Source organism: Schistocerca serialis, chromosome 1 (genome assembly GCF_023864345.2).
Source record: "Schistocerca serialis cubense isolate TAMUIC-IGC-003099 chromosome 1, iqSchSeri2.2, whole genome shotgun sequence".
Classification (NCBI taxonomy): domain Eukaryota; kingdom Metazoa; phylum Arthropoda; class Insecta; order Orthoptera; family Acrididae; genus Schistocerca; species Schistocerca serialis.
The window spans coordinates 114188598-114260686 of record NC_064638.1 but is presented as its reverse complement, the minus strand read 5'-3'; the positions used below and the strand labels follow the sequence as shown (position 1 = coordinate 114260686).

Genomic DNA, 72089 nt, shown 5'->3' with positions numbered 1-72089 from the left:
TAGTGAGATGGGAAGTATCAATTTTCAACATTAATTTTGTTTTATAAACAATTTTGAAGACAGAATGAGTCTTTAAAGTTAAACTGGTCTTTAAACTATTTATTTTTTTTATAATTGTCACTTGAGAGTGGTATAATAGACTGTAATCGCGAATGTAAAAATACAGGGTGGTCAGAAACAGACTGAAAAGCTTGTAAGCGTGTTGTAAGGAAGATTGTGCCGAGAAATAATTGTTAGGGAAAAAATCGATAAGTTGCGCTGTTTCCGAGTTAATCAGCATTGAAGTTAGCCAATTAGGCCTCTGCGCGCGCAAATTGAAGTGGCGTGCCAGACGCAAATAGTACAAGTTGTTCTCATAAAACAGAGGGCAGATGAGTAAGTAAATTAATTTTTGTCCCTTTGTACCCGCATAAAACACAGACTGAATTTGGCACAATGACACCTGCATGTCACAAGCCCGCAAGTAGGGGATCCTCTTACTATACACGAAACCGTTTGTCAAGGAAATGTGTCGAACTCGCAGGTGCACTGGAAGGATTCCATCGCTACTGCGTGGCCGAAGGAAGGCACGCATAGTTGACCTCGCGTTCCACAGATGTTGTTCATCATTTTGAGTCACTCTCCATCTCACTGACACATACACTACTGACGTGCTACAGACGCGAAATTTAACCGACAGGAAGAAGATGCTGTGATATGCAAATGATTAGCTTTTCAGAGCGTTCGCACAAGGTTGGCGCCGGTGGCGATACGTACAACGTGTTGACATGAGGAAAGTTTCCAACCGATTTCTCATACACAAACAGCAGTTGACCGGCGTTGCCTGGTGAAACGTTGTTGTGACGCCTCGTGTAAGGAGAAGAAATGCGTACCATCACGTTTCCGACTTTGATAAAGGTCTGATTGTAGGCTATCGCGATTGAGGTTTATCGTATCGCGACATTGCTGCTCGGGTTGGTCGAGATCCCATGACTGTTAGCACAATATGGAATTGGTGGGTTCAGGAGGGTAATACGGAACGCCATGCTGGATGCCAACGGCCTCGTATCATTAGCAGTCGAGATGACAGGCATCCGCATGGCTGTAACGGTTCGTGCAGCCACGTCTCTATCCCTGAATCAACAGATGGGGGCGTTTGCAAGACAACAAACATCTACACGAACAGTTCGACGACGTTTGCAGCAGCATGGACTATTATTAGCCCGGAGACCATGGCTCCGGTTACCCTGAACGCTGCATCACAAACAGGAGCGCCTGCGATGGTGTACTCAACGACTAACCTGGGTGCACGAATGGCAAAACGTCATTTTTTCGGATGAATCCAGCATCATGATGGTCGCATCCGTGTTTGGCGACATCGCGGTGAACGCACATTGGAAGCGTGTATTCGTCATCGCCATACTGGCGTATCATCCGGCGTGATGGTATGGGGTGCCATTGGTTACGCGTCTCGGTCACCTCTTATTCGCATTGACGGCACTTTGAACAGTGGACGTTACCTTTAAGATGTGTTACGACCCGTGGCTGCACCTTTCATTCGATCCCTGCGAAACCCTACATTTCAGCAGGATAAAGCACGACCGCATGTTGCAGGTCCTGTATGGGCCTTTCTGGATACAGGAAATGTTCGACTGCTGCTCTGGCCAGCACGTTGTCCAGATGTCTCACCAGTTGAAAACGTCTGATCAATGGTGGCCGAGCAACTGGCTCATCACAATACGTCAGTCAGTACTCTTGATGAACTGTGGTATCGTGTTGAAGCTGCATGGGCAGCTGTATCTATACACGCCATCCAAGCTCTGTTTGACTCAATGCCCAGGCGTATCAAGGCCGTTATTACGGCCAGAGGTGGTTGTTGTGGGTACTGATTTATCAGGATCTATGCACCCAAACTGCGTGAAAATGTAATCACATGTCATTTCTAGTATAATATATTTTCCCAATGAATACCAATTTACCATCTTCATTTCTTCTTGGTGTAGCAAGTATGTATGCTGTTTAACAGCGTTGTGAAGTATGTAAGGGACAATCTTTTGGGATAAAGTGTCTGTCGAGCAGCTTTCCTGGCTGCCATTTTCGAAATTGTTCCCTTAGTTTTATGTCCGCTAATATCCACAAAACTACATCTCCTGTCCACGCCTGTGTAGGCGAAGAATGGACTTATGGTTGGACTAGACATGTTTATGAGCTCAGTGGGAGCAAGCATGAGTACACCCCAAGAAAAAAAAAGAATAACGTCGCACCACGAAGGAATTACAGGAATGGGGCGAAAGTCGGTAGATGTGATGCACATTTACAGACAAACAAACAATTTCAATTTCAGAAGAAATGGGTGATTTATTCAAGAGAAAGAGCTTCACAAATTCAGCAAGTCTATAACGCGTTGGTCCACCTCTGGCTCTTACGCAAGCAGTTGTTCGGCTTCGCATTGATTGGTAGAGTTGAAGGAGGTCCTCCTAAGGGATTCCGTGGCAAATTTTGTCGAATTGGTGCGTTAGATCGTCAAAATCCCGAGCTGCTTGGAGGGCCCTGGCCATTATCCTCCAAACGTTCTCAACTGGGGTGAGATCTAGCGACGTTGCTGGCCGAGGTAGGATTTGTCAAGCACAAAGACAAGCACTAGAAACTCTCGCCGTCTGCGGGCGGGCATTATCTTGCTGAAATGTAACCCCAGGATGGCATGCCGTGAAGGATAACAAAACGGGGCGTAAAATATCGTCTACGTATCGCTGTGCTGAAAGAGGGCCACGGATGACAACCACCACCCCTGTTTGTCAGGCGGTAGAGCGAGCGACAGTCGGGTTGGTATCCCATTCCTGCTCAGGGCTTTTCCAGACACGTCTTCTCTGGGCATCTGGGCTCAACTACTCAGGTCAATGAGATTCCAGGCCGAATGTGCTCGACACCACTGCAGACGGACTTGTCGGTGCACAGAGGTCAGTGGTAGTGGCGCAAGGGACGCCATGAGCTCAGCGCACTCTCATAATAATGTTAAATCCAAACACCTTCAGCAATCTAAATTTCCAGTCTTGTTTCATTTTTTCCACCAGTTTCAGGGTTACACTACGCAATCTTCAGGCCTCCTGACCGACCTGAAGGAAGGATCCCACCACATGTACTATCGGAATAGTGGTCAGCAGACAGTCACTGCAAGTGATGATCGAGATGTGTGAAGATATCAACTTTAATCGAAAATATGCTAAGTAATAGACTAATTCAAGTTTACTCAGAAAACAGCAGAAGCCGATTCCGCAAATTGAGTAATGGCCTACCGCAAGGTTCGAAACTCTCTCCAGCACTTTTCAGTTTATACGTTCATGATCTGCCTAACACACTCTCCCGCAAATTCGTATATGCGGCTGATATCAACCTCACTATTCAACGTACTAATTTTGCAGAAGCAAAGAATACCCTCAACCAAGACCTTGTACTCCTGGATGAATAATTTAAGAAATGGCGTTTGAAATCGAACCCTCACAAAAGTGAGGTATTTATTTTTCACCTGGACAATAGGCTCTCAAATTACCAACCAAGAGTCAATTTTAGAGGGGAATTATTACGGTTCAATGGCACGCCTACATATCTGGGTATGACTTTGGAAAAGACCCTAACATATAAACTCCAATTACGTAAATCTGCTGCAAAACTGAAGAGACGTAATAACCTGCTTCAGCGTCTAGTAGGTACATCATGGGAAGCTGACACCAACACATTGAGAATATCTGCCCTAGCACTCGTCTATTCCTCAGCAGAGTACTGCTCTGCAGTATGGCTTAATAGCTGCCATACTCACCTTGTGGACATTCAACTTCATCACACTATGCCTATCATATCTGGAACATTACTTGCTACTCTAGTCCAATGGCTGCCGGTGTTGTGTAACGTACCACCTCCTCACATCAGAAGACAAAAACATCTTGGCCAGCTGTGGTCAAGAATACTGAATAACTTGTCACTCTCAATTCGCGAAGATGTGAGACAGCTAGAATCAACCAGGTTGAAGTCCCGTAAACCGGCATGTAAAACGGCCACGGAATTGTTAAGCAACCATTTCGACCCCAAAGACAGCTGGCGGAAAGAATGGACATCTTCTACTCCACAGGGCATCTTGAAAGTTGAAGATCCAACAGTAACGCTCAATGGTTTCAGCTTGCCAAGATACACTGCAGAGCAGGCTTCATAAATGGGGTTGGGTGCTAACGTTCCACAAACAATGAAGCATATAGCAGGGGACTGGCCCCTACATGCCTTCACTGGAAATCTAGTGGATTCGAACCTGGTTACTTCCGAAGTGGTGGATTGGATCACTGGCTTAGATATAAAGATCTACACTGTATTTTAATGTGTCTGTGGTACTGCATTTTATGTGTTATCGTGATTTTTATGTGTCATACGCTAAATAAAATAAATGATCGAAGGCATCGCTTTGTTAAAAAGGAGTCTACTCACACCAGTGATAGTGTGCTGGCCCTGGGATTCTTCCTACCCGTCGGTCAGGGGGCCTGATGACCGTGTAGTGTAACGATGAAATTGGTAGCACAAATAAAATAAAACTGGAAATTTGGAAATCTTGTGATTTGACATTTTGTATGGAACAGCCGAGGTCCCGCAACCATCCTGTATAATGGTGGACATACAGAGACAGACCGGTTTCCATGAGCCGCCTATTGGTGGTCCTGGTGGTCACTGAAGCACCATCTGCACATTGGAGCGATGTCAATGATGATTTCGGGGCTCTGAGTGCCTCTCTGACGATTGCTCGGTACACACGTTCCGTCTCTCTAGGTCGACCTCTTCTTTCTTGACACTGTGTTTGGCCACGGTTCACCCGTTCCTGCCGACATCGCCGAATAATGGCTTCGCTCCTATTGAAATGGCGAGCTGCTTTAAGCCAACTACGCGTTCCCTCTCAAGTGCTGTCATCTGCGCGTATTGTTCACGTGCCTGTCTGCGAGCCGTAATTAATGTCCAGTTGAATGCACGGAACGAAATTCGCGAAGATTTTGTGTCCCCTGTTTACTATCCCCGCCAGCTGCACGGTGAAACTGCGCTGCAGCGACATAAAGGCATCCATAGGCCGCCAAAGTTTGCATTTTTGCGTTTTCCGCCGATACCAATATGAATAGCAATTTACCACCGATTTGCATAACTCATTGGTGATGCGTCTTTTTTTTTTTTTTTTTTCTTCTTAGAGTGTATGTCTCCACTGCTTCAGAGATTTCAAGATAACCTGTAGCTTTCCATCAAACACTGTACATTCTTTTGATATTATTTTAAATCTTCGGCACCGACGTGTTCCAGTGAGTTCGAAAAGAATTCATTGGCGCCAGACGGGAGTTCCGGCGCGGTCTGGACGAATATAAGCTCTTTTATTGACTATGTATTGACATTACGGTAAGGAATTTTGGCTACTGCTTGGCTGTGGCAGGGGTGTTGGCAGTGTTCCACCACTATCTGGGTGAATCTGCAGGTGATGTTCACAAGCAACCTTTCTCCAGTACAGTGTTACCGGTCGCCCACAGTGTCTTTTTTTTCCCGTAAGTCCACTTAACGGACAACCATACTCGTGTTAAACTAGTGAAATACATCGATTGTATACAGTTACACTCACCACGAGCTTCTCTTTGTCCCTGTAATTGTCAATTGTGCCTTGGTCCTTACATCTTTAAGGCCACGAACTTCTGTGGAGCTAGTTTGAACACATCTGACATTGTTTCCAAAGTGACACCTGTCACTGCACCAAGCAACAGGTTGCCTTTTTTCAGATGACCTGGAGACTTCGGAATCAGAGAATTAATTGTACCTGTGATTCATTCCGTTCTAGATGATAATCTCGAGTTGCGAAAAAAACTACCACATAGCGCCCAAGTTGCCTACTATCACGGCAGCTTCCTTTCAGGGACTGCTCTGCATGGCAGACAGATGCAGAAAGCTAAGCGGCTAGCTGGATGTGAGAAATGCAGAGAAGATTGAGAAGTCTATGGAATCTACGAGGGAGGATCGGAAAGTAACGCACAATAATTGTTTTCTCCCCTGGTATTGGAGCTGGAATGTTGAAATTTCACGACGATATACACACATCAAAAAATTTTTGTACTATCTTCGTTCCGAAAGTTCCTGAACCTGTACAGAGTGTTGGAATAGAGATCAACATAAACATTCTACCCTTTTTATTGCTGATGAAAACCACACATTGCATGTTTTACCACCATACAGCGAGCCCTTCACAGGTGGTGGTCCAGATGCTGTACACACCGGTACTTCTAATACCCAGTAGCACGTCCTCTTGCATTGAAGCATGCCTGTATTCGTCGTGGCATACTATCCACAAATTCATCAAGGCACTGTTGGTCCACAATGTCCCACTCCTCAACGGCGACTCGGGCGTAGATCCCTCAGAGTGGTTGGTGGGTCACGTCGTCCATAAAGAGTCATTTTCAATCTATCCCAGGCATGTTCGATAAGGTTCATGAATGGAGAACACGTTGGCCACTCTAGTCGAGCGATGTCGTTATCTTGAAGGAAGTCATTCACAAGATGTGCACTATGAGAGTGCGAATTGTCGTCCATGAAGACGAATGCCTCGTCAATATGCTGCCGATATGGTTGCACTATCTGTCGAAGGATGGCATTCACGTATCGTACAGCCGTTACAGCGCCTTCCATGACCACCAGCGGCGTGCGTCAGCCCCACATAATGTCACCTCAAAACAGCAGGGAACCTTCACCTAGCTGCACTCGCTGGACATTGTGTCTAAGGCGTTCAGCCTGACCGGGTTGCCTCCAAACACGTCTCCGACAATTGTCTGGTTGAAGGCATATGCGGCACTCATCGGCGAAGAGAATGTGATGCCAATCCTGAGCGGTCCATTCGGCATATTGTTGGGCCCATCTGTACCGCGCTGCATGGTGTCATGATTGCAAAGATGGACCTCGCTATGGACATCGGGAGTGAAGTTGCGCATCATGCAGCCTACTGCACACAGTTTGAGTCGTAACACAACGTCCTGTGGCCGCACGAAAAGCATTATTCAACATGTTGGCTTTGCTGTCAGTGTTCTTCCGAGCCATAATCCATGGGTCGCGGTCATCCACTGCAGTAGTAGCCCTTGAGCGGCCTAAGCGAGGCGTGTCATCGACAGTTGCTGTCTCTCTGCATCTCCTCCATGTCCGAACGACATCACTTTGGTTGACTCCGTGACATCTGGACACTCCCTTGTTGAGGGCCGTTCCTGGCACAAAGTAACAATGCGGACGCTATCGAACCGCGGTACTGACGGTCTTGGTTGATCTACGGACAACACGTGCCGTGTACCTCCTTCCTGATGGAATGACTGGAACTGATCGGCTGTAGCCCCCCCCCCCCCCCTGTCTAATAGGCACTGCTCATGCATGGTTGTTTACATCTTTGGGGGGGTTGGTCACATCTCTGAACAGTCAAAGGAACTGTGTCTGTGATACAATATCCACAGTTAACGTCTGTCTTCAGGAGTTCTGGGAACTGGGCTGATTCAAAACTTTTTTTGATGTGTATAGTTTGAAGTTTGCGCTACAGAGAGTATTTTGTATTCATGTGCAGCTCTAGCTAGAGAAGTCTGAAGTACTAAATAAAAATGGTACGCAAATTACTGTCGTTAACTTGTGAAGGGCAGCGAAATGTAGTTCGATACTTGTGGGCCAAATGGCAAAAACCTAGTGGAATTCACAGGATCAGGCGTGGCGTGTTTGGGGACGACTGTATGGACAGTAGCAGTATCTCCAGATGGTGTGCATTCTTCCAAGAGGGCTGTGTGCTTCTTAGTGATTCGCCACGCTCCGGTCGGCTATAGCAGCTGCAACCCCGCAGAATGTCGCAGTCATTGAGGCTGCAACCGGCGTGTGCAACTGCGAACTTACCACAGCGTTCCATCACTTGCTATGTTGCGGTGTACGATACTGTTCATGACACGTTGAAATTTCGTAAAGTTAGTGCTCGCTGGGTGCCCAAGAAACAGACACGCAACCCAAGAGCCAACAAATGATGACAAGCTTAGATCACTTATGGTGCAGAAGGGCGTGACTTTCTGAAAGGTATCGTCACTGGCGATGAGTCGTGGGCGCACCACTACACGCCAGAAACTAAGCTGGCCCCAATGGAGTAGAAACATGCTGGTTCCCCAGAACGAAAGAATTTCAAAGTGACTTAGTTTGCTAGAGAAGTGCTTGTGACAGTGTTTTGAGATATGCATGTTGTATCACTGGTGGACTTCGCTGAACACGGGACCATTTAAATGCTGCAGCCTACATTAAAACTTCGGTTAAGTAGTGTTGTGTCCACCGTGACAAAAGCCCCAACATTATGGCTGGCGGTGTCAAGTTTCTTCACGACGACGCTCGCCCCCATGTTGCTGCTCCTGTTCGTGAGAAACTCGCCAAGTTTGGGTAGGAGGTGCTCCCGTAAGATATTCCTGATCGACCAACGCTTTGCGACAGATGTGGAAGTGAAATCAGCAGTCCGCAGATGGTTGTACTCCAGCCAAATAGACTTCTGCGGATAGGGCATATTAAAACTGGTACCACGAGGGGAGAAATGTGTTGAAAACGATGGTGACTGTAGAGAAGTAGATAAAAGATGTAAGTTCATTTGTAAAGTTTTTTTTTGTTTTGTTAGCCATTAAACATTTTGACAATAAAATTATGGAGTGCTACTTTCCGGTCTTCCCTCGTTTATATTGTTTACTTTTTACTTATTGTTCTGTACATTGATATTAAATTGTGGCGTTAAACTTCACAAGGGATATCAAGTAACAATTTCAGTGAAGATGTTTCCTTTCTGGACTTGAACTGTTTTCTTGATTTTCAGTCTAAACTCACTTTTGTACGTGATAAAGTATTTGTGCAAGAGGCATATCACAGGTGTCTGGTATTACTATTCTGTAATACAATTTAAATTAAGTTGGATCGAAATGTATTTGTAACATGCCACGGAAGGTGGAAACGACTTGGGGCGTAATCTACCTATCATCACAGCCCACGGCCCTGATGCAACAAGTTTTCGGTTTGTACAAGAAACCCGAACATTACTTCTCAGATCTGTGGTGGTTTATAACTTCTAATAACAAGTGAATGACTGTATATGTACGGCAGGAGGGATAATAAAATGATATGAAATAACTTATTTCCTGGAACAAAACCTGCCATGTTTTCCATTTCTAGCGGTGGACGTGACTTGTTAGTTCCAGAGGGACTGCGTTCAGACCCCTGTTTTAAGCTTCCATGGTTTTCTTCATGGGCTTCCACAGATTGTTTTCCAGAAAGGAGCAAAGTTCAAAACTTCCCTATTTTTATGCTACTGATTCGATGAATCTGAAAACGTATCGTGTCCCAAGACTTAAATTCGACATAAGTGCGTAACATTTTTAGTATGTAGAAGGACTGATAGTTATATATCTAGTATACGCAAAGTACAACTTTTTATGTTGTTGACATGAATATGATGCCGCTTGTTTGATTCGACGATCTGAAATTACATTCTTGTATAGTGAATGAGGATATTCAACGAGTTACGGAATAAAGCTAGAGAATATTCACAAAAAATGTTTATTGGCACTCCCATAATGTTAGGCTGAAACTGAGAAATAAAAAGCTGAAATAGAAAAAATTTCAGAATTATTGAAAAACTCCTGCTTGACATCAACAAAAATGCCATATTAATACTGCTCGAAGTGAAGAAAAAGGACATAAACTTTGATAAAGACTTATTCACATCTCTTCACATGAATGGATATGAATGGATGTTTTGCATTACTTTCAAGATCAATGTATTTTTAGTGTCGGCCGGCATAACTAAAGTAGAACAAAATGTGTTTTGAAAGCTACTTGGCCGGCCGCAGTGGCCGAGCGGTTCTAGGCGCTTCAGTCTGGAACCGCCCGACCGCTACGGTCTCAGGTTCGAATCCTGCCTCGGGCATGGATGTGTGTGATGTCCTTAGGTTAGTTAGGTTTAAGTAGTTCAAAGTTCTAGGCGACTGATGACCTCAGATGTTAAGTCAGAGCCATTTGAAACTTTCTTTTTTGAAAGCTACATGCTTTTAGTTTAATTAGGTCAAGTGTAGCCTGGGGCCAATATATGACCACTCTAGAACATGAAGAACCTCCAAAAACCATTCTCAAATAGGACGATAAAATAAACTGTTAGCAGCATACAGCTGCACCAAGGTAATACTCCAGTTTTTCACATTATGGAGAAGAATAGCAACTGGAATGCAACTCTGTGACTGTCCAAGGTGGAATACAAAATTTTCGGGACTGGTGCTGCCATCTGGAAAGTAGGAGTAGTAGATCTTTGCATCACTAGATGGCGAGAACTGCATATCTGACGAGTCAGTGTGCGGAGTGGCATTCACCTGGGAGGACGTGTTGCGTATCCACAGTGATTTCCGTAATAGTTTGTGTTTGGTGTGTGGCGATTTTACTATGGATCCGCGATCAGAACAGCGCGTGTGTATCAAATTCTGTGCGAATCTCGGGAAAAGTGCAAGGAGACCATTGCAATGATTCACCCCTTGCAATGATTCAAAAAGTGTTTGGGGGACAAAGCATGAGCCGTAGGCGTGTGTCTGAGTGGCATGCTCGGTTCAGGACCGGCCGTACAGACGTCGAAGATGATGCTCACACTGGAAGGCCCGTTAGCCGGACAACGCCAGACATTGTTGCCAAACTTCAACAATTGGTCCATGCGGATCGACGTGGAACCATTCAAGACCTTTCGGATGAAGTGGGTATTGGTTAAGGAGCATGTCAACGAATGTTAACTGATGAATTGGGAATGCATTGTATTGTCGCAAAATTTGTGCCATGGATCTTGACTGCCGATCAGAAGGCACAGCGTGTTGAAGTGTGCATGGACCTTCGTTAGACTGCATCTGATGATCCAGCCTTCTTGTCACGGGTTATCACCGGCGACGAGAGCTAGATTTACAGTTATGACCCAAAGACTAAGCAACAATCGTCCCAGTGGAAGAGCCCGGACTCTCCAAGACCCAAAAAAGCGAGACAGGTGAAGAGCAAAATGAAAAGCATGATCATCGTTTTCTTTGATGCTAAGGGAATTATGCACAAAGAATTCTTCCCACCATACCAAACAGTGAATTCTGTGTACTACTGTGACGTTTTGTGATGGCTCCGTGAAAACGTGTGGCGACGATGGCCCGAACTTTGGCGTCAAGGGAACTGGCTGCTGCATCACGACAACGCGCCCTGTCCCACGTTCTTGCTCACCAGGACCTTTTTGGCAAAAAACAACATGGCGGTAGTACCCCACCCACTGTACTTGCCAGATTTGGCCCCTTGCGACTTCACGCTATTCCCAAAACTGAAACTCAAGTCGAAAGGCCGCAGGTTCGACACTCTACGCAGGATTCAAGAAGCTTCACTCAAAGAACATGACTTCCAGAAAACGTCTGACCAGTGGCAGAAGTGCTGGAACCGGTGGGTGCATGTGGATGGGAACTACTTCGAGGGTGATGGTGACCATTAGTCCAAAGGTAAGGTTTTCAACAGATGACAGCACCAGTCCCGAAAATTTTTGATAGCACCTCGTATATGGTGCTTTGCTACACCCACAGACTTTAAGAAGGTCGCAGTACTGAAGAGGACATTTTTTTACCTTCAAATTTCACACTGTTTTCCCTCTCCTCTAGTGGATACAGACGCATTTTCTTTTTTCAATAGATGTGTTTCGAATTAAGTTTACACATACAATATGTACAATTTGTAAAATACGACGGTGGTTTTATAAGTCTGATAAATCTCCATGAAAGAATGAAATATTTTTTGTTGAGCATCACGGTCGGTAAGTTTGTAATTCCAAGGACAGTAGGCCGGCCGCGGTAGTCTCGCGGTTCTCGGCGCTCAGTCCGGAACCGCGCGACCGCTACGGTCGCAGGTTCAAATCCTACCTCGGGCATGGATGTGTGTGATGTCCTTAGGTTGGTTAGGTTTAAGTAGTTCTAAGTTCTAGGGGACTGATGACCACAGATGTTAAGTCCCATAGTGCTCAGAGCCATTTTGCACCAAGGACAGTATAAAGAGTTTCAACTATGTACAGTGTTCAGTTCATTGTTGACAGCCGTCTGAATTGGTCAGTGTGTCGGCTGCGATTGAAAATGGAGAAAACCGAGTTTCATGCTGCTACTAAACATTTTCATTTGAAGGGTCGGACTGCGGGACAAATCAAAACAGAGTTGGATGAAGTTCTTGCGGACTCTGCACCATCACTGAAGACTTTTTCGTTTTGGATCAATGAATTTAAACGCGGTCGGACAAGTACCGATAACAAAGCGCACTCCGGCCGTCCAATTGAATCCACCAGTTAGGAAACAAATGACGAAATCCGTGATAAGGTCACGCAAGACCGCCGAATAAAAGTTCGTGAGACTGCTGACACTACAGGCATCTCAACTGAGCGAGCACGTAATATCCTGCACGAAGAGCTGCCTATCAGGAAGCTGTGTGTGAGGTGTATTCCGCTATACCTCACAGTCGTCGCAAAAGTGTATCCGGCAGAAATTTCAGCACAATGTCTAGCGATGTTTAATCTCAATCCGCAAGACTTTTCGCACCAGTTTGTCACTGTTGATGAAACCTGGATCCGTCCTCATACACCAGAGTCAAAACGACAGTCAAAACAGAACCTGGTGTAAGTGCACCGAAAAAGGCAAAGACCATTTTGTCAGCTGGTAAGAAGATGGCCACTGTTTTTTTTTTTTTCAAGGAATAATCCTCATAGATTACTTGAAAAATGCGGAAACATAATGGACCCTATTATGCTTCACTGTTCGATCGTTTGAAACTTACTTTGGGTGAAAAAAGACTTAGGTTGGCATGCAAAAAAGTGCTGTTTCACAAGGATAACGCATCATCCCACACATCAGAGATAACAATGGCGAAAGTGCATGAATTGGGCTTTGAATCGCTCGCCCTGTTGACGAGACTTAACTCCAAGTGACTTATCCCTGCTCCATAACTTTAAAGTTTGGCTTCCTGGGAAGAAATTTTCATCAAATAAGAAAGTGATGGTTTCAGTCAACGAATATTTTGCAGAGTTTGACTGAAACTATTTTTCCGATGTAATGAAAAACCTGGTGATCGCTGCTTGCGGAACAAACATTTTTTCTTGCTTTTTAACTAGCCTTATCAAGTCACCCTAATATAGTATGGGTGTGTTCTTCCGAGTGTACTACAATAGCTCTGTCATGTAAAACAGAATGCAGAATCAACAAACAATCGTGGATTTTCTGTTTCCGCAGAGAAATGGTAGACTACTGTTTTGATTCCGTTGTGCATGAAGGGGGAAAGGGAGTCATTATGGAAACTGGGGACGGATAATACGCACGAATAGTGGTACCAATTAGTACGTACTCAACGAAGAAGCGACAGTACAAAGACTGAAGACATTATTTCGGCACGGTTATGTAAAGGTTCGTATCTATCCTGACTATAGACAGCGCCGAAACCGCAGCCTCACGAATAGACTGGTATAATTTCCCGTGAACAGTGACAACTAAGAAAACGCTAGATATATAGTCACTGACAAAGCTGCAGTATTTCTCTTCGTGGTCGGGAACGCTAAATCTCCAGTTTAGTGGAGTCGCAGAAAACTTACAGAAATTTGAGAGAATTCCGTAATGAATAAAAAAAAGTCTGTGTACAGAGTTCAGGAAGGGGCAAGCTCCCCTCCGCCTCTCTTTCCCCATTCCGACCTTGCGGATACCTATGTTTTCCTTAAACTGATCGAGGTATCTCTAAGACAACTCCTTTGAGAAGGATACGGTTGATTCTCGCCCCTTTCGTTGCTCTATCTGAGATTCCCTAACGACCTTGTCTGGACGTTAAAACCGCAATCCTGTAATCCATACTCCACTGACGTGTGTGGTATTGCAGTCCTTGACGTAGAGGGTCCCGTTTCCTTTTAAACTAGAGGTGTCTACCATACTGACTATAGTCCGATTAAAATTGCTGGAGAGTTGACACGCGATCGCTGTTGCCGAACTGCAACAACAATTAGTTCACTTCCAATTCTTTGTCCGGCTTTCTTTCTTGATATGTTTGGATTCCGATTCCTGGGTCTGGCTCTTTTATCACGTATTTCATCACATATGATAACCACACCTCAACCAACACACACACAACGATGCTGACGAAATACACACGTTTCATACACAGCATCAACACACTACTGAATGCTTCCTCACGAGACGCGATTCAGCGTCCTTTGTACAATTATTATTATCACAGATTTGGGCTCATTATAGAAGCTTCACAAGACATTCCGTGAAGCCGAATTTATTAAGGATGTCAATTAATTGTTCAAATAGTTCAAATGGCTCTGAGCACTATGGGACTTAACAGCTGTGGTCATCAGTCCCCTAGAACTTAGAACTACTTAAACCTAACTAACCTAAGGACATCACACACATCCATGCCCGAGGCAGGATTCGAACCTGCGACCGTAGCAGTCGCACAATTAATTGTTGCGACTGGTACACGAGAGTTATAAATTCAACTTCCTAGCGTATGCCATGTAAAAGGTCAAAGGTTTGAATCTTCTCAAATGCAGTGAGGTTTTGTAGTTTTCCAAATCTAATCGAAAGACTTTATCATTTTTATTCATTTAATTGGTTTAAATGTAATTCTTTTATTTCTAATACTTTGCCACGTCATTTTCATCATCGTGTTGGCTTTTTTATTGGTTTTTATTTTTCTTCCTATTATTCTGTTTTTTCGTTTGGAGCCTGCTTGTGTTGCCGGTAATCTGCAATCAAATGCCATCTAGGACTGCTCTTCGGTTGTTGACGCAGCATCCCGTGTAGCCAGCGTTAGAAAGGTATCAGGTAACCAACGACAGCGAGAAATTACATTTTGCCTTTACCGATAAAACTGAAATTTTGCTGCGGAAGATGGCTGTGCAAACAAACATATTATGAAAGTTTCCTATCTTTAGAGGTTAGCCTTAAAAACCGTGAACAAAGCGATCATGATTTTATTTCTGCCTAAGTTTGCTGTTCGTCGTTTTTTCGGTTACATTGCATACTACGAGGTTGTGGTTAGGTTAGAACATGAGTTTAAATTCAGGGCTACAAAACCCGTCGTCTGCTGCAGTTCAGTCACTGGTCATTTAAAATCAGCTGGCTACAATTGGCAAGTGACAGATGTCAATTATCAAGTAATTTTAATCGGGCTATATTTGGGTGTTTGTGCTATGTCATTCACTACACTTACATGCGACACATCTCCAAAAGACGAAAACCGAATTTCGGAAACCGGTTTTTGCTGTCGCCATTCCTAACAAAAACAGTGGGTGGACTCACCTGAAGAGGATCCCATATGTTGGAGTACCGGTCACACTGCTGCACATGTGGGTTAGCCTTTTGCATTTTAGTGCTCCGCGTGTCTTTAGCTTTTGATCTATACTTTAATGTAATCCTCGCGGTTCCAGAGATGCAGTGGCGGCCCCATAATTGAAATAAACATTAAGGATGAGAGATGGCAAAGAAAAACCGAATTCAGCAGTGTTGTCGTAACGACGTTCATTGCGCTGAAGCGTTTTTCACAGCCCGATGCTCTCACAGAGAGTGTATCAAAACAAACAAAAACTGGTTTCAGGTTTTCAGGAATGTTCTGTCCACTGTCGTCTATATAATCTCTGAAAAATTCTCTTACATTTGGAAAAGAAAGAAGAAAACGGGCCAGCCGCTATGGCAGAGCGGTTCTAGGCGCTTCAGTCGGGAACCACGCGGCTGCTACGGTCGCAGGTTCGAATCCTGACTCTGGCATGGATATGAGTGATGTTATTAGGTTAGTTAGGCTTACGTAGTTCTAAGTCTAGGAGACTGATGACCTCAGATGTTAAGTCCTATAGTGCTTAGATCCATTTGAACTTTTTTTTTTTTTTTTTTTTTTTTTTAAGAAAACGCTCATTCGTTCTTCTTAGATTTTCTTCCCCATCTAGCCATGGGCTACTGTGTTTGTGACAAACAGTGTGGCAATGATGAATGAAAAACAGTTAAGAAACTCAATTGTAGATAGTGCAGTGTAGGAAATAACGCAAAATGCCAAAAACTGCCAAGTGCAAATACGAAGTGAAGCCAGTCGACAGCAACCATTGCTAGCAAGAAGGGAAGGAGCAGATTATGTAAAGAAACACCAAAACCACAGAAGATGCTTTGTAAATAAAAGTGAAACGCGTATAGTGTAATTCTTTTGAACTAGGTTGCAGTCAGCTCAAGACAAATTGTCAAATGGCTCTGAGCACTAAGGGACTTAACATGTGAGGTCATCAGTCCCCTAGAACGTAGAACTACTTAAACCTAACTAACCTAAGGACTTCACACACATCCATGCCCGAGACGGGATTCGAATCTGCGACCGTACGGTCGCGCGGTTCCAGACTGAAGCGCGTAGAACCGCCCAGCAACTGCGGCCGGCCCAGCTCATGAAACATATCCAACACTACTGGCCATTAAAATTGCTACATGACGAAGATGACGTGCTACAGACGCGAAATTTAACCGACAAGAAGAAGATGCTGTGATATGCAAATGATCAGCTTTTCAGAGCATTCACACAAGGTTGGCGCCGGTGGCGACACCTACAACGTGCTGACATGAGGAAAGTTGCCAACCGATTTCTCATACACAAACAGCAGTTGACCGGCGTTGCGTGGTGAAACGTTGATGTGATGCCTCGTGTAAGGAGAAATGCGTACCATCGCGTTTCCGACTTTGATAAAGGTCGGATTGTAGCCTATCGCGATTGCGGTTTATCGTATCGCGACATTGCTGCTCGCGTTGGTCGAGATCCAATTAGCAAAATATGGAATCGGTGGGTTCAGGAGGATAATACGGAACGCCGTGCTGGATCCCAACGGCCTCGTATCACTAGCAGTCGAGATGACAGGCATCTTATCCGCATGGCTGTAACGGATCGTGCAGCCATGTCTCGATCCCTGAGTCAACAGATGGGGACGTTTGCAAGACAACAACCATGTGCACGAACAGTTGGACGTCGTTTGCAGCAGCATGGACTATCAGCTCGGAGACCATGGCTGCGGTTACCCATGACGCTGCATCACAGATAGGAGCGCCTGCGATGGTGTACTCAACGACGAACCTGGGTGCACGAAAATGGCAAAACATCATTTTTTCAGATGAATCCAGGTTCTGTTTACAGCATCATGATGGTCGCATCCGTGTTTGCCGACAACGCGCTGAACGCACGTTGGAAGCGTGTATTCGTCATCGCCATACTGGCGTATCACCCGGGGTGATGGTTGGGGGAGCCATTGGTTACACGTCTCGGTCACCTCTTGTTCGCATTGACGGCACTTTGTACAGTGGACGTTATATTTCATGTTTACGACTCGTGGTTCTACCCTTCATTCGATCCCTGCGAAACCCTACATTTCAACAGGATAATGCACGACCGCATGTTGCAGGTTCTGTACGGACCTTTCTGGATATAGTAAATGTTCGACTGCTGCCCTGGGCAGCACATTCTCCAGATCTCTCACCAAATGAAAACGTCTGGTCAATGGTGGCCAAGCAACTGGGTCTTCACCATACGCCAGTCACAATCTTGATGGACTGTGGTATCGCGTTGAAGCTGCGTGGGCAGCTGTACCTGTACACGCCATCCAAGCTCTGTTTGACTCAATGCCCAGGCGTATCAAGGCCGTTATTACGGCCAGAGGTGGTTGTTCTGGGTACTGATTTCTCAAGATCTATGCACCCAAATTGCGTGAAAATGTAATCACATGTCAGTTCTAGTATAATATATTTGTCCAATGAATACCCGTTTATCATCTGCATTTCTTCTTGGTGTAGCAATTTTAATGGCCGGTAGTGTATAATAATAGATGTTAACAGCTGCTGCGGAAGATGGCCGCACAGACGAACAAAGAAAAGTGTCCATAACTGCTTCCTACAGTTAAATTGTGTACAGCATAATCAGGTTTGCCAACATTAATTTTTAAGTTCATATGCAACTTTAGTTGTCACTGGGCGTTAAAGGGTTAAAGAATACAGAGTGCCGAAGAAGGGAAGTAAGTGTTTTCAGACAATATTATCATGTCACGCGATGTGAGCGTCTAAAGGTGAGTCGACATCGGATATGCAACTCCGCGCATCATCGCTCAGGCCGGAGCAGAGCAGCCCAGAACTGCCAAGAAAGGAGCAGAGTCTTTGTAGGTGTCCAGGAGTGCTCCAGTGGTACTCGCATGTGTCAATAATGAAGGTAAACGAGAAATGCCGTTTAAACAGAGCCCGCATTTCCTCTGATGTTCCGATACTGTACCGAACTTATTCATTGTTATGCAGAGAGGCGCTCTTATGACGTACCCACCGGCCGCGCCGAACCTTCTTCCTGGCTTTGCGCGGATGCCCGGCACCACACGCCTGTTGTTCGTTGTTCTTTTTTACTGCGCTGTTTGTCTGGGCCATTTATCGATGCTCAGTTCATTCCACAGCTAACATGTTCTAAGAGTTCTACATCTACATCTACATTTATACTCCGCAAGCCACCCAACGTTGTGTGGCGGAGGGCACTTTACGTGCCACAGTCATAACTCAAAATCGACGATAATTAATTTAGAGAGACGATGAAAGAGAATTACTGTAAAAAGAAAATATTCTCCACCTGAACTTGTCAGGGAAACGTGTACACCCCGGAAAAAAAGTGGAAGGGGGGGGGGGGGGGGGACGGAGTGGACCTGTGTTCCCCCAACAATACGGCGCTGGCTGTCGTATTTACATAAAAAGATCTGCAGCGGATTTGCTAGCCCAGTTAAATACGTCTGGAAAACAACTAACCAAGTTCCTGATGTAGTCAACACAATCGTTATTTCTCTTCACTTAAATATTACAGCTAGACAGCTCATGCTCTATCTAATATTTCTGCTTCTCCACTGCACATAGTTCACGTTAGCCGAATACTCTGAAAACAAGACGTAACTTGACAATCCAAGCACGTTTCAAAACTGGTTGCGTTTACATGGGAGCGAAAATGGATTGCGGAATTGGAAAACCGCAACTAGACGCGAATTTCCAAAATCAGTTTGGACCGCCCATAAGCGGCATTGGAAATTCGGTTTACTAAATCCGGATTTGGAAGCCCCATGTAAACGCGGTGACTGTATGACACACAACGCGTAACAATCACATCAATTGAGAGCTCACTGATGAATACTCAGAGCTTGCAATAATATGAGGACTGGCGAGGCTGGAGGGCTCGTAGCCTGATAACCCCGGGTTCACCAAACACAAATTCTTCATTGCTTTCTGAACTTCGAAAGGTGGCCGACATTTGTGTAAGTTCTGAGATGCGAAAACTGTTTTCCAGATTAAAAATTAATTCCGTCGGAGCAAAACTCACACGTTTCGTCTGCAGGAATACGCTATGACTAATCTCACTTTTGGTTGGAGTGGGATCCAAAAATACATTTATTTACATTTTTCGTACTTTCCTTAGATCACAATGCTACAAACAGTCCGTTGCCCATCTTTGTGCGATTGGAGTTTGTACTCCGTTCCTATGACCTCCATTTCGGTGAGATCTTAAATCTAATCTCCGTTTCGCTCATTTTAAACTCATTACTTACAAATGAGCATATCAATATGCTCGAAGGGAAACTGCGAATTTGCACAGAACATGTCATCGATTTGTCTTTTTTCAAAAATTAGTACGTTAAGTTCTGATCGCTCCGCTTCCTTGTTATATATATATATTTTTAATAATGCAACTGAGCGAGAATAATGTGGCGTATGGTAAGTTACGTATTTGATAAAGTCGACTAAATTAAGAGTCCTTTGACGCTGAACATGGTCAAAGCGAGGCGGAAGGACAAAGTTTATGTTAAACGCCGGCCTTTATCGGAGAGAAGCATACAGATTGAAGTGGACAGAGAAAGGACACTTTTGTTGCAACGAATTGTCGCAGCATTCACTTGTCGCCCCGACTGCGAAAAAGATTTAAATTTCTATGGCCACATCAGGATTTGTTTCTTGTTCGTACCAAAACATCTAAAATTATGGATCCTAGTCCTCTTAAATATGACCCCAGTGCGCTTTAGCCCAGCGAAATTGCAACACAAAGAGACCACTATCGTTTTGCACGTTGAGGCTCTTGTAGCCTTCCAAAATGTATGTTTCCTGCCTCTGATGTGTTTTACATCTTCTCTCACCGTGTTCTTCTATTTGTTTTCCGCCTTTGTGTATTTTAAGACTGACTTTATTTCTGGCTTTCGCTGCTCTTGCGCCTTCCACCCCTAGATCCTGAATGTCTCGCCCTAGCTTGGAAGTGATCAATAGCGGAGCTGTTAACGCAGCTGCCAGTGGGCTCCGGACATGCGCGTTGTGGAAGTGTACATCGCCATGACTAGTGTTCTCGTTCTTCTTTCACAAGTAATATGATTGTTGTATCAACAGTACTGTCTGGTGAGCACAATAGTGACCAGGTGGCCAGTAATACAGCATCAAGAGCTGGAATGCTGTCGGAGTGGAATGACATCGCTGAGGTGTGTCAGGTATGCACATTCGGAAAGCTGAACAGGGTTTGTAGACATTACCGTGGCTGTTGTTTACGACGTCCTATTAGTCACTGTCGTAATATTGTAGTGCGGCATTTGTTTTCACAATAAAAAGTGAAACATGAAATGCATTTAGCATTTCTTTAGCGTTTCTTAACAATAATGCTTAATTGTTGATCGTCTAGTGTCAGTTGTTTGTCTACCGTAAACACACAAAGAACAAAGAATTAGCGTCTGCAAGTGTGCGCTTCCACCTGTTTGTACCGATAGTATATTTTTCGTAGAGGAAATGAAAAACAACGGCGCGAAGAAACACAGCTAATAATCATAGCTATGATAGAATGGGCGATGTTGAAACTGAAACACATACCGCTAGACATATTACACGGTTGTACGACGTTAATCTGTTTATTAAATTCGCGCATATTTATTTGTCAAGCTGTCACGTGAAATAACGGTTCAGAAGTAAATATAGCTCAAACAGATAGAAGAAGCGCACGTACAGCAGGATGATTGTAGTTTTGTTTCAGTCAATTATACGGAAATTTACAGTGTTAGTATTAAATATTACAAGGCCACAAGCGGTTTATTTTCATTGCACAGAAGCAGCACATTTGTTTCCTCATCAAATTCCACGTAACATAGCTCTTTCTTCACACGTAACTGGTACCGGTGCATATTTAAAATCCCAACATATGGTGCAGAAACGGAGATCAAATGTGAACTTTGCCTAATACTGTATTTGCCCCAGTACCTGTCAGCAGATATCATATATAAATGGTTTAGGGCCAATAATTCTGAATTTCGTGTTTTATGCTACAGTTTACCTATTGTTGTGACAAACTGGATTATCTGGTCCTGGCATTTCCTAATAAATTTGCCGTCATCATTTTCTTAAACTACGAAATTGGATGAGTTTCTTCGATAATGAGGGTCACCATCCTCTCGTACCTGTATGTAACGTTTTTTACTACAATTTCAACTGAAATTATTTTACATTACATCTTGTATTTTTTCTGCTCTTCATTGAGGAGCACATGAAAAATATAGCCATCCTGAATCTTTTTAATTTTGCACAACGTGCTACATGTTTGTGTTTTATATAGCATTCGAATATGATGTCGATAAATTCTTTGTCACTGCAATTTAGTGCATTTTTAAATCTACCTATGTGGGCTCATTTTTTTTATGGTGCACAATGTCATTGTTCTCCAAAGAATTCACTTGTAGTTTGTAACATACCATTTACACATGGCTACTGGTATGTTATTTTCACCACTTTACCAGTTCATAAGATTGCTTTTTCTCAATTTATGCAATAAGTCCACATGGCCTGCCTCTAAAACCTGAGTAACTGCCATAACAAATAAAAACAGTCATATTCTAATGTACTTTGCTTTGTGCTTTATAGTCTTCAACGTTTTCTCGGTAAATGACACAACTCTGTGGCACTTTTCCTTGTTAATTACTTCTCAAAGATCAAACTTTTCTGGATCTGCTAATCCAGTTGTCCTTTCAATCACGCTGAACTATTGCATTTGAATGGAAACTCAGAAATCATAATGAGTAGAGGGAGCCGCTTGAAGTAAATGATTAATAGTATGATTCTTTAAGTATAAAATGGAAAACCCCCTTTAGAAACTGAATGAAATGAACAAAGAAACATGCAAGACATATAATAGTAACAGAACTCAAAATATTCATCACATCTCTTTTATGGATCAGATCATCTGCCCCCCTCCTCCAACCTTTCGCACAACCATCCTTGTTACATTTACGTTTACATGCTGGTTGAACTGTAAAGTATTGAGGGAGAAAAATGATAGTCTTTATTAAAGTTTTATGGGGCCGTGGTTAGCAAACATTTTGGGGAGTTGAGTAGATACGTGCTAAAGAGTTTTTACATCATTTATGAAACTTAAACTTAATCTGTTCACTGGCTTCTAATTCAGATGAAGATTTCAAATGTAGAAACTTGTCAGCAAGCAAGTTACTTCAAGAGGCATAGAAACTATTGAACCACACTCATACAACGATACTGAGAACTTTTCAGGAGCAATGTGTATACCTGGATCTCATTTCAACATTTATGTAATTGCTGTGGAATAATAAATACAATAATGGAGGATCATAGAGGGAATACAGAAAATTGTATGACAAAAGACAACTGCCATCCAAACATGAAAAAACTGAATTCAGAGTTGAGGGAGTGTACAAATATTGATTTTATAGAATATGTAAAGAGGTATAGGAAAATATACCGCAGAGTAATTGCAAATGCAAAGTTATTAAGTAATAATATGGAAATAAAACAGTCCAGAAATAAAACTAAAATAGCATGGGAAATTGTGAGAAAAGAAACCGGGGTACCTACCAAAGACAAGGAAATTATTCTAAAAGATGAGGAGAATAAAATGGTAGATAAATATGCCATGCCTAATTATATAAATAATTACTTTTTAAATGTACCCCAGACATTAAGCAGGAATCTTGGGGAGCAGATTAAGATTGAAGCACCCAAGGCAGCCAGCAGTATGATGGCAGTTCCAACAAACGAAAAGGAAGTTTTAAAAGTGATTAAAAGTCTGAAGTCCAAGATGTCAGCTGGAGTAGATGAGGTGCCAATAATATTAGTAAAGAAAACAGCTAATAAAGATAGTGAAACCATTGGCGCACATAGCAAACTTGTCAATGGCTGAGGGCGTGTTTCCACAAAAACTGAAAATTTCTAAAGTCATTCCCCTGTTAAAAAAGGGTGATAAACTTAAAATAGAAAACTACAGACCTGTCTCACTCCTCTCAACTTTCTCTAAAGTTTTAGAGATACTAATGAAATATAGAGTCACACATTATCTTAATATGAACAACCTGGGTAAAAAAGTGGTTTGAGTCTTATCTGGAAAAGAGGATGCAGGTGGTTGAAATTACAGCACCAAATATTAATCAAAAAATTAAACTAAGATCAGATCCAAGGGAGTTCACAGTAGGAGTGCCCCAAGGAAGTGTATTAGGCCCCTTGCTGTTCCTCATTTACATTAATGATATTCAGTTGTCAGAGAGAAAAGCTAGAATCATGTTATTTGCTGATGGTACTAGTTTAATAGTTAGTGATACGAAGCAGTCATTGCACAGTACTGTTAAACATGTCCTACAAGATATACAAAAATGGTTTAGTGCTAACAAGCTAACACTGAATGCAAAAAAAACTAATTATGTGCAATATGGAAAATAAGTGAACAGGACGACCTGAATCCCACCATGGAGGGCAAACAACTTGAAAGAGTACAGTGTGCAAAATTCCTGGGTATGCCCATTGATGAGAAGATTAATTGGAAGGACCATGTGGTGAACTTAGCACTAAAACTAAATTCAGCATGTTTTGTGCTTAGAATAATGACTGTACCAGATTAGTATATTTTGGCTATTTTCAGTCCATTGCATCCTATGGGATAGTATTCTGGGGAAAAACAAATTGTCGTCTAACTGAGATTTTCAAATTACAAAAACGTGCTATTCGGATAATGACCCACAGCCCACCTCAAACACATTGTAGGCCCCTTTTTAAAGCATTGAAAATTTTAACAATTCCATCATTATACATTCTGAAATGTCTGTTGGTGATCAAAAGAAATCAGGACCAAATGAAAGCCAATACAGACTTCCATAATTACGATACACGGCAATGTAAAGATCTCGACATACAACCTGTAACAAGGACCCGAAGCCAGAAACATGTATGTAATCAAGGCATCAAACTTTTTAATGCACTACCAAAACATATCAAAGAGCTGGAAAATGAGGATAAATTTAAAACTGTTCTAAAGAACCACATGCTTGACAAATGCTATTACAGCATAAGCGAATATCTCTGCGCAACTGTATAAAATATATGTTTAAGTTAATGTGACAAATGAAATTACATCAGTGCATAATAAATTATGTTATAAAAACACTCATTAGTTGTAGATTGTATTAAACATAAGATAAATTAATATGAATTCAGCACAGATACAAATTTTGTAAAGATATTATATAGTTGTTAAAATGTACCCTGACAAATCCTATATCACAAATGTGATCATTGGGATGATAATAAATAAATAAATATGGAGATACTTCATTACCATTGATTATTGTATGAATTAGTTTGTCTCCCCAGTAAGATTAGTGAAGTCCATAGGATGGTAAACTGTTGCTGTTATCCTGGCTGAATGAAGTGTTGTATACTGGTGGGGACATATTCCATTCAGTTGCTCATTAGTGTATTTTTCTTTTCATTTAATTTGTCAGTTCAGATGAGATTTTGATGGCATGTCACCACTGGCATAATGATATAACTTCTGGTTCCTTATTGTGGCTTCATTGCTATCAATAGTGATGATGAATGGCTTACTGAAATTGGAATAGACAATGACAAGTAGTATCATTAGCTCTATGCTCCACCCCCTCCCACCCCTTCCCCATAGTTGCTTGTTCCATGCTAATTAGCTTACAGGTAGTTAGAAAACATATTAAAATGGTTTATTAATCATCCATGGTACCAAACTATGCTTGACGTCATTAGTTTGATTTGATATTTTGAATTGTTATGGATGGAATCCGACTTCACTGGGTTGGGTTTAATTTTATGGGTGACATTACATGTTCTAAATGCAATAGTGACTTCTTCAAAAATTCACACTTTACTGTTTTCTTCAAAAATTCACACTTTACTGTTTCAACATGGAAAGTGTGAATTTGCTTGTGTTTCATGTTTTTGGTCAGTTTGTGATTATGCTCACCTAGGTATTTTCTGATCATGACTGTCAGGGAGGGTAACAATCTGAAAGATTTCAAATCTTTCATAACATAGTCTTTGAGTTCCTGGCATGTGCTAGATGCTGTCTCTAACCCACAGGCATAGGCATATAAACACATAAATGTTTCAAGGTCTCTGCTGCATACCGGATGTCATTTTTTCCCCTGTTTCTGTTCTCCATTGACACATGTTAATTCCTATTAGACTGAATCCAGAGAAATTTTTCACCTTTCCATTGATATGTCACCTATTTGCAGCAATGGAAATACGAGATCACACTGCATTCCTTTAGTAAGTTGAAATTTACTAATATATCATTTTCATTAATCACTCATATTTAATTCCATTCATTTATTCTTTATCTGATAGTATTGTATTTCCTACTGTAGCACTTTCTGTTGAGAGTGAAAACAGTGCTACTCACCACATAGAGAAGACATTGCATCACAGGTAGGCATCGTAAAAAAGACTGTAAAAATGTGTAAGCTTGCAGACAAAGTCGTTCTTTCAAAGCAGAAAGAGCACAACTCACACACAAATGGCCACTGTCTGTGCGTACCAAGTTATCTCATTCTGGACTTCACATTGTTTCTTCAGAGTCTGTTGTATTCTATAGAGGAGGATGCATGTAGTCCTCTCTTCAGACTCAAGTAACAATTTGTTAACTAAAAAGAAATTGTACTGCATGTGACGGCCTAAACCACTTTAGAATTTCATAAAGTACAGAGTAAAAGTTGGTTTAAAGCTGGAAAGACACAGACTCAATAAGCAGAAAATCAGATACATAAACTCTGATTTAAAAATGACGACAGACACTGAATTTTAGAAAACAAAGATTATACATACATAGACAACAAAGAAGCAGTCATTTAACAAAGGTTCATATGCAAACAGCGAAAGATGTTGCGTGCAAAAAGAATGCAAAAGAAAAGAGAATCTCAGATGGAATGAGTCAAATACTAAAGGAGGATGCAGGAGTTTCAAGTAAAGACAACAGGAAAGTGATGCAGTATGCTGAATTAAACAAAACTTATAGTAAATATCTGCATAAGAATGTGAGAAGATATAATGAAACTCTGATAAAGAACAGTTGAAGACCATTACAGTAGAAACAAAGTGCAAGAGAAACTATGATAGGTAGACATTATATACCATAAGATAAAAGGGTAGAAGACAGTTTCTAACAAAAGAAAGGAAAATATACAAGTATTTGTAACAATGCTGTAACTTTAACTGGTTTTGCTTTGGGTCTTTTATGGAACATAGTAATTATTATGCATGAAGAGACACTTTTTGACATATTTTATAACTTTGTATTCGACATAACGTTAGTGTTTGGTTACAAGCTGTTATTCTAGTGTTACTGCTTCTGATATGTTGTTATTGTTTTTTTGGTGTACCTATGAAACGAAGAATTTCCAACCACCAAAAAATTAAGTGGAAATTCAAAATATACCAAGATCTTACAAGATACCACAGTAAAATTAAATGATGATATGAGATTGAGTCCAAAAGTTGTCTTTCTAATGGGTTCCCAGCCCATGTTAGGTTGATGAACAACATATTGTACACAGGGTGGTCAGAAGCATTTTGAAAAGCTTTTAAGGGTGTAGAACACAAATAACTGTTAAAAACAAAATTCGGTATGTTTTCTGTTTCCAAGTTAAATAACATTGAAGTTAGCCATTCAGGCAGTTATACATATAAATTCAAGCACCCTGGTAGACACAATTAGTGTCAGCTGTTCTCATAGCGTAGGCCATAGGTGATAGTGTATGAGACTGCTCAGTTTTTGGTTCAGGTTCAATACTTACTACCATCCCATGTCCAGTTTTTATGTTGCCATCTTGTTTGGTTTTAGGAAACCAAATGAAGAACGTGTTTGGTGTCACTGTATTTGGAGGGGAGCCGCTTGAATTAGCACACGATGGCCTGATTGGCTGACTTCGTTGCTAATTAACTCGGAAATTGCGTAGGGTATCGAATTTTTTTCGTAACAGTTAATTCTCATCACAACCTACCTGGCAACAACCTGACAAGCTTTTCAGACTGTTTGTGACCACCATATATATTTTTCAAACTGTTTATCTGTGATTGACCTCTCATTGTCTCATTATATTTACATGATGATGAGCTCATTTCACTAATTTTTGTCATTTTGAAGTGATCCTGCAATGATGGTACAACCTTTTGCAATATTCAATGATAAAAGTATATTGCTTATGTCTGTGTAAGTAATTGTTTGTTATGTTTATCAGATTCCAAATTAGATGTAGAGTTTTTCACTCCACAGTATTGATACTATGTGAAATAGATAACAGTTTAAATATAGGTCTTCTCTCCACACAATATTAACAATAAGATACTGTTTAAAATGCAACAGATAAGGCAATTCAGTTATTTTTCAGTATTTGAGGATGGAGTTTATATTACAGCTTATGGAACTGAACAGTGCAGAGTGGGTGGAGAGAAGGTTTTCATTTAGACATTCCAACAGTATTTTGAAGTGGTGAGAAAGCACTAGAGTAAGCTGCTTTAAATGTTCATGCTTTTGGTGTTATATTGATGATACACTTCTGTTGTGCCCTCCTTCAGCAATAACACTACCCATGTTGTTCAGCTTCAGTGAATATATGTTTTATATGTGGAAGAGAATTGGAGACTGGAAGATTTCAGATAAATGGAGACATTGGAAGATTTCATATAAATGGAGACATTGGAAGATTTCAGGTAAATTATATAATTATAAGACAGAGAGTTTGTTTCCAGATTTTAAACTGCAAAACATTTCCAGTGGCATATGTGGCTTCTGGACATAATTTTTTGGTTGTAAAGTGCAGAGGAAAACTGGAAAGAATTGCAGTAAGTTAGGAAATTAAGGAGATGAGATCTGGTCAGATTGAAAGAATGGGAGATGGCTGAGAGTTAGAACGGGATCATTAAAGTTCAGGAAGAATAAATAAAAGAATTGAGGTATGTTAGTGATATGTAATGCTGTCAGATACAGCAAAGGACTTGGAAGGGCAGTCAAATGGAAGGTATAATGTCTTGAAAAAAGGTTATAAGATGAACATCACCAAAAGTAAAACAAGGGTATTGAAATGTAGTCAGGCAATGGTGATGAAACTGGATTGGGAAGTGAGACACTAAAAGTAATAGAGATTTTCTATTTGGACAGCAAAATATTTGATGGTGGCAGATGTGGAGTTAATTTAATACTCTGTAAGAAAAAACTTGTAAAAAATAGGAATTGTTTACACCAAATGTAAATTTAAGGGTTTAGAAAGTCTTTTCTGAAAATATTTGTCTGCAGTGTAGGCAGGTAGAAAAGTGAAACATGGATGACAAACTATTTCAACAAGAAGAGAATATAAGCTTTTGGAATCTGGTTCTATAGAACAATGTTGAAGATTAGTTGGGTATATCAATAACCAATGAAGAGGTACTGAACTGAACAAATATACAAATAGAACTAAGGGACATAGTTCTTGAAGGTTTTGACAGCACAAAATTTATGGGACTCAGACTCCTGAACAACACAAGATGGGAGGTACACATTGAATATCTGCAAAGAAAACTAAGCAAAACCTGCTAAATGATGAGGATCTTAAAAAGCTGTTGCAGCAAAGCCAGCCTGTTAAATGTATACTACTCCTATGTCTATTCTGTAATTAAATATGGCATAATCTTCTGGGGCAATGTAAAAACAAATATTAAACTTTTCATGATGCAAAAGAGAATATTAAGAATTATTGAAGGTGTAAACAATAGGAAATCATGCAGACCCATATTCAAAAAAATGCCAATTTTTCCTCTGACTTGCATTTTTATCTATGAAACATCAGTTTTCATAAAACAATAGACAGCCAGGTATCTTATTAAAAATGAAGATATGCATGCATACAGACAAGACAAAAATTTGGTCTTCATATGAAGCAGGTGAGAACATTGTTGTGCCAAAAAGGCTCTCTACATATTGGGATAAAAATTTACAATAATTTGCCTAACCATATTAAATCAGTAAGTAAACTCAGTAGTTTTAAGGCTGAACTAAAGGCATATTTAATTGATCATTGGTTTTACGGTCTGACAGAGTATCTAGAAACCAAACAACAAAAATAGTATACATAATGAATATTCTACTTTGTATGTTGTCTCTGATGTGTATTGTATATAAGATTCTTTGCTAAATTATTTAAATATCTAGTCCCTAGCAATGCAATACAGACTGTATTTTATGTTGTAAAGACTTAGCCATGCCCAGTATCCTTGTATATATTCCATACATGTAGGATTAGAAGGACTAAATAAATAAAAAATAAATAAATAAATAAAAATTTATGGCACAACTTGACTAAAAGAATGATTGGTTGATAGGATGCATTTTGAGGCACCAAGGATTGTCAGTTTGATAAGGTAGGAAAGTGTGGGGGATAAAACCTGAAGAGGGAGACCAAGGCCTTGAATACATTTAGCAGGTTCAATAGAATGTAGGTTGCAGTAGTTTTGCAGAGATGAAGAGGTTTGCTGAGGGTAGACTAGTGTGGATAATTGTGTCAAACCATTCTTCTGACTGAAGGCCATACTGCTAACAGCAGCAACAACAATACTGATTGCCCACTGATTGTATTTATTTGTAATGTCTCTAGCACAATTTGTGCTTAGTTACCTGTCTCCTCTCCTCCTCTGCCCTTTACTCTTCTTCTGAGCGCTTTCCTACTCCCACCTCATCCTTCTTGCTGACTAGACATTGCTCTCGTAGTATTCACTTTAAATTTTCCCTTTTATTGTTTCTCTGCCCCATTCTGGTAAAATATTTGATAAAATTCATAGTGAACTTTTTCTTTCTTTGGCCAGCTGTATCATATTTCAAAAGCACTTTTTGAATAAAATTTTTTTGTGTTAGGCCATGTCATTTTAAAACATTTTGACTGACTTACTGTGCTTGTCTTCAGGGAGTTAATTCCCTAGTTAACTCGTGGTTAACCATCCTGAAGGACACCACAGCAAGTTAGCCAAGACATTGACAATTTAGTTGGTTTAGTGTTTTAAAATGATGGAGCCCAAGACCCAAAATCATTTTATTCAGAATGACACTGGCTGTGGAGGCCTATGAACTTATAGAGGCACTTTTTATACTAATCTTAATTTTATTTGCTAAGAAGGAATGGGGGCTAGGTAAATAAGCTTAAATTTTCGTAAACTGAAACTGACATACACCCAAAAAATGGTGCAATTGATGTCACAAAACTCTTTTAAATAATTTGTAGAACTTGCTGTCATAGGTAAATTTTTAGTTTTCTGTCCCCTGTGTAATTAATCCCATAGAGATGTTAAGATAAAATTAGATTAATAATGTTTCGCTCAGAATATATTCTTGTGTCATATGCCAAAATGTACCCTCTGTCACAGTATATTTACAGTGTATAGGTACATTTATGGGAGAAATTATTGCATTTATTATTTACACTACCCATAAAGCGTAGGTGGGTTACTGATTTTGGCAATTATGTTGCATGCAGGTGAAAGCTTTCTGGTGAAAATCACATTCACACTTGATGGAAAGTTCCTCATGCATTTCTGGATTGACAAGCGCAGCCAGACGTGTGGGTATAACGGGCGGCGCTCACTGCCTATGGGCTGTGGGACAAGACGGCCCCGCTGCAAGCCCATGGTTACACCTGTCCACCGGTTTACACCGATTGACTGTGGGCGGCGTAGCCAGCTGTCAGTGCCGCCCACATTCGGGTTTGTTTACTTTTAATACTTATTCTTGATACTTTTAATGCTGAGTGAATGTTTAATACATATTCATGATGATACTTTTAATACTGAGTGGTTTTTTGTCACTTTGCCTATAACAGTGTAACAAAAATATTTTCTGTACACAGTGCTGCACAGCTTCAGTGTAAGCTCACTGGACAAAATACACAAGTGCCCCCGTCCCCTCCTCCCTTAAAAGAGCAGACTATGGGTGATATGGAACTGGTACTGGGTGGTAATATGACACTCCGTAATGATTGTAACTTGTGGCAGTGAAGTTATATGTATGTGCCAGTTGGTTGTCCAGAACTGCTGTACATTGGTGGGTTGACATGAAGATGTGACACAATGGCAGAAAGGAGCAATGGACATGCCAGTGACCACACCATGGATGTTGCATAATTTGTGGATGTATCAATACTGACTGTCGACTATGTGTACAAGCCATGTAACTGAGTGGTTGCAAAAAGATCCCAACCGACAGGGATGAGGGAAGATTGTCATGCCTTGTCAGTGACAGATGGTTTCAAACCAAAAAGGAACAGCTGTTATCAGTGAATGCAGATCAACCTCAACTAGTTTCCAAGTGAACATTGCAAAGTTCAATTGGAGTCTGATGCCTTGCAGAAGGCCATTGCATCACAGCAGCATCTAAACTGCACATCTTCAGTGGGCCAAATGACAGAAAATGGACAGTAGTTGACTGGAAGTGTGTGCAGTTTCAGTGCTGATGTCATGATTTTGCCTTTTTTTTTCCAAATAATGCAACATGTTGAGTTTACCAATGGGAGAATGAGGCATTTATTTATTTAACTAGATCTGATTAGGGCCATTTGGCCCCCTCTTACATCAGCCGAGGGATTCACACATACAGGACCTCTTCTCCTTCAGTCACCTGAGAAGTAACAGTTTTAATATGACAGATAGTATTAAAATGATTTGAGTGTCTGAAGTGGTAATGTCAGTAAATAATAATAAAATAATAAATACTGGCAGTACTTGTACTACTTCAGCTGCTACCAGCAATAGTGATAATAGTAATAATAATAATAATAATAATAATAAACCCCGTGGAGGCCCGGGAAAAGAATAGGCCTCCGGTATGTTCTGCCAGTCGTAAAAGGCGACAAAAAGAACAAACCACTAATAGGGCTAACCCTCCTTTTTAGTGCGATTAGTTGGTTCAGGACAGAACTAAAGAAGCCTCGGACAAGCGCCGTCATGGTCGGGGACGACGTTTGAACCCTATGCCCACCCAAAATGGTAACGACACTGCTAGCCAACTGGAAAATGATTTAAATCCAAATAGAGGTGTTTTGCAGGATATGCTTCCTGCAACCACCCTAGAAGGAAAACAAAGACAGAGGATGAGATGGTCAGATGAAGTTAATCAACAACTCATGTTCTGTTATTACCAAGCAACAAACCTAGGAACCAACACAACTGGATACAGATCACAAGTATACACAACATTTATTATCAGATATCCAGAATTAAAATTTTTAACAGAACAACGACTAGGTGATCAGATCCGTTTAATAATCAAAAATAACAGGATATCCAAGTCAGAATTAGAAAACATCAAACAACAAGTACAACAAATACTGGAATAAAATAATGTGCAATCAGAAGAAGAAGAAAATACAGTAATGGACTCAAACATCCCAGAGCAAACAAACAAAGAACAACACGCATCAATTAAACAATCAGAGGAAAACGAAATCTTAAGACAGCCACCAGAACAAGCACAAATAGAACTCGAAGTAACACACATGTTAGATATAGAAGAAAAATTTCAGCTGACATATATAGAATACAAAGACACAAATGCAGACATTAGACCATTCTTGCGTAGACCGCCAAATAACCCACAAGTCAAAACAACAATAAAAACTATCAACACAATCATACACAACAAAATAAATGAAAACACAACTATGGAAGAGTTACAACTACTGGTTTATATAGGAGCACTCACTACACTAAATATACACACTAGGCAGAGATCAGAACCAACCAACACACAGAAGAAACCCACAAAACCAGCATGGCAACACAGGCTACAGATCAGGATAGAAAAACTGAGAAAAGACATCGGACAGCTAACACAATTTATAGGAAATGAAATGTCAGAAAAAAAAACGAAAAAGGTTAGGTAAAATCTCACAACAAGAAGCGATAGAGCAATTAGATGAAAAGAAGCAGAAATTACAAGCATTGGCCAAATGACTTAGAAGATACAAAAAAAGTGAAAATAGAAGGAAACAAAACCAAACATTCAACACAAACCAAAACAAATTTTACCAGACAATAGATAACACACACATTAAAATAGACAATCGACCAAACATAACGGACATGGAACACTTCTGGAGCAACATATGGTCAAACCCGGTACAACATAACAGGCATGCAAGGTGGATACAAGCAGAAATAGATACATACAAGATGATACCACAAATGCCTGAAGTGATAATTTTGCAACATGAAGTCACCCAAGCAATTAATTCTACTCACAATTGGAAAGCCCCTGGAAAAGATAAAATAACAAATTTCTGGCTAAAGAAGTTCACCTCAACACATTCACATCTAACCAAATTATTTAACAGTTACATTGCAGACCCATACACATTCCCTGATACACTTACACATGGAATAACTTATGTGAAACCTAAAGATCAAGCAGACACAGCAAACCCAGCTAAATATAGCCCCATAACATGCCTACCAACAGTATACAAAATATTAACTTCAGTAATTACACAGAAATTAATGACACATACAACACAGAACAAAATTATAAATGAAGAACAAAAAGGCTGTTGCAAAGAAGCACGAGGATGTAAAGAGCAACTGATAATAGATGCAGAGGTGATATATCAAGCTAAAACTAAACAAAGGTCGCTACACTACACATACATTGATTACCAAAAAGCTTTTGATAGTGTACCCCACTCATGGTTCCTACAAATACTGGAAATATACAAAGTAGATCCTAAATTGATACAGTTCCTAAACATGGTAATGAAAAACTGGAAAACCACACTTAATATCCAAACAAATTCAAATAATATCACATCACAGCCAATACAGATTAAGCGTGGAATATACCAAGGAGACTCATTAAGTCCTTTCTGGTTCTGCCTTGCTCTGAATCCACTATCCAACATGCTAAATAATACAAATTATGGATACAATATTACTGGAACATACCCACACAAAATCACACATTTGCTATACATGGATGATCTAAAACTACTGGCAGCAACAAATCAACAACTCAGCCAATTACTAAAGATAACAGAAGTATTCAGCAATGATATAAATATGGCTTTTGGAACAGACAAATGTAAGAAAAATAGCAGAGTCAAGGGAAAACACACTAAACAGGAAGATTACATATTGGATAACCACAGGGACTGCATAGAAGCGATGGAAAAAAACAGATGCCTATAAATATCTAGGATACAGACAAAAAATAGGAATATACAAATATTAAAGAAGAACTAAAAGAAAAATATAGACAAAGACTAACAAAAATACTGAAAACAGAACTGACAGCAAGAAACAAGACAAAAGCTGTAAATACTTATGCTATACCAATATTGACCTACTCATTTGGAGTAGTGAAATGGAGTAAAACAGATCTTACACGATCACAATGCCACAAATATAGAATACATCACATACATTCAGCAACTGAAAGATTCACATTAAGCAGAAAGGAAGGAGGAAGGGGATTTATCGACATAAAGAACCTACATTATGGACAGGTAGACAATTTAAGAAAATTCTTTCTAGAACGAGCAGAAACTAGCAAAATACACAAAGCAATCACTCATATAAATACATCAGCTACACCACTGCAATTTCATAACCACTTCTACAACCCTTTAGATTACATAACATCAACAGATACGAAGAAAGTAAATTGGAAAAAGAAAACACTACATGGCAAGCTCCCGTATCATCTAACACAGCCACACATCGATCAAGACGCATCCGACGCATGGCTAAGAAAAGGCAATATATACAGTGAGGTGGAAGGATTCATGATTGCAATACAGGATCAAACAATAAACACCAGATATTACAGTAAGCATATTATTAAAGATCCCAATACCACAACAAATAAATGCAGACTTTGCAAACAACAAATAGAAACAGTAGATCACATCACAAGCGGGTGTACAATACTAGCAAATTCAGAATACCCCAGAAGACATGACAATATAGCAAAAATAATACATCAACAGCTTGCCTTACAACATAAACTTATAAAACAACATGTTCCCACATACAAGTATGCACCACAAAATGTACTGGAGAATGATGAACACAAATTATACTGGAACAGAACCATTATAACAGATAAAACAACACCACATAACAAACCTGACATCATACTCACCAATAAAAAGAAGAAATTAACACAACTAATCGAAATATCCATACCCAATACAACAAATATACAAAAGAAAACAGGAGAAAAAATTGAAAAATACATCCAACTGGCTGAGGAAGTCAAGGACATGTGGCATCAGGATAAAGTTGACATTATACCAATTATACTATCAACTACAGGATTCATACCACACAATATCCATCAGTACATCAATGGAATACAGCTACGTCCAAACTTATATATACAACTACAGAAATCCGTAATTATTGATACATGTTCAATTACCCGAAAGTTCCTAAATGCAATTTAACATATACCGTACAGTTAAAAGGAAGTCACGCTTGATCAAGGTCCGCATCACTTTCCATTTTTGACCAGACATAACGTCTGAGAAAAGAAAGAAATAATAATAATATAATAATAAGATTAGTGGCAGACATAAAAAGAATGGAGGCTATTCCTGAGTCGGGTTCCTACTACTGGCAAGGATGTCGAGAAAGTGGCTGAAATGATGGAGAGAGACAGAAAGGATTTTGCTCCGATGGGAACAGGTGTTTCTGCTGTGTTGTTCAGACATTAGCATTAAGGTCAAAGAGAGATATGGGGACAGTGTATGTTGATAAGACAATAAAGAACACAAAGGATATGAAAATCTCTGCACTTTTCTCTGCACAGCAAAGATAGCTGTGCATGTGATGGTGAAATATGATCAAAGAGCCAAACATCACAGATATAATGAACACAGGCTTTCATAACCAGTTCCAGGTGCCGTGAGCTTTCCAGAGAAAGGTGTTGCAGGATAACATCGCTATCATTCATTGGAAGTGTAGGTGTTTGTACAAGTTTCTTTTTCAGGGCAAGAGGGAAGAGCTGTGTGTATGAAGTGTGATTGGAAAGTTTTAAGAATGGATCCGCTACTGCTTACTGGATTGGCGGGCAGGTACATGGAGGGTGGGGAGTGAGCCATTGCCTTGTCCTTGAATGCCCTCTGATAGGAAACTGTGTTTCCTTTATTCAGTTCGTTATGGCAGCTGGCTGAGTGCAGGTCTATAAGGGCTTGTTGCTGGATTCTGTCTGTGTGAAAATGGGCGTAAAAACAGAGTAACGAGTTTGTGTGAAATTTTGTTTTAAAACTGGGAAACCAACTTCTGAGATTTACACACTCTTAAAAACAGCTTTTGTAAATAATTGTATGAGCCAGTCAAATGTTTTTGTCTGGTTCAACAGATTTAAAAATAGCTGTGAATCATTTGAAGATGAACCACAGTCCGACCGTCCTTCCACCTCAAAAACGAATGAAAATATTGTGAAATTGTGTGACTTTGTGTGCTCTGATTGTAGACTTACAATTAGGGAGATGGCTGATGAACTTAATTTAAGTTCCTATGCATTTCAGTCAATTTTAACTGAAGATCTGAACATGTGTCGAGTGTCCGCAAAATTCATTCCAAAAGTATTGTCAAGTGACCAGAGTCAGTACCGACTTAAAGTGTGCCAAGAACTGGTTAACTGGACTAAATATTACCCAGATTTGTTAAACAGGGTAATTACAGGTGATGAATCATGGGTATATGGATATGATCCTGAAACCAAAGTGCAGTCTTCACAATGGAAGACTCCAGGTTCACAACGACTGAAAAAAAGCATGGCAAAGTCAGGCGAAGGTGAAGACAGTGTTGGTGATTTTTTTTCGATTCTACCAGTATTGTGCATCATGAACTTACCCATGGAGGACAGACAATTAACCAGGAATACTACATATGGTCCTTGAGTGTTTGTGCCAAAGGTGCAGAAGAAAAGGCCCACATTGTGGAAAGACAGGATTTGGGTGCTACACCATGACAGTGCTCCAGCTCATCGTGCCTTCTCCATTGTTAAATTTTTGACCAAACTCAAAATTCCTGTGTTTCCATAACCGCCATATTCCCCTGATATGGCCCCTGTGGACTTCTATCCATTTCCTAAACTGAAATTTTCACTCAAAGGGGAGCGATTTGACTTGATTGAAGACATCCAGGCAAATATGGAGAGCATCCTTAACACACTTCAGAAAAAAAATTTCCAGGAATGTTTCCAAAAGTGCTGTTGGAGTCAGTGTGTTTAGTCAGAAGGGGCTATTTTGGAGTAGATTCATCACAGTAGCATGTAAGTACCACCATTATACAATTACAAGCCCATTCTTAAAACTTTCCAATCACACCTCGTATTTTTGTAGGGGACGGAGAGCTGCTGATGCCTTCTTGTACACTGTTGTTACATGCTCAGTCCATTTTAGATTTTCATCTATTATAGACTCTTTGCTGAAGGAGATGAGTTGATATTTATCCCATTTAAGGTTAAAGGTAGTAGAGATTCCTGATATTTCGGACTAATATGCCTAGAATGACCAACGAGTAGTGCTTGAGTTTTGCATCCTATATCCCTCACCCATTTTGATAGTGAAGACATGTCAGAACGGAGATTCTCAATAGCTCTCTTCAGATTTATTGGTTTTGCACTTATTGTTAGATCAACTGGAGGTCATTAGTGTACAAGTGGTATTTGCAGTAAGACAAATCTGATGACACATCATTTATGTATAATGAAAAGAAATACCAAATGTTGTGGGATGTCTGATACTATCTGTCTCCTTTGTGACTTTACGGTGCCAGACATGACACATTACTGGCAAGATGACAAGCGTGAGTGAAACCATTGCAATGCACTTGGCTTCATCATTTGGACTGTGTTGTCATCGTGTGCAGTAGAAGCTGATCTGATTCACATGATGGATTTTTTGATAGATGTTTTAGATAGAATTTTTCACGGCTTCAGTCTGGTACCTCCATAAAGTAATCAATGACCCTGTGTTTCATTTGTAGTTCAACTGTTGTAGGTAATGTGAAGTACTGCATCACTTTCTTCAGCTGGGACAATGATATTGGCTGGAGCTTTTACTTTGCCTGTACCAGAACGATGCCGGTTTTTCCATAGGACAGCTGTTATATATTCTTTGCCAGTAAATCTATGGGCATGCCTGAGTTTTGCATTTCTCACTGCTTGAAGGATTCTGTTTTGCCTCTTCTTGTAAGCAATATGATTTTCAGGCTTGAGGCATTGTTAGTATGCCTGATCTGCAGGGTCTCTGAGATTTGTGAGCTGATTTAGTTCTTCGGTTAGCCAAAGTACAGGTTTCCTTCTTACATTTCTGGTCTTTAGGGAAGCATATTTGTCATATAGTTGAGTGAGTTCGTTAATGAAGTTTTGTTTATATCTGAGGAAGGAATAAGAGATGTTCCCTGAACTATTTCTTGCATCTTAGTTGCAAGTTCAGATAAATTAATGCGTTTGAAGTCTCAATATGTAATCAGTTGCATTTCTTTCTGGGGCATTCTAGTGAGTACCCACAATGTGTGGAATGTGGAATCATTCTGTGATGAATTGGCCCCACTCATTCAAGTTATCGTGAGTATGAACTAGCCTGTTTGCTTCAACATTCTCAGTGATTATGTGTCTTCTACGTCTACAAGAAGTATGCATGAACACTTGCACTGTCTAACATTACAACAGCCACGCTAACAGGGATGCACACACATTCCTAATCTGATGAACTCTCAAGCATTCTGTCACATCTTGAATGGCCCATTTAATGACATGATCTTAATCCCACAGAAAATCTCTGGAAATATTTGGAGCAGCAGGTGAAACATAGTTGTCAACATCCCCTCAATTTGGTAACTCTACAGGATTTACGCATTAGTAAATTGCTTCAGTTGGACTTGGCATACCTAAAGAAACTGTTGAACACTATTCCTCATCAAACTGGGATGATTATTAAGGACGGAGGTGGTATTACACGCCATTAGTGTGATGTGTCCAGAGGTGACTAATGTTTTGTCTGATATATTTATTTAAAATACAGCATAGACACCAAGGAACATTACTCAAATTCAGTGTTTTGTTTATTTGTGACTTGAAAATTGTTGCTGGATCAAAAATAGTTTTTTGTTAATAATATTCATTACAACAGTTTTTAGTGGTTCCATCATGCCATTCATTAATTATTTTTGTGTTACTGCATGCAATTATAAAATCCCTTACGCCATTAGTCAAAAGTGGTGTAAGGAATCGACACTAAAATTGTTCAAACAAATAGAGAAATAGAAATATCTCCTTTAAAAATTAAAATAAAATAAAAATTCTCTTGTCAAAGATATGATGATATATACGGCATTATCTTCTTCATGTTTAAACACACATCAAAAAATATTTTGCGTCATCTCGGTTCCAAGAGTTCCGGAACCTGTACAGAAAATTGGAATAGGGATCAACACAAACATCATTTCCGCCCTTTTTATTGCTCATGAAAACCACACATTGGATGTTGTACCACCATACAATGAGACCTTCAGAGGTGGTGGTCCAGATTGCTGTACACACTGGTACCTCTAATGCCTAGTAGCATGTCCTCTTGCATTGATGCATGCCTGTATTCGCCGTAGCATACTATCCACTAGTTCATCAAGTCACTGTGGTCCAGATTGTCCCACTCCTCAATGGCAATTCGGTGTAGATCCCTCAGAATGGTTGGTTGGTCACATCATCCATAAACAGCCATTTTCAGTCTATCCCAGGCATGTTCAATAGGGTTCATGTCTGGAGAACATGCTGGGCACTCTAGTTGAGTGATGTTGTTATCCTGAAGGAAGTCATTCACAAGATGTGCACGATGGGGGCGTGAATTTCATCCATGAAGACGAATGCCTCACCAATATGCTGCTGTTATGATTACACTATCAGTTGAAGGATGGCATTCACATATTGTACAGTCTTTACAGCACCTTCCACGACCACCAGCAGCATACGTCGGCCCCACATAATGCCATCTCAAAACAGCAGGGAACCTCCACCTTGCTACACTCACTGGACAGTGTGTCTAAGGCGTTCAGCCTGACCGGGTTGCCGCCAAACACATTTCCGACGATTGCCTGGATGAAGGCATATGTGACACTCATCAATGGAGAGAATGTGATGCCAATCCTGAGCGGTCCATTTGGCATGCTGTTGGGCCCATCTGTACCACGCTGCATGGTGTCGTGGTTGCAAAGATGGACCTCGTTATGGACATTGGGAGTGAAGTTGCGCATCATGCAGCCTATTGCGAACAGTTTGAATTGTAACATGACATCCTGTGGCTGCATGAAAAGCATTGTTCAACATGGTTGCATTGCTGTCAGGGTTCCTCTGAGCCATAATCCATGGGTAGCAGTCATCCACTGCAGTAGTAGCCCTTGGGCGGCCTGAGCGAGGCATGTCATCGGTAGTTCCTGTCTCTCTCTACCTCCTCCATGTCTGAACAACATAGCTATGGTTCTCTCTGAGATGCCTGTACACTTCCCTTGTTGAGAGCCCTTCCTGGCAAAAAGTAACAATGTGGACGCAATCGAACCACAGTATTGACCGTCGAGGCATGGTTGAACTACAGACAACACGTGTACTTCCTTCCTGGTGGAATGACTGGAACGGATCAGATGTCGGGCCTCATCCATATTATAGGCGTTGCTCATGCATGGTTGTTTACATCTTTGGGCTGATGTAGTGACATCTCTGAACAGTCAAAGGGACTGTGTCTGTGATACAATATCCACAGTCAACGTATTTCTTCAGGATTTCTAGGAACCGGGGTGATGTATGTACATTACGAATTTCTGTTAAAATCTAAATAACAGGCTTGAGAAATAACAGTAGTGTAAGCAGTAGCAATGGTTAACTATGTGGCAACCAAGTGAGAAACACTGGGATAGTTTTTTGATGAGCTAGATTAAATTTCCCCTCTAACTATACAAATTCAGGTTTTTAGTAGCCATCCTGAATTATTTCTTATTTCCCAGTCATATCACTAAGTGAACAAGTGCTCAGTTTCCAATCACCTCACTGTTAAGTAATCATTGAATCTAGCAAGAAAATAATTTATCTGCACAGTAGATATGCGGGCAATAGAAATTGTTAATATGTAATTTGTAAGCAGAAAGAATACTTTTGAGAGAAACATTGAAGTGTAGACTTATAATGTTCATCTAAGAGATGAGATCATTATAATGTTCATGTAAGAGATGAGATCAATAAATACCTCCAACTGATGTATCCATGATAATCTGTAACAGAACATAAAGAAATGAAGAAAGAAGCAAGTGAGGCATAAAGATTAAATATACTGTTAATGAGAGAAAACTGGTATTATGTAACCATTGCAGAAAAATGTTCGCCAGTAAAACACAGCAATGAAAAACTAAGTGATATTGAAGTAGAAGCTGAAATAAAGTTTCTAGAAAACAAGTAACTGGAAAAAATAACCAGTTTTAAATAAATAAATTCCAAATATTTTTAAACCTCCCGATGCACTTTATTTGTCCAAAAAGTAACTGACATTCACCCTAAAAAATTAAATCTACTACATATGATTGATTGTAATATCTGCTACATTTTCAGCGAGAGTGCTTTTGCATACATTGTTCTTGCATTTTTGAAGGAATGCTGATAGGCTTACTGTGGGTAACACTCACCTATGCGATTATGTTTGATTTTTATTTAAATTTTTTGTAATTCTGCATGATATTTGTTGTGGCATTTCTGAGTACAAAATAATGATTACCTTTGAAGTGACTCGTGCTGGGCTCGGTGCAGAACTTACACCCAGGTAAATACCAAACAATTGGTTTATTAATAACAACATTATTCACTCTTCTCTGTCCTGGAACATTAATGAACCAGAACAAAAAATAGGCGAGTAGTCAGTGTAACTGTTTGAGTTTAAAACTTCCAGTAGATTAAGTGAAGGCTAGTCAGTTCACATAGTATGTCTAGTTCAGTGACTACCTCATGAAGCCCTCCGCTACACACCGTTGGGTGGCTTGCGGAGTATAAATGTAGATTTAGATGAAGCCTTTGGTTAAGGGCAACAAGATGAGGCAACAGTCTCTGAGCACAACCACAGTAACTAGCTGAGATACCAAAGTCCAGGAGGCTGAGTGTCAAGAGGCCAACTCTCAGCTTAGAAAGGATGAAGACTGCTGGCAGCTACAGTAGCACTCCTCAGTTTGCAGGCTGGCTTCAACTGCTGGATTCTGACCACTCGATTGCATAAGTACTGGCAGATGAATTGCTCACGGACTATTTCTGGTCATGTGGTGTGGTTGAAGCAAAGAGGTCTGTAGTAGCCTTCTAGGAGCGACACCACTGCTGCCTGCCTACAAGATGAGCACCCTGAGTCACAGTGGTGGCATCCTGAATTGTCTTCAGTAACATGCCTGGTGTCGTTGTTGTATGGACACTTATTGTTTGCTATTGTTTGGAATCTTGTTGTCATCACCTCTACACTCTCGTGTATAGGAAACCAGTGGTGCTGTACAGTCATATTGATGGGCTATACACCCCTTCTGTAGATGAGACATGGTGATATATTTCAGTGTCTCAGATGTCACCATCACTTATGCCAATGTTGGGAGGAAGTGACAAACCCAGTTGACTGTTATCGATGTTCATGGGAAAGGGGAGCATCAGCTGCTGCAGACACTTTAGCTGGGAGACTGATGTCAGTGAGTCCCAAGGCTGCTGGTTCCTGAGGGTATTGCAGCCAGTGTCAGCAGTTGTCAATCCCAGATGCTGGGCATACAATATCTGGAACATAAATAGAGGAGAATTCTTCTGCCTTATGAGAACGCACTTATTGAGGTGCTTGAGGCAGCTTGTTTGATCTGTCAGCTGGACTTTGACCATGGCCCTGTTGAGGAGGCAGATGATGAGAGTGGGCACCCTAGAGAATGCCATTGTCCATATGTTGTCCCAAAAGAAATAACAGTGACAGGGAGGCTGCCAGCATGAGGGTGTATGATTGGAGGGATGGACAATGGGAAACTGGGATCATTGCAGTTGACCATAAAGCTCTTCTGTCAGGCTTGTCCTGCGCTGGGGTTTGAAGCAGTAGGACACAAGGAACAATTTAAGGATGTCATTGAGACCATGACTTTTGGAGCTTTGCCATCTGGATTTTAAAGTTGCATACAAATGTTGACACCAGACCATTGGAAGCTGGATGGAATGGTACCATAGGGACCAAATGGATGCCACTTTTCTTCAAAAGGTGGCAAAATTGTGCCAATGTGAATTGAGTTTCTTGGTCTCCTACAATGGTTTCTGGTAGTTTTTTTAGTGAAAAATGCATTATAAGGCTTCTGTTGTTTTTGGTGATGAAGGTGATTGCATCTATGGGTCTAGGGAAATTTGCTGCCAGCATTGACCACTGGAGAGAAGCCCACAAAGGCCCACCAAAATACAGATGTATCAATGACTGAGGAGATGTTGTGACAGGCCATGGGAAATGCTGACTTTCTTGACTGCCTGTTTGCCCTGGCTAACCGTGAACATTTGTTTGATGTCTTGGTCGATTCCCTTGCAGAAAAAATGTTGTTGAGCCAATCTTTCAGTGGTGACCATCCCACACTGAATCTGGTTGAGTAGTGTCAGTACCCGGCATTGTCAGCATCCAGCATTGGAGGGCTCTTACTATGACGGCTCTAGTGTGACAATTGTCATCGTGCAGTGAGAGGATACCATTGAGCATTGATAATCCATGCTGATATTGCTAGTATTCCTAAACCTTTGGATGCTGTATGAATTTGTAATCTGTCAGCCACCCACATTCTGCAAACTTGATGACATCATGAAGGACAGGATCTTCTGCGACTGCCTGGATATTGTTATTGGCATCTATAGGCAGATGTGTGACTGTGGCCTCTGACTCTTCAGTCCTTATGGAAAACAGAATCAAAGTTGGGATCCTGCTCTACCAGAATGTGGGATGATACGCCTGCATTAACATGCTGTGTTGTTGAGTGGGAATGAGTGCTGTTGCAGCCGGCCGCGGTGGTCTAGCGGTTCTAGGCGCGCAGTCCGGAACTGCGCGGCTGCTACGGTCGCAGGTTCGAATCCTGCCTCGGGCATGGATGTGTGTGATGTACTTAGGTTAGTTAGGTTTAAGTAGTTCTAAGTTCTAGGAGACTGATGACCACAGATGTTAAGTCCCATAGTGCTCAGAGCCATTTGAACCATTTAGTGCTGTTGCAGCATCCAGAGAGGAATAATATGCAAGGTTGCAGCCAATGGGCAGTCTTGTTAGGTATGTTAGAGTGAGACTTAAACAATGGCAGAAGTGACTTATGGTGCGTTATGTTTGTAGTGATAGTGAATGAAGGCATCTATAAGTGTCCCAGTTCTCGAAGGCGATGGAGAAGCCAACATCAATTTGAAAGGTGACAGGCACGGTGTTGATTACCATCTCTAACATCGATAGTCTGTCGGAGATGGGCAGAATGGCCTGCGCATGGAGGGCATCTGAGCCATGCACACAGTCCGCTTCATCCGAGCCAGAGTCAATTTTGTCCAGACAGGTACTATCAACACTCATTTTAATTATGGACTGCCAGATATCTGATTTCCCAGTTTTACAACAGACTTGCACTTCACACAATAAAAGTAGCATTGCGAGCAGTGATATGTGATGAAACAGTCTTTGCATGATGGTAACTTCTGGTTGTGTCAGTTACCTGCAATGTTCTTTCTAGAGGGGACTTGTCAGGTGGAACTGGTAGGTTTGTGGGGTGGGATAGGCCTGGGTCTTGTGGTTGGGGTGGGTGGAAAATATGCATGACAGATCTTTCAGGGCCACTGAGGAACAGACTGACAGCTTGAAAGTTTGAATAAGTGGAAGGCAAGTTTCTAATTTGAGAATGTCAGTCCAGAGCCCTTCATCTTCGAAACGGTCTAGAATCACTTCCCTAACCAACAGTGTGACATATGACTGTCTGCTCTTACCACTGGAGCACTGAAAATGGCAATCCATGAAAAGTACCTGCAGTTGAACTATCCTCTCCTGGTAGAACTGCGTGTTCTGTTTACAACAATTAAGAAATTTGTGCTTTGCAGCTGTCACTTGAATTTGCAAATCAAAATAGTCCAACAAGCATGTTTCCCAATATGTTGCATATGGTTGTGCTTCAGAGTTTAACTGCTGCAGGAGGCGAGAGATGTCTACCCCTGCATAAGCCAACAGAAAATGGTGTTGCTGGGTATCACCTGAGATTCTGCGAGCAATGAAATGCTGTTGTAAGTCAGTGATGTAATCAGCCATGGATCTGCCTTCTTGTTGAATGCCGGGAACATTAGTGGTGACATCGTGAAGCCCTACACCGTGGTGTCGATGTAAGATAGTAAATTAGAAACCTCCAGTGATGTGGTAGCGGGGGCAGTTTTCTCCAACATCAGTTTCTGTGCCCGTTGCATATTTTGCAAAAGCAATAGTACTTATGTAGTGACATCTGTGGTGGCTGTGGACATAATGAAATGGAAATTTGATGTGAAAGCACCACATATGTGGGAAAACACATAAAAGCACGGTCTGTGTGGGGTGCAGTACAGAAGTTCAGCCTAAATTCACATGAATACCTTATTGCCAATTGAAGCAGCCTGTACTGGATTTGTTGTGGAAGGACTTATAACCAGGTAGACAACAAACAATAGATTTATTGATAACATTAATTCACTCTTCTCCATAGTGGAGCATTAATGAACAAGAACACAAAACAGTTTAGTAGTCAATGTAACTGTCTCAGTTTAACACTTCTAGTAGGATAACTGAAGACTAAACAGTTTGCCTAGAACTGATGAAGTCTGTGTCTCAAGGACCGCAAGGTGAAACGATAATCTCTGAGCACGACAGTAGCAAGCCAAGATACCAAAGTGTGGGAGGCCAAGCCTCAAGAGGCCATGTCTCAGTGAAGCAGGGACAAAGACTACTGGCAGCTCCAAGTAGCTCCAGTAGCACTCCCCGGTTTGCAGGCTGGCTTCAACTGCTGGATACTGACCATGTGATTGCTTAAGTACTGGCTGGCGAATGGCTTGGTCATGGACTATTTGTGCCCCTGCTCCCCCCTTGTGGTGGAAGCAAATAGGGCAGTGGTATCTGTGTCTCCTAGGAGCAATGCCACTGCTGCCTGCTGGTGAGGTGAACACCCTGAGTAGCAGTGAATTATTGTCAATAACATGCCTGGTGGTGGTGGTGGTGGTGTCATATGGATACACATTATTTGGGCTCTTGTTGCTGATGTGTTGGCAAATGTGCCAACACCTTGTAGATAGAGGAGGCCGAAATGCACGCTATCTAACGCAGACGGGCATGAATTCTGGAACAGGATAAGTAGTGAATGCTAATAAGAAAAGTATGCAGCTCCTCGAATACTTAACTTTTATTCCTTCATGTGAATACAGCATTCTTGATGAGACATTTCATACGATAACTATCAAACTATGTAAGGCTAATGGCGCCTTGCTAGGTCATAGCTATGGACTTAGCTGAAGGCTATTCTAACTGTCTCTCGGCAAATGAGAGAAAGGCTTCGTCAGTGTAGTCGCTAGCAAAGTCGTCGTACAACTGGGCGAGTGCTAGTCCGTATCTCGAGACCTGCCTTGTGGTGGCGCTCGGTCTGCGATCACAGTGGCGACACGCGGGTCCGACATGTACTAAATGGACCGCAGCCGATTTAAGCTACCACCTAGCAAGTGTGGTGTCTGGCGGTGACACCACAGTTGCCATGCTCTTTTGTGTGTAGACAACCTGTGGTGCTACACTATTATTTTGGTGAGTTAAATGCTCAAACATGGCAACCTCTTTCCTGTAAATCTTGCAGACTTGATCACAAGTGCTTGATGTGACCACATTTCATACATTCAGAAAAGCATATAATATCCCATATCTGGGAGTATGTGGTTATTTGCCTCTACCTCTAGAAACATAGCTCAGGTCCATCAAGATGGTGTTTATTCTTAGCTGAAACAATGACCTGTTTGTTTATAATGGCATGTACACCAAATCATTGCTGAGATTCATAAGTTTCCAGATGCTTAGTTATATGATTAGTGTCTACTTTGTTACAGCTCGTGAAGCATTTCTGTGATGAAGATATTAATGTTCCATGTATTTCAAAAAATTTTGCTGTAAGAGTGTTTTCAGTTATAATGTTCTATTATCATTCACTTAATTATTTTATTTTTGTTCATGGAGTGTTGAAATCTTTTTATTGTGAAGTTGAAAGAGAAAGTTTTTCTGCAGGTGCTTTTGAAAACTGTAAATTTTAAGCTTTCTCAATATAATGTTTGTATGTGTTTCTAGTTCATCCTCTGGCTCCCACCGACAGCCTGGGCCTCATGCAGTTGAGGTGGACAGTAGTGTCTTCCTGGACTTGCCACTGGAACCAGCAACTGAAGCCACTGTCCACAGTATAGCTCAACAACAGCTGCTGCCTGTAGGTCGTGTTAGGTGTGGCATGTGGGCATCATTTGCACTTGCCACAGTTTTTGTGGCAGGAGCAAAATTCTATTTTGATCATGAGGTACAGTATTTTGCAACAGAATCTGTGCTGAATTATATACTAATATAATAGAGGGAAACATTCCACGTGGGAAAAATATATCTAAAAACAAAGATGATGTAACTTACCAAACGAAAGCGTTGGCATGTTGACAGACACACAAACACACACACAAAATTCAAGCTTTCGCAACCAACGGTTGCTTCGTCAGGAAAGAGGGAAGGAGAGGGAAAGACGAAAGTATGTGGGTTTTAAGGGAGAGGGTAAGGAGTCATTCCAATTCTGGGAGCAGAAAGACTTACCTTAGGGGGAAAAAAGGACAGGTATACACTCGCGCACACACACACGTATCCATCCGCACATATACAGACACAAGCAGACATTTGTAAAGGCAAAGAGTTTGGGCCACTTGGCCTATACAAATGTCTGCTTGTGTCTGTATATGTGTGGATGGATATGTGTGTGTGCGCGAGTGTATACCTGTCCTTTTTTCCCCCTAAGGTAAGTCTTTCCGCTCCCGGGATTGGAATGGCTCCTTACCCTCTCCCTTAAAACCCACATCCTTTTGTCTTTCCCTCTCCTTCCCTCTTTCTGACGAAGCAACCGTTGGTTGTGAAAGCTTGAATTTTGTGTGTGTGTTTGTGTTTGTTTGTGTGTCTGTCAACATGCCAAAGCTTTCATTTGGTAAGTTACATCATCTTTGTTTTTAGATGAATTATATACTAAGTCGTATTATGTACATATTATTCTATTTTTCTACATTAGTGTGTAAGACAGGCTTAATGATGCATTGTGCCAGATGATAAATAATAATTCAGAAGATAAATGAAGAGCTGTGTGTTGCGAAAATCTTGTTTTAGGATTATAATGGGCTTATCGCAAAAATGGAAGCAACAGACAAACAATGAGGATAGGTAAATCATTCTTATCTAGATGAGTGTGGGTGAATCAGACAGTCTCTAGTTTTGTAATCTTTGTTTTTCTTTCCAGCATTAGTATCTAAGAGTGTCAGTCAGGCAAAACAATGAATATTTTGAGAGAAAGATGGAGGGTAGTTGCGTATTAGGGAGAGGATTGGGGAGGCTTAGGATGTGTGGAACAAGTAGTCAGCAGGGAAGTACTGGGAGTCAAGAAATTGTATTTGGATGATTCTCAGGGGCAATGGCATAACTGTGGATTATTATTAGTGGTAACAAAACTGGATGTGCAGAAGACAGAGCATATGCAAGAGAAGAAATAAATATTACTGAACTTATAAAAGTTCAACTTTTCAGATTCCATAACTCCCTTCCCCTCAACAACGTAGCCATAAATAACAACACTTTCCAAGCACAGGCCTTTCTAAATCATATCCGTCCCTACTACAAAGACTGTTTATTCCATAACAGAAGTTTCCTGGACCCTGTCTTTAGATTGAGCTTCTGCTGCTTCAAGATCCAAACAACTTTCTCAGCACCATCTGGAAAACCTATCAAAACTACTTATATTTTACTCCTTCCTATGAGAACGACTACCCACCAGATCATTTATCATTCCCATGTAACATCACTCCCCCTTTATTTGACTATACACCACAAACCTTCCTTATCAACTTCTTATAATTGTCAGACCCTGTCTTCTTCATCTAATCCATTCCTGCATCCATAGAACCTTCTTTCAAACCACTCCCTCGACACGCAATACTGTCAGCAATGTTTTCTATAAACCTTGTGCCAACAGAGGTCTAAGTCCCCTTCATAAGGTCTTGCCTTGAGCCCAAGACTCAGGCTTAACCATGCTAGACTTGACAAGGGCTCCTATTCTTTCATGTTTTCTTAAGAAGCAGCATTCTTTTGTCATCTACCTTACTAACCAAGCCCACCCAAAGCACTTACTGAATTTTGTCTTGTTCCATCCTCTCAAGCTGTGAGGCCTCCCCACAGAAATTCCAAATTTCCAACTTGTCTTCACCATCTTGCCCCAAACGAGGTATTTGACAACACCACTTACGAACTTTGCCATTAAGTTCACTTCCCAGGATCATGAAGACTCCTCAAAACATTAAACCTATCCCAAAACCTATGTACTTAATCCCTCTACCAGTGATCATCCACAGTTGTACTTAACACCTATGTAGAGTGTATCATAATTAATAGCGTAAGCACATACAGTTGAATATATATGATATTTGAAGCAAAAAAGTGTCAGTAAACACAGGTCACAAATGAAACCTTTGTGAGATAATTGTGATTTCATTGTTAGCAGCCACCACTGACTTTATTCTGTGTAGAAGTCACCTGAGTTGAGGAAAGGTAACAATACTGTACAACATTAAGAAAAACGTGCAGGTGTTTTGAATAAACACATTAGTTACATAACTACTCATAGTTAAATGAAGTGTTCAAAGAGTCATCCCTGTACCCAGATGCAGGCCTGCACCATTCCATGCAATGAGTTTCGAGTCCTTTCAAACATACCTGGATCACTTCAAAATTCTTTACAAGCATTGACAAGTTTCTGCTCCAATTCTTCAATAGTATTAACCTTTAAGGTGGTCCCAAACACAAAAATCCATGGGGTTCAGATAAGCTGATCTTGGAGACCATGGTACATGTCCTCTTTGCCCAATCAATCTTTGTCGATATTGTCTCATCATAGCAGCAAATTGTGCCAGTGCTCCACCATGCGTATACCACATCCTCTGGAGTTGCTCTAGAAGGCAACATCCTCAACCAGTCCTGCAAGATGATGATGAAGAAACCAAGGATTAGAGTTTGTTTGGTAACATGTATAGCCCAATAAAATGATCACCTGGTACCCCTAACCACACATTCAGTGGGAAATGTCACTGATTTGGAGACATACACAGCATGTGGGTTGGAGATTAGATGGCCCCAAACATGAGACTTGTGATAATTAAACACACACATCACAAGTGAACCCTACTTCGTCTGTAAATAAAATGTAACTGTCAAACATAGGGTTGCCTACAGCTTGTTGTCGCATCCACTGACAGAACATTTTTGTCAAGATTTCTGGATACTGTTCGACTGTTTCCATCACTATATTTTCAAGCACAGGTATAATTTGTGCAGGCATACCCACTCCCACAGCATGTGCCTATCTTCTACTTTCTTGGAAGTATTGATGCGCCCATGTAAACGTGCTACTCTCAGGGTGCCTTCGGGTAGGGTATGGTTCTTGGAACAAGCATGCAGCCTCCTGTGCATTGCCGTTAGCACTACTATACATGAAATGCATATCTGCATACTCCTCATTACTGTAATGTTCCATGTTACCCCAAATACTCATACAACTCAATTTATGCTCCACAAACGAATGACGTGAGTGGTGCTCTGACTGTGTACTTTAGTGTCATATCCATTCTGTTTACAGCTCCTGGTTTCGAAAATGTAATCAAGAACTACACTATGGACTGGCATGCATTGTTTACACAGAATCACATCAGTAGTGACTGGTAACCACAAATTCGTGATTGTCTCACAGGTGGTTCATTTACAGACCTATGTTTACTGTGACCATTTTGCTTCTACTATCATGTGTTTTCAACTGTATGTGTTTACACCATTAATTACGGTGCACTCTGTATATTGCTGACATTCAAAAATGCTACAGGAAGTGAGAGTTATCTATATATGCTGACGACAGGTAAATACAGCCAGTATCCTGCCTAAATATTTCATAAATGGCTTTCCCACACCATTTCTTTCCATGACCCTCGACAAACCCAAAGCTGCTGCTAATGAACCACTGACCAAAATTCCTCTTATTACCAAATACCACACATGCCCAGAAAAATCCAACCACTTCCTTTGCCAGGAAGTAATATTTAGATACTTTTCTTATTTTTTAACCAGTTTCATTCAGAGACTAACATCAGGTGACAAAATTCATCAACAGTCTTGCTAGTACTCCAAAAGAATGTCATGACTCAAGACGTTTAATCATCTTACACAGTGTTAAAGGCACATTTTGGAACACGACAAGCACACAAACACTCCGCTGACCGCCAGGGGCAAGCACAGCCATCAGTAGGTGCAGGGAATATAACATGTTGTACACACTAAACTTCTCCAGGATTTTGACTATTTCTCATTTCATCCTCACATCAAAGACACCTTATCTGAAATGTTCTCAGAGAGGTGTTCCAGTATGTATATGCCCCGAGACAGCTGAGGAATCCAGGAAAAAAGCAGGAAAATCCAAGATGGAATGTAACAATATTATGAAGAGGGTAGTTGCTACTCACCGTATATTGGAGATACCGAGTTGCAGATAGGCACAACAAAAAGACTGTCACAAAATGACACACACACACACACACACACACACACACACACACAACTCACGCACACATGACCACAGTCTGGCAGTTGAAGCCAGACTCGTAGTCTGCCAGAAACCGTGGTCATATGTGTGTGTGAGTTGCAGTTTGCCTGAGGTTGTATGTCTCTTTTCCATTTTTGACAAAGGTCTCATAGGCCGAAAGCTTATTTTGTGACAATATTTTTGTTGTGCCTATCCACAGCTCATCATCTCCGCTATATGGTGATTAGCAACTGTTCTTTTCATAATATAATTCAAACCAGCCACAAAGAAAAATTATGGGCAGAAAAGACCAGCCATTTATGCCATTACTTAAAATTTAACTTTCACATTTGTATCTGACATGTCTTAAAAGGTAAGACTTGCTATAAAAGACCAAGCTTCAAGGTTAATTTTTCATATTTATAGTTTGACTCTTACACAGAAGATTACAGCAATTAGCCACTTTTTACAGTGCTAATTATTCACTTAAACAGCGCCATTACCGGTTTCGAACTGACAGGTTCATCTTCAGATGGCTAGTTCACGTTTTACATTAGATTTCGCCTTTTGTTTTCCAACCTGGCGAAATTTCCTTGGGGTGGTGATGCTGATGAAGAATCCATGCCATTATGTTCCAGTGCAGGTTGCTCATCAGCTTGCAGGAGCAGAAACTGTGTAATACCCTTACACACACACACACACACACACACACACACACACACATATATATATATATATATATATATATATATATATATATATATATATATATAAAAAAGCAACCGTTGGTTGCGAAAGCTTGAATTTTGTGTGTATGTTTGTGTTCGTTTGTGTGTCTATCAACATGCCAGCACTTTCGTTTGGTAAGTTACATCATCTTTGTTTATATATATATAATGTGAAGCACCACTGTGATGTGAAGACTTGTCTTGACATACTGATTTGTTTAAAACTATTTTTTGCATGAAACATTTTTCTCACAAACTCGACAATATTAAACAATTCCGTCATATGTAAATGTTCCAGGATGGTCAGCTATCAATGACACAACATTTATTTTTTGCATGAAACATTTTTCTCACAAACTCGACAATATTAAACAATTCCGTCATATGTAAATGTTCCAGGATGGTCAGCTATCAATGACACAACATTTATTTTTTCAGGCGGCATGGCACACAACACGTTACACATTACACATCGTAAACACGTTCAACTGTGTACAAGTAAATAGAAAGCTAAACTGAAACAATGGATGTGGGACTAAATGCTTTCATAGTCAGCAGTGTGGGTACAGGAGCATTGACTATGTTTGCCTGTTCCTGTTCCTCTTCTGTAATGATTTCGCTAGGCAGTGGCTTCTTGGTTAGTGATTGCATGCAGTTCTAGGTCACGGTCGATCTGTGAGACATCAAAACTAGGTGGAGCTGGAGACTGCATGTCTAAATTTTTAAAATATTGTAAACATAGAGTGAAAATATGCATCGTCACTAGTTTTTAGTTAAAATATGCAAAACCTGTGAAAAGGAGCCAAATATGCAAATGCATATGCAACATGCAAATGCATACGAGGTGGAACCCAAAATGTTCGGGATTGGTGCTGCCTTCTGGAAAGTAGGAGTAGTAGATCTTTGCACCGCTAGGTGGCAAGAGCTGCATATCTGATGAGTCAGTGTGCAGACTGGCACTTATCTGGGAGGACGGGTTGCGTATCCGCAGTGGTTTCCGTAATACTCTGTGTTTGGTGTGTGTCGATTTTATGATGGATCTGTGAACAAAATAGTGCGTGTGTATCAAATTCTGTGTGAATCTCAGGAAAAGTGCTACGGAGACCCTTGCAATGATTCAACAAGTGTTTGAGGGACAGAGCATGAGCCGTACGCATGTGTTTGAGTGACATGCTCGGTTCGGGGCCGGCCGTACAGACATCAAAGATGATGCTCACACTGGAAGACCCATTAGGTGCACAACGCCAGACATTGTTGCCAAAATTCAAAAGTTGGTTCGTGCGGATCGATGTCGAACCATTCAAGGTCTTGTGGGTGAAGTGAGTATGGGTATGGGACATGTCAACAAATGTTGACTGATGAATTGGGCATGCATTGTGTAGCCGCAGAATTTGTGCCAAGGATCTTGACTGCCGATCAGAAGGCACAGCGTATTGAAGTGTGCACGGACCTTTGTCAGACTGCATCTGATGATCCAACCTTCTTGTCACGGGTTATCAACGGCAACTAGAGCTGGATTTACGGTTATGACCCAGAGACAAAGCAACAATTGTTCCAGTGGAAGAGCCCAGGCTCTCCAAGATCAAAAAGCGAGACAGGTGAAGAGCAAAATGAAGAGCATGGTCATCGTTTTCTTTGACTGTGAACAAAGAATTTGTCCCACCCAACCAAACAGTGAATTTCACATACTACTGTGACCTTCTGCGACGGCTCTGTGAAAACGTGTGGCGACGACAGCCCGAACTTTGGCATCGAGGAAACTGGCTGCTGCATCACGACAACATGCCCTGTCACACGTCCTTGCTCACTAGGACCTTTTTGGCAAAAAACAACATGGTGGTTGTATCCCACCCACTGTACTCGCCAAATTTAGCACCTTGCGACTTCGTACTGTTCCCAAAACTGAAACTCAAGTTGAATGGCTGTCGGTTCGACACTCTAGAGAGGGTTCAAGAAGCATTGTTGGTGGTGATAAACACCCTCAAAGAACAGGACATCCAGAAAACGTTTGACCAGTGGCAGAAGCACTGGGACCAGTGTGTACGTGTGGTTGGGAACTACTTCGAGGTTGATGGTGACCATCAGTCCAAAGGTAAGGTTTTCAACAGATGGCAGCACCAGTCCCGAAAATTTTGGATAGCACCTCGTAAATCTGGTCACTACTTACGACGTTTCAATATCCTATGATATATATAGCCTGCACTGCAACCTTCGGAGAACTGTATGTTAATTACAGCCACTGGATATTAATACTAATAATCCATAGTTTCACCATTGTTGCTGAGGGCCTTTTCTGGTCCCACTCCAAAATATTTATTTAACTCCTCCTTGTCCCTACTCATCACTCCCTCCCCTTTCCACCGCTCCACTCCACTCTTCCCCTCCTCTATCCATCCACTCTCTTAGTCTTCTGTCCTGACAACCACTTAGCAGTTGGTACATTTTGTGTCTGATTGCCTGTGTGTGTGTGTGTGTGTGTGTGTGTGTGTGTGTGTGTGTGTGTGTGTGTGCAGGAGGGAGCATTCAAATGTTGGCATGTCAAGGCAGGATAATGAAAGATTAAAACATAGCTTGTCAGTATCTGATCTTAGTGTGTGCTTGTCCACAATCTGCATCCCACCTAAAGCTGATTGGTTGCTGATCCTCATTATACAAATGAATTGTCAGATGTTTCATAGCTACTGAACATCTATTGGATGTAGACTAGCAGAGATCCTCTTGTTTCTTTTTCTTGTTCCCTTTCTGTCCTTTTGTTTCTCTTCCTTGTTCTTCTCCTTTTTTACTACTTTCCAAATGAAAGAAACTTGTTTTATCTTTTTTGAATATTTCTTTTTGCTAGCATTTTTTAACACGATATGTAGAGAAGCTAAGTCTATTACATCACAGTTCCAGTTTATGAGTGACAAGATTCATTTTTAAGAACCCAGCCATATTTCTCTCTTGATAATCAATAATATTTTGTGCAGAAGATCAACAATTGAAATGGCTTGAATATCACACTGGTATTGAATTCAGGAAGAGTGATGTTTAAATTCCTACACAGTCATCCTGCTGCAGCTTTTTGCAGTTTCTCTGAATATATTGCACAAATGCTGGAATGGGTCCTTAAGAAAGACCATACTCAGTTTCCATCCCACTTTTGTCCAAGTGAAGTAATGTTCCATGTTTCATGACTTTGATACCATGTGAAGTTTTCCTCGGCGTTTCTATCCCAGGATCACAGAAAAAAAATCTCTGAAACTGACTGATAGCTAAAGTGGAACAACCTAGTTATAAGAGATCTACAGTGTAGTGACAGATTAGGTTTGCAGTTCAGTGCAGTAGAGATCAGAACTGGAAAAAGAAACACTCAACCATAATACTTTTGTCTTGAAGACGTCACATGAGATACTTCTTCTGGCAGTCGTCCAGGTAGTCTTAAGGAAGCTATATATGCTTGAAAAGATCATTGATGAAAGCTGATTTAAGAGGATGACTGAGTAAACTGAGAAGTTTTCTTTTTTAAAATATTCGTACATGATTTCCATTATTGTGTTCTGTACAGTGGTATTTACTCTACCACTCCTCAGTAAACTGCAAGGTTGTTGTATAATTTGCAAGAATGATGATGTTAAAATGAAGAAACTTGTTTTATTGAAGGACACCACAGCAGTCAATGACTCAGAGATTATGGCTGTGCATACATTACTGGATTTAACATACAGGGTGTTTCACAATTCATGTTACGCACTTGTAGAGGTTGTAGAGGGGTCTTAGTAGATCAAGTTTTACATAGAAACCGATGTCCAGAAATGTCATCCAGTGATGCTACAAAGCATCAGAGTTGTAGGTGTCAGCACCTGTAAATGTATGTGTATATGGAGTAATTTCATGACAACATTACAAACTTTCTGGGATGATGGAGAAGGAGGTAAGGGTTCCTGTACTGAAAGAGAATGAATCAAAAGTTAGAAGCAAAAACTGTGTTAATACTTCTGATAGTGGAATACGTGTAGTCGTACTGTTGTTGCTAAGCTTGTAGCACAGGCAACTTTTCAGAAGGAGAAATGGCCAATAAACATGGGCTCTAAAATGCATACCTGAGGAGCTATGAGCACTTGTTCATCTCTAGTGTGAAATATGTCTCCTCTATTGAAGAAGTGCTCATAGCTCTAAGGTATGCAGTCTGGCGCCCATGGTTACTAGACATTTTTTCTTGTTTGTGTCCATGCTACCACTTCTGAAAGTTTCCTACCCTGCAATCTTAGCACTAACAGTACCAGTACATGTATTCCACTGTCAGAGGTATCAGAACAATTTTCACTTCCAACTTTCTATTCATTCATTTCTGGTACAGGGACCCTTAACTCATATTGATATATTTATCCTTCTCCATCATCCTAGAAAGCTTGTAACATCATCACAGAATCACCCTGTGTGTACATACATTTACAGCCACTGACATCTGTAACTTTGATGCTCTCTACTGTTGTTGGATGATGTTTCCAGACATCGGTTCCCATGTTAAACTTGATCTATGAAGCCCCTCTGCAACCTCTAGAAGTGTGTAACATGTATTGTGAAACATTCTGTATGAAGAAACTGAAATATGAGGTCATCATATACATTTGCAAGACTGACAAAGGATTGTGTGTGCCAAAAGAAGAGAACTGTACCGGATGTGAAGTTTATAGTTGAAACTGAACATTTGTAGACAGGAAACTCTTTGAAAATGGTTCAGGTAAGGTCTGCAAAGTGTTTGATTTGCAAAAGAACTGTTTTCACGGCTGCTGGTCACACAGCTATGTTTGTCGCTTTCCCCAATCCCAGACAAGCCATCACTCAGCATGGGATGCTCATTCTTGGCTCTACAACTGTCTGTAATTAATCTCTTGCTTGCCACTCCGCCACATTTGAAGTATATGCTGAACTTAAGGTTCTGAATGGAAAAAGGTATTAATCCTATCAAAATTCATCACCAGCTAATGAAAGCACCTGGATGAGTAAATGTCCACAAGTGATGTAGAAGTTCATGTCTGGTTGCACTGAAATTCATGACAATGAAAGAAGTAAGGAGACCATCATAGTCTGATGAGAAAATTTTGAATGTTGAACTAATCATGAGTCAAAATTTGGGGATCTCATTTGGTGATCTCTTGCATTTTGGTTTCTGACTTTGACTGGAAAGGTGGAACATGAGAAGGAGTGTGCAGATGATGCCACAAAGGACTGTGCATTGGCTCTTCTGATGAATTTATTTAGGGCTTTGCAGACGAAAACAACATACATAGGAATTCAGTTGTTTTAGGTCAACCACTGACTGTATTGCAGCGTCGTTGGTATTGTGCTGGTATTCCCCTTTGCCCAGGCCTCAAAAATTCAGATAAACACTGTGCAGCGAAAGTCGTGACAACTGTATTTCGGAGTAAAAGACTGCAATAGTTGACATTGGATATTGTAAGACACTTAGGCAATTCAGACAGTTTATATAGAGATGGAGAAGAAGGATATGAAGCAAGAGTGTAACTCTTCTCCATGACAAAGCTTGCTCCATATCACCTGTCAAATTGTCACTCACCTGGAAGAGTTTGGTTAGGTCATCAACTGCCTGCAGTAGTATATTCCAGACATGGAAACTAATGACTACCATTTATTTAATAAATTGGAAGAACATTTAGTGAAAAGATGCTTGAGGAGCAGTGACAGAGTGAGAGCTGAGGTCCAGCCGTTGACATTGTTATGAGGTGGTAAAACATGAACATACGAAAACTGCACTAGCATTTACAAAACTGCATTGACCAAAATGACAGTTATGTGGAAAAACAGAGGAATTTTCAAACTTTATTAAAGGAGAAAATATAAAAATGCAGTAAATGAAGTAGGCGAAAAGGAATACAAACGTCTCAAACATGAGATCGACAGGAAGTGCAAAATGGCTAAGCAGGGGTGGTAGAGGACAAATGTAAGGATGTAGAGGCTTATCTCACCAGGGGTAAGATAGATACTGCCTACAGGAAAATTAAAGAGACCTTTGGAGAAAAGAGAACCACTTGTATGAATATCAAGAGCTCAGATGGAAACCCAGTTCTAAGCAAAGAAGGGAAAGCAGAAAGGTGGAGGGAGTATATAGAGGGTCTATACAAGGGCGATATACTTGAGGACAATATTATGGAAATGGAAGAGGATGTAGATGAAGATGAAAGGGGAGATATGATACTGCGTGAAGAGTTTGGCAGAGCACTGAGAGACCTGAGTCGAAACAAGACCCCGGGAGTAGACAACATTCCAATAGAACTACTGACAGCCTTGGGAGAGCCAGTCCTGACAAAACTCTACCATCTGGTGAGCAAGATATATGAGACAGGCAAAATACCCTCAGACTTCAAGAAGAATATAATAATTCCAATCCCAAAGAAAGCAGGTATTGACAGATGTGAAAATTACTGAAGTATCAGTTTAATATGTCACAGCTGCAAAATACTAACGCGAATTCAAGACCCCGGGAGTAGACAACATTCCAATAGAACTACTGATAGCCTTGGGAGAGCCGGTCCTGACAAAACTCTACCATCTGGTGAGCAAGATATATGAGACAGGCGAAATACCCTCAGACTTCAAGAAGAATATAATAATTCCAATCCCAAAGAAAGCAGGTATTGACAGATGTGAAAATTACTGAACTATCAGTTTAATAAGTCACAGCTGCAAAATACTAACGCGAATTCTTTACAGATGAATGGAAAAACTAGTAGAAGCTGACCTCGGGGAAGATCAGTTTGGATTCCGTAGAAATGTTGGAACACGTGAGGCAATACTGACCCTACGACTTATCTTGGAAGAGAGATTAAGGAAAGGCAAACCTACATTTCTGGCATTTGTAGACTTAAAGAAAGCTTTTGACAATGTTGACTGGAATACTCTCTTTCAAATTCGGAAGGTGGCAGGGGTAAAATACAGGGAGTGAAAGGCTATTTACAATTTGTACAGAAACCAGATGGCAGTTATAGCAGTCGAGGGACAAGAAAGGGGAGCAGTGGTTGGGAAGGGAGTGAGACAGGGTTGTAGCCTCTCCCCAATGTTATTCGATCTGTATATTGAGCAAGCAGTGAAGGAAACAAAAGAAAAATTCTGAGTAGGTATTAAAATCCATGGAGAAGAAATAAAAACTTTGAGGTTCGCCGATGACATTGTAATTCTGTCAGAGACAGCAAAGGACTTGGAAGAGCAGCTGAACGGAATGAACAGTGTCTTGAAAGGAGGATATAAGATGAACATCAACAAAAGCAAAATGAGGTTAAAGGAATGTAGTCGAATTAAGTCGGGTGATGCTGAGGGAATTAGATTAGGAAAAGAGACAAAGTAGTAGATGAGTTTTGCTATTTGGGGAGCAAAATAACTGATGATGGTTGAAGTAAGGAGAATATAAAATGTAGACTGGCAATGGCAAGGAAAGCGTTTGTGAAGAAGAGAAATTTGTTAACATTGAGAATAGACTTAAGTGTCAGGAAGTCGTTTCTGAAAGTATTTGTATGGAGTGTAGCCAAGTATGGAAGTGAAACGTGGACGATAAATAGTTTAGACAAAAAGAGAATAGAAGCTTTCAAAATTTGGTGCTACAGAAGAATGCAGAAGATTAGAAGGGTAGATCACATAACTAATGAGGAGGTATTGAATAGAATTGGAGAGAAGAGAAATTTGTGGCACAACTTGACTAGGAGAAGGAAGGTGGGGCATATTCTGAGGCATCAAGGGATTACCAATTTAGTATTGGAAGGCAGCGTGGAGGGTAAAAATTGTAGAGAGAGATCAAGAGATGTATACACTAAACAGATTCAGAAGGATGTACCATAGGTTGCAGTAGTTACTGTGAGATGAAGAAGCTTGCACAGAATAGAGTAACATGGAGAGCTGCATCAAACCAGTCTCAGGACTGAAGACCACAACAACAACAACATCATGATGATCTTAAGTTTTCATTTCAGTTTTTATGTAATGAGACATCTAGCCTAGCCCAGATCACTCTTTTCTCCCTATATTGCTTCTATGATTTATTGATTTTTTTTTATACGTCCAGTTTTATCATACAGCACGAACTGTACAATTGATATTGGACAGGTCAAAGAAAAGTTGCAATAATACATAGTATTTGCAATTAGTAGGCAAATTAAAATTTGCTACTTGTTAATATAATTTAATTAAGTTTTTAGTTATATATTCAGAAATTCTTTTACAGAATAGAAACAGTGCTTTATTAGAAATGCCTTTAGTTTAATTTTAAATATTTGATACACAGCAATTTTTATTCTATCAGGTATCTTATTATGTAATATTACACTGATGTTAATTATGCTCCTCTGATAGCCTGTTGTTCTGTGATGTTTTTGATATATATTTGATTCCCCTCTGGTTCAATAGTTGTGTTCATTTTTGTTCTGTAGTAGTTTGCTTGTTTTCAAGAGGTAGTCTCTAGCGAATAAGGCAAATGAATAAACTTGGAACATTCAGACCATCAAGCTCAGTAAAATAAGACTACAGGACGCTATCTCTTTTTAAGCCCATAAGTTATTTGTAGAGCTCTTTTTTTTATTTCTAAAAACCTTTATGCTATAAGTTAAGTGTCCTCGGAAAATGATCCCATATAGAAGCAGTGAGAGTGGAATTACACAGAATATGCCTGCAGTACTGTTGTTTTGTTTGTTGTTGACTTTAATATTCTTAAACCATAGCATATGGTTGAGAGCTTTCTAGACAAGTTATTTATGTGTGTGTGAGTATTATTTCAGTTAACATATGCTGCTCTAAGCTTTACAAGAAATTTTACATGGTGGTATTACAAATCAGCTTCGTCAAGTCAAGAAAAACTCTTACTTCTGAAGAAAAATGCAATCAGTTGATTATGTGTCTCACAATTGTTTTATGTATCCTTAATAATGTAATCAAATAAAGATGGAATACAACTTCTATTCATAAGATATAACCATGACTAAAAGCTAAGTAAAGGAAATTATCGAAACTGAACTTTCTTCCTCTGGCAATGAAATGGAAGCAGCAGTAGATACCCACTTTCAAATTGCTTTTCAGCAACTTGTGTTTTATCCTTCCTTTTTTCCAGTTTCATTTTTCTCTTGAAGGAGGGCTTCAGAGAGACAGAAAAGGAAAAACCTCTAAATGGCTGAGTTCTGAAAAACTTTTCTTGCAATCTCTCTCTCTCTCTCTCTCTCTCTCTCTCTCCCTGTGTGTGTGTGTGTGTGTGTGTGTGTGTGTGTGTGTGTGTGTGTGTGTAAGCCTCGGTCCAGTGTTAAAATTTTGGTAACTCATAAGTAAATTTCGAATTCTGTCTCTGAGCTTGTTGGTATCAATTTTTTGCTTACTCATTGAATGCACTTTATAAAATGTTAGCTTGCTGTCAGGTTGTGGGAATGGAAAGATGTTAGAAATGAAATAGTAAATATACTTTAAAGTGATAATTTTGCATTCTCTTTATGCTGTAGAGAAAAAGTATTAAGATCATTAACCCACACCTAAAATTCCATAACTCAGATGCAGTGAAATTTCAGTTTGTTACAGAATCTCTGGAAGGGTCTGATTCCATAACAGAAGGTGAATCAAAATCAGAAGAATCTGATCCTGATTCAGACTGTGCATTCACGGGATCCTTTTACAGATTCCTCAGCAAAGTGGAGCTGCACTGCATCATTTATTTAATAAAAACCAAGAATTTTGCGTAGTTTTAAAATTTAACGAACAGTTTTGTCTAAATTAACACCCACAAAGTAAATTTTGCCACATCCTCATTTCTGTTGTGTATGTGAAATCACTTTTTCCCTTGTTTATTGCAGGGCGTACATGGTACTGGGCTGGAGGTGTTGGTGTTCTGTTCGTTGCTGGTTGTGTTCCTGCTCGCAGGTTGTACTGTGTCGTTGTGTCGATCAAGAGTGACCCGGGAATTACTTTCAGCTGCAGTAGCATCAAGTGCTGTTCATGTCCAATCTGCCCAGGCTGTAGCAACTTCTTCATCAGCAACACCTGTCCACCAGACTCGTGAACGTCCTGTTGAAACAACAAGTGTGACAGTTCAGCAAGAAGTGGCTGAAAGGCAAGTGGTTGCCTTACCTTCGTCAAATACAGTCCAAGTTCCCGAACCACCTCCCCCACCCTACCATGTTGCAGTTCTGCTACCAGTTCAGCAGAGACCACATCCACCTGGTGATGAGTCGCCTCCACCCTCATATGAGAAGGCTGTAAGCTAAAAATGAACCTATGAACTTCTAAATGAGAAGCTTGAGTCATTCCTCTTTGTGCAATGAGTCATCATAGTACTGATATCATGATATAGTTTACTTTGAGAGAATGCTTTGATTTTCTCATCTATAGAGTTCCATGAAATGAGTGAATCTCTTGTTGGCTAAAATAGTGTGGCTGGAAATATGCTGAATTTTCTACCTGTTTGACAAATATTTTTATGCATCGTCAAGAGAAATAGTTTGCATCAACACAGGAAGAAGTTTTGTGAATTGTTTGTGACTTGTGCAGTAAAACTGATAGCTAAGATTGCATTTGATAAGCTAACTGTCTGTTGACTCATTTTATACCTCATTTTCAGTGTAGATTTGCATATTTGAGAGTACCAGTATACAGAATTACTATAACGGAAAGATGGTAACTATCACTCTGACAAATTCCCTCATGCTTTTCATTTAAATGATTGTTATTGCACAAGTATTATTTACATATTCCAGTCTCTCATGTCCATGACAGAAGTTTCCTGTGTTCAGACACTAGCCTTTCTTTCAAATTTTCACTTGTCAGTGTATACATTCTTATGCACGACTTGACTATTCTTATGCATTTAAAAACATCATGTGTATTACAAATATTAAGCTTGATTCTGTTCTGTGAACAGTTACATATATATTATTATTTACAGTTAAGTGGCAAAACATAAAAATAAAACAAAAGAAAATGAGTTGTAATGCCAAAGAAATGGGCGCATTTCCTCTATTTTATAATTAGCACTAAGTAATTTGTGAAAAACTTCAGGCTATTTCATTTTGATTGTTGATAGCATGCAAGAACGTTTGAATATGCAAGTTAAAATACTCTAAATTTGTGTTTAGCTGTTGTGGGAAAATTTGTGAAATGAAATTATTTACTTGAAATGAAAGAAGAGAGTTTTTTGTGGCTAAGTGCAATTTATTTTTTTGGCAAGAACAGAAATAGTTCATATTATCTTTTTTTCATTTAATAGTATTAAGATGTGCAGTATACGTCACTTGTGTATTACATTTGCCCTTGATGAACACACAAATGTTTTAGGCCTTGTTGTACATACAGACAATGAATATATATGTTGATTTTTTAAAATTGGCTAAGATACTCAAACAATCACAAAAACTACGCACAATTTTGTACAATTACATGGTAATAGTACTTCCACTGTATTCTTATCTTGCTTTAAAATGAAATTTCAGTTCTGTATGAGATAACTGCTATTAATAAAGTGCTAGAAGCAGGACAAACCTATAAAGAATATGAGTGTGTAGAAAGGCTTCACTTCTGTTTGAGGAGCTAATATTTAACTGTAAACATGAAATATAGGAAGAGTTAGGAAAGAGAAAGGATGGGTGGGAAATTGTGACAGCTAGCCACCAAGAGCATTGCGGTAACGCAGTGGAGAAAGTTGAAAATTTGTCCCCGAGCATGACTCGAACCCAATGTACCGCTTCTCACGAATGGTTGCCTTAACCACATTGGCCATCTGGACATGGTCCCTGACTGACTCAAATATCCAACTTATCACATGCTGTAATGCAGCCTCCCTAGTCCATTAAACTCACTACTCACAAATTCTGATTTCCGTAGTAGTTTGGATGATATTTGTGCATTCCCACTGGAACAAACATCGAGGAACCACTACCCTCTTTTTCAAATATATAACATTTAAGAGTTTTATAACAAGGGGAGTTGTGACTGTGAAGCCAGTTGACAGCTCTCATTAAAATTTGTGTCACATTTTTATGTTGATTTCAGTGTGGAACCAGAGCAATAGCATACTGTCAGATTTCAGTCCCAATAAATGTATTTTATTATAACGTAATTGAAATATAATTTTGCTGTATACTAACACCAAAATTCCAGACATGTTACAAAATTATGTGTTATGTTGGAAAGAAATAGCCTTTTTTGTCCTTTTCTCATTATTTTTAACATTAGAAAAGCCATGAGAATGACTTTAAAATTAAAACTTTCCATTTGTCAGTCAGTGAGAAAGCCATGGAATATTTTTGTACTGTTATTGGTTCACAGTTATTGTTCAGAACCCAGTATTTTTAAATAACTGCCATGGGATTTGTGCAGCTAAGATATGGGAAGTATGAAAACCAAATTATCAATATTGTGAGTGAAAATAATAAGAGAAAATGCATTTTTGTGTGAGACTTCCCCAACGCCTTACACAAAATATTCTGCATGTAGTAGCATGCAGGAGAATCTTTAAGAATGTGAAATGTGTCAAACAGGTATATTTTATTCTTCCTTTTGATTAAAATACTGAAAAATCATTAGTTTCACTGTGAAGCTATTGACAGTATTTCCCAGTCTGTTGACACTATTTGCACAGTTTGATTTCTCAGATCTTTGTGATCATTACTAGCCTGTAGTAAAGTAACTCATCACCCTTTCACTATAAACTTTGCTGGCAATCATTCCACTGACAGCTATCCAAGCATGCCTGGCGACCTTGTAGAGCACTTGCGGCAAAAGGCAAAGGACGCAGGTTGAGTCCCAGTTCACCACATGGTTTAAATCTGCAAGAAAGTTTCAAATCACGTCACACATTGCTACAGAGTAAAATTCATTCTTGAAACAATCCCCTAGGCTGTGGGTAAGCCATTTCTCTACAATATCCTTTCTTCTAGATGTCCTAGTCCTGTTAGGTATGTAGGAGAACTTCTGTGAAGTTTGGAAGGTAGGAGAAGAAGTACAGTGGAGCAGGGCTGTGAGGGCAGATTGTGAGTTGTGCTTGTTAGAACATGTGTCCATGAAAGGCTAAGGTCCCAGTTTCAACTCCCAGTTTTAATCTGCCAGAAAGTTTCAACTTCTTTGTTTCTTCATTATTTTCTTTTGTTCATTGGTAAGTTAGTGTTTCTTTGAGAAGTGTGCTCATTACATTCCACATTTATTTTGTAGATTCTTTACATTCAGTGAGAAGGTCAGTGTCATCAGTGAAACTTTTGTAACCTGTCCTGACATTTTTATTAGGCCCTTTCTTTTCATTGCTTTCACTTCAGTTCTTCTCAGTGTATAATTGTAGGAGCACACTTTATAATTAATGTATTTGCCTTATTTCCTTATTTAAATATGTATGAGGTACAAATGTTAAAAATTCTACCTTGGCTGTATGTCACTCAATCCTTACGCGAAAGATTTTTCTGTGTTTAGTCAGGTTATGAATTTTTTCATGATTTATCTCAATATTCATCTACAAAATATGATATTCTGAACATCAAACAAGGGAAAATCCAGCATGGAATGTAACATTATGAAAAGAATAATTGATACTCACCATATAGAGGAGATGATGAGTCGCAGATAGGCACAACAAAAGGACTGTCATAAAGTGAGCTTTTGGACAACAATGCCTTCGCTGAAAATACACCCACCATACACTCACACAAATGTAACTCTCACATATATTACCACAGGCTGCTGAGGCCAGTGAGACTGTGCTGAAGTGTGTATGAGTTGCATTTGCATGAGTGCGTGTCTGTGTGTTGTCTATTTCAATGAAGGCATTGTTAGCTAAAAGCTCATTTACTGACAGTCTTTTTGTTCCTATCTCTCACTCAATATTTCCACTGTATGGAGAGTAGCAACTATCTTTTCATAATATTGCTATATCCTGAACATCTTTACACATTACTGTTAATTAAGTAGTAACATTCAATTTTTTCTCCATACCCCCTAGTGTATAAACCATGGAGAGATGAGAGAAACCTGATTGATGACTATTAATAATTTATATATGGTGTCCGTGCTTTCATGGAAGTATAGAGTGATGTTGACCTGAAGTTTCTTCTGCTTTTTCTTGCGTTTCTTCTGCTTCACAAATTTTATTTCCATACTTAACAATTTCTCTGAAATCCACTGCTGCTGTCACTGCTGATGGAGGTTGTTCAGCATGACACAGTAAATGCCATGTTTTTCATTTATTGTGAGTTAGATTAATCACATAAGGCAGTGATATGACAAAATTACAATCTGTTCTTACCTTCTGGAGACAAAATTCCAGTAATGCTGATTAACACATTTAAAACTGGAAAAACTAATTCTAGCATTCAGAATTATTAGTTCCATGCTCAGGGAGGAAGGCGGGAAAGATTAGACACATGAAATAAATATGCAGGGTGTTCCTCCTAAAAGTCATCAGGCACATTTTCTCTTATGTTTTGGCAGATATTTGCAATTTGCTTTTTCCAATGTGTAGCTGGAGGCAGCCGAAACAAATAGTGCTTGTCGTGTCTTTCATGCAATGCCCAGTTTCAACAGGAAAAGCCAGTTTCTTTCCATTACAAACAAAAAATTTTTAAAGCAGAATTTTGGATGCACATTTGATATAGATTTCCCAAATTCTACTAGTACAGTATTCGTTTTATGAGTATGCATTATCAAGGACATTAAAACATGAAGAATAACTAGTACTCCTACAGCGATAGCACCACCCTTGCCTGTGCTAACTGCTGCCTCCATGCAGCAGTGCTGCTGGACTAGTGGTTACTCTTCGTGTTTTAATGCCCCTGTCAATACAAATAGGCAGAACAAATATTCATAGTCTAATTTGGGGCTGCTCTATTGAAAGGGCATGTAAAACTTCACCTTTCAAAATAATTTTGTTTCCATGTGAAATTACATATTAGTATAATAAAAGAATGTATGTGACCAACAGAATCTCAGCCCAGTTGTAAAATAAAATTTGAGTAATACACACATCATGTTCAGGAATAATACTGATACAATAGTTCACTTAAATGTATATTAGAGTGGTTCTGAAAGTGGAAACAGCAAAAGCATTATGTAATGAATAATTGAAATGAAGATTACAAAATTGTTGATAAAATACAGTAGCGGCAAAAATAGTGCTGCTGGTTAAACTGATATGCATTATTGTTTGAAGAATATAGTATTTATGTATTGTGGCAATAGAGGAAGAGTATAGGCCTATGTGTGCTGAAGCTCTTCAGAGAGCTTAGAAACTGGACTCCACATACCTGATGTAAGTTTTGTGAGTGAAACAGTGGAAAACATTCTCCAAGAAAAATATGACATTCTTGCCAGAAATTTGTTATTCCATGAAGATCCACTTTTGAATTGGTTTTTAATACTGAAATTACTAGAGATCTTTCCTGTTGCATACTTGAGATCTGACAAGGAAATTTGTGTTGGTTACTTCAGAAAACCATTCTAGTACATGCTGGAGTAGACTCAGAATTGAAATCTCTGAACATAAAGTTTGGTTTTCTCTAAAATGTAATCATGGTCTGTGATCATTTGAGATATGGTACCATTGTTAAAAAATAATGAGGAAATTGTGTTGCTCCTTGAGAAAAGTTTTTTTGGTTTGGAGAAACTGTTACCGACAGTCTACATTTCTGTATAAATTTCATAAAAATTGTTCTGAGTATGAGGTAATTTATGCCTAAGTATGGTAGATTTAAGTACTCCAGGGTGAAGAACAAGTTCCCCCATTCTATTGTATGTGTTTCCAAACATCCTGATTGTTAACAAAGAATTACTTATTTTTAATAAGTGATTTAGATACTGTGCATTGTATTTACTAAATTAGGCAAATAACCAAATCATTGTTTTACTGTAAAGCTTTTGTATATCATGTACCGAAAACTCCTTGTAAAAATCACATAATTTTGATACATTTTACCTTTTGGCATTTGCAGTTGGAAGCAATTGGCATATCTTGTTATTCTGCACAATTTACTGTTGTTTGCTAGAAATGAGATTTTTAAATTGAGCTGAATGGTGTAAGTCACTGAAATAACATTTCTGCGAACTATATCATCTCATACAACATATTTTCAGTATTTTTCTTACACTCATTTCTGTGTACTTTCTGGCTTGCACCTGCATTGGTTATTTGAGACTGCCTAAAAGTCGTACAGAATTTATGCAATGATAGAAGGCTAGATATGAACAGGAGGATCACTGACACATTCTGTGACATACTCCAAGTCCATACATTAACCATCTTTGAGTGGTTTTGATTAATTGAAAATGTTTATTGAAAAAAAGACATATATATAGGACTTATTCTCTGAAGTTTTTTTGTTATTATTATTATTATTTCTATTTTTTAAATGAAAATGTCACTGGAAACGAATAGATAACTGCTCCTTGTTAGAATCTATACATGTATGACATCATAATAGAGACTGTAGAGATACCACATCAGAAGCTGTAGAAGTTCATTTTTCTTCAATTTGGTCCTGTTTTCCATGAGAGGCCTTCATTAATTGCAAACTAATAACATAGGCAAACTACAAATTTTGATATTTTATGGAAGGTCATATAACTCAGACAGTGGCATCATTTTCAGTTAGTGTGTTGTGGAATAAATGTCTTCTAAAGATCAGTATAAAAAACTGGAATATGTTTAATTTTCAGCTGGTATGTGCCTGTAGTACTTCATTGACCTATCCCACATGATTCAAATGGTGGAGATATTTGTCTTTTACTTAAAGAATTCAACCTACTCTGTTGTAATAACGAAACAATGTACAGCATGAAATGTGTACTGTATTAAAATGTGAGTTAGAATTCTGGCATGTGTAATAAATAATTTTAGAGGAGTTAACTTAGATGTAACTGGTTACAGTGTTTCATCTCCGGTTTTCAGTCACACTCCTCTCTTGTTACAGTATAAAGAATTAGTGAAATGAATGACAAGAACAAACTAAGAGTGATTAATGGGCAATCTTATTTTGAAGAACATATTTATGAGACAACTTGGAAAAAAGTTGAAGTTGTGTGAGAAAACCATGTCAGTGTGACTGATGACTGTCATTTGTGTAATTCATTGATGAAAGTACTAATTATTAACTTTCCATTTTCCTCTTGGTTTTAAGACTGTGCTTTTTTTATCATAAATATTGGCATTCATTTTGTCACACATACGAGTCACTTGAAATTTCAACTGTGTATAACCTTCTTGCCACAGAACTTAAGAGAAAATCACCATTTTTGTTTGTTTATGATAAGTAGTGGTGATTTATAGATTGTGTTAGATTTTGTGTGTGTATGTGTTGCAATGCACCTTTTAGATTTTGCTTTCTCCATGTAGTCAGCTTTTGCTCCTCAACTGCATTATTCATTTGCTAGGAGAGGAGAAAAAGATAAGCATTTTCAAATCTGTTGCAATACCTTAAGCAATTCTATGGGGTAAATCTGTGATGCCAAAATAAGATGATATTCTTTGATATAAAGAATTACCATATCTTAATAGTTAGTTACACATCATTAGTTTTATTTAATGAACAATTAAAATATTTTTAGGTCAACTTAAATAATAGTTTTCGTACTTATTTTAAGTAATTTTCTACAATATAAAAAGTGCATTTATGAGAGAAAATAAAAGTAATTTTCCTTTTTTTCACTTAAAACAGTTGTCACTATGCTAAAATGAAAGTGTCACTTTTTCACTTTATGTCCTTGCAAGCTTGTGTACCATTATGGTGGAAAGATACTTTTGTATGCTTGCAAAAAATAATGTTTTTAGTTCTGTATCACTATCTGAGCACACTAAGTGGTGTCAATTTGAAAGACTTTCACATGGCTGACTTCACCATCTGTATCCCATTTCATTATGACTTTTGACAAATATGAATTATGTACTGGTTTATCACGTGGACCAAAATTATGGTACTAATCATTGACAGTCTGTTGTGATCAGTGCACCTACCTATTTTTGTGCTTCAGTGTGCTTTATACTGAGTAACCAGAGTGCCCTTTATACATCCCTCCTTAAACTATCCAGTGTACAAGACACCTTGTTATCTGCTGCCTATTCATTGCACCACTACCTGACAATGAATTTCCACTCATTTCATTCCATCTGCCTAAAATATTTTCTTTGATATACTGTAATATTTCTAGTTGATGCAATGAAATTTTAATGCTTATGACAGTATCATTGTCACACTTGTGCAGGTCAGGTGCTTGAATCTTTGTGCTGTAGGACACACTGCAGTTGCAATAAGTGTATGTCTCTTCTCACCAAGCTTGAGCTGGGTAAAGCTGACTTGTAATAACATGCAGAACTGCTATGAAGTGACCACTGTTCCATTAAATCTGCTGCTTTTCTTGTATTTATTTTATCATTTATTGGTATTTACCTACTTCTGCAGTTGCTTATTGCTTTTTCTTTCCTGAGTCACTTAAGGGTACCAGATGCTTTCCTGATTTTAACTGATCAAAGTCTCATGTTAAAGACTGGCTCTTTGTTTAATCGATGTTGAAGAGTCTTCCGATGCGATGCCCTCATAAGAGCAAATATGTGTGACACTGTTGATGCAGTAGCACCAATCATGTCCTACACTAAGCAGACTGAATATTGCTTAACAGGAACAAGTGCCAAAACAGAAGCAGGAAAGACAGTACATGGATTGTTAATTTTTTTACTTCTGAGAACATGTATTTCCCTCTAACGGAATTGTGCAAAGTAGCATTAGATTTTGTAACTGTACAAATCCTTCCACCAAATTAATCAAGATTTAAATAATTTGAGAAGCCAGTGAACATTCTTATAAATACATAACTGTACTGCATTGGCAATTTACTGTTGCAGTTTTCAGCTGTACTGATAAGACTTCGTAGTATATTAATAACATAAATAAAGAATACTCTGTATACTTCACTTCTGTCTTCACTGAGGAAGCAATCATTATGAATAGAAATTACTATATGTCTTTTTACACTAAGGTTGCATTTTTGCAGTTCCTACATGCCATCCCCTTGATCACATTTTTACAGTACTTTTTAAATATCACTAAAGGATTGTACAAATACAGGGTTAAGCTAAAACCTTGTGTGAAGTCTGATTTATTTCAGTTACCAGTATCAGTTATTGAAAATATCC

At 39.9% G+C, this 72089-nt stretch overlaps 1 protein-coding gene across 1 annotated transcript; it reads left to right on the top strand.

The window, feature by feature from the left end:
* Positions 1-20451: 20451 nt before the first annotated feature.
* LOC126457073 (uncharacterized) lies at positions 20452-63584 on the top strand. Its single transcript, XM_050093076.1, has 4 exons — positions 20452-20560; positions 30884-31109; positions 47732-47951; positions 62785-63584. Exons 2-4 carry the CDS (start codon positions 30934-30936, stop codon positions 63193-63195), a joined length of 807 nt encoding a protein of 268 aa, XP_049949033.1. The 5' UTR covers positions 20452-20560; positions 30884-30933; the 3' UTR covers positions 63196-63584.
* The last annotated feature ends 8505 nt before the right edge of the window (positions 63585-72089 follow it).

Coding starts and splice junctions, on each gene's coding strand:
- LOC126457073 (XM_050093076.1), top strand. CDS start 30,934: ATGCATTTCTGGATTGACAAGCGCAGCCAGACGTGTGGGTATAACGGG. Junction 31,110..47,731: donor TCAGTGCCGCCCACATTCGG/GTTTGTTTACTT, acceptor ATGTGTTTCTAG/TTCATCCTCTGGCTCCCACC. Junction 47,952..62,784: donor AATTCTATTTTGATCATGAG/GTACAGTATTTT, acceptor TGTTTATTGCAG/GGCGTACATGGTACTGGGCT.